At 34.7% G+C, this 72,089-nt stretch overlaps 5 protein-coding genes across 10 annotated transcripts; 1 reads left to right on the top strand and 4 right to left on the bottom strand.

The window, feature by feature from the left end:
- Positions 1-6,295: 6,295 nt before the first annotated feature.
- stxbp6l (syntaxin binding protein 6 (amisyn), like) lies at positions 6,296-16,291 on the bottom strand. Its single transcript, XM_051139541.1, has 7 exons — positions 16,126-16,291; positions 14,308-14,475; positions 14,086-14,216; positions 13,765-14,014; positions 13,545-13,643; positions 10,083-10,276; positions 6,296-7,599 (listed from the first exon to the last, which is right to left on the bottom strand). The coding sequence occupies exons 2-7, from the start codon at positions 14,462-14,464 to the stop codon at positions 7,579-7,581; spliced, it is 852 nt and encodes a 283-aa protein (XP_050995498.1). The 5' UTR covers positions 14,465-14,475; positions 16,126-16,291; the 3' UTR covers positions 6,296-7,578.
- Positions 16,292-21,469: 5,178 nt separating this feature from the next.
- On the bottom strand, positions 21,470-43,594 carry ddhd1b (DDHD domain containing 1b). 2 transcript variants are annotated; one of them, XM_051138533.1, is made up of 13 exons: positions 42,466-43,594; positions 38,671-38,871; positions 38,225-38,353; positions 35,258-35,405; positions 35,063-35,172; positions 34,854-34,960; positions 30,372-30,619; positions 28,121-28,196; positions 27,880-28,029; positions 27,088-27,152; positions 26,704-26,882; positions 25,988-26,236; positions 21,470-22,370 (listed from the first exon to the last, which is right to left on the bottom strand). In XM_051138533.1, exons 1-13 carry the CDS (start codon positions 43,223-43,225, stop codon positions 22,189-22,191), a joined length of 2,604 nt encoding a protein of 867 aa, XP_050994490.1. In that variant the 5' UTR covers positions 43,226-43,594; the 3' UTR covers positions 21,470-22,188. The 2 variants fall into 2 exon arrangements, with proteins under 2 accessions (XP_050994490.1, XP_050994491.1); XM_051138534.1 differs by having other exon boundaries at positions 38,695-38,871; positions 42,466-43,591.
- Positions 42,587-47,881, top strand: cgrrf1 (cell growth regulator with ring finger domain 1). Of its 2 annotated transcripts, none has more exons than XM_051138537.1 (6): positions 42,587-42,669; positions 45,009-45,145; positions 45,229-45,406; positions 46,751-46,898; positions 46,973-47,080; positions 47,275-47,881. In XM_051138537.1, exons 2-6 carry the CDS (start codon positions 45,085-45,087, stop codon positions 47,614-47,616), a joined length of 837 nt encoding a protein of 278 aa, XP_050994494.1. In that variant the 5' UTR covers positions 42,587-42,669; positions 45,009-45,084; the 3' UTR covers positions 47,617-47,881. The 2 variants fall into 2 exon arrangements, with proteins under 2 accessions (XP_050994494.1, XP_050994493.1); XM_051138536.1 differs by lacking the exon at positions 42,587-42,669 and adding an exon at positions 44,545-44,814.
- A 42-nt stretch (positions 47,882-47,923) lies between these two features.
- psmc6 (proteasome 26S subunit, ATPase 6) lies at positions 47,924-55,704 on the bottom strand. The gene is made up of 14 exons (XM_051138535.1): positions 55,553-55,704; positions 55,084-55,163; positions 54,951-54,990; positions 54,824-54,876; positions 54,669-54,736; positions 54,426-54,540; positions 51,551-51,638; positions 51,392-51,453; positions 51,139-51,262; positions 50,987-51,048; positions 50,727-50,847; positions 50,562-50,642; positions 50,410-50,481; positions 47,924-48,417 (listed from the first exon to the last, which is right to left on the bottom strand). Exons 1-14 carry the CDS (start codon positions 55,635-55,637, stop codon positions 48,299-48,301), a joined length of 1,170 nt encoding a protein of 389 aa, XP_050994492.1. The 5' UTR covers positions 55,638-55,704; the 3' UTR covers positions 47,924-48,298.
- Positions 55,705-57,821: 2,117 nt separating this feature from the next.
- Positions 57,822-61,903, bottom strand: LOC127182869 (uncharacterized). Of its 4 annotated transcripts, XM_051138538.1 has the most exons (9): positions 61,767-61,903; positions 61,603-61,650; positions 61,210-61,257; positions 60,850-60,897; positions 60,597-60,643; positions 60,219-60,270; positions 58,997-59,113; positions 58,758-58,886; positions 57,822-58,634 (listed from the first exon to the last, which is right to left on the bottom strand). In XM_051138538.1, the coding sequence occupies exons 1-9, from the start codon at positions 61,838-61,840 to the stop codon at positions 58,364-58,366; spliced, it is 834 nt and encodes a 277-aa protein (XP_050994495.1). In that variant the 5' UTR covers positions 61,841-61,903; the 3' UTR covers positions 57,822-58,363. The 4 variants fall into 4 exon arrangements, with proteins under 4 accessions (XP_050994495.1, XP_050994497.1, XP_050994496.1 ...); XM_051138540.1 differs by lacking the exon at positions 60,850-60,897; XM_051138539.1 differs by lacking the exon at positions 61,210-61,257.
- Between the last annotated feature and the right edge of the window lie 10,186 nt (positions 61,904-72,089).

The following is a 72,089-nucleotide window of genomic DNA, read 5'->3' as shown; positions in this document are numbered from 1 at the left end:
GTAACCCAGACGGCGTTTTCTCAGAGGATGAACGGGTTGGCAGCACTTGAATTGTGAAGGTTAGCAGAGGTTTGGCTGGGACGGAGGTGGAGGGAGCCATATGGCCCTACTGTGAGAGATATCGCAGAGTCACAGGCAAAAGGCCTGTGAGAAATCAACTGATAGTGCAGAACGCAACCTGCCCTGTCAGCTGTACCGCACCCTTTCTGTGAATTTATAGGGTCCTAAATGACACTTCTGGTCAATGACATTAGGGTAAATGACATGTTTTTTTTTTTCTTATCCCGATATAATAATATATTTAATAATAACAATAATAACAATAATAATAATAATAATAATAATAATAATGATGATGATGATGATGATGATGATAATAATTACATTCAAAACATTATTAAAACACTAAAGTCACAATAAAATTTTCCTTCCCATTGTGACATACATACCTACAGTTGAGGTCAAAAGTTTACATACACCTTGCAGAATCTCCAAATTGAGAGAGATCATACAAAATGCATGTTATTTTTTATTTAGTACTGACCTGAATAAGATATTTTACATAAAAGATGTTTACATATAATCCACAAGAGAAAATAATAGTTAAATTTATGAAAATGACCCTGTCAAAAGTTTACATACGCTTAATTCTTAATACTGTGTTGTTACCTGAATGATCCACAGCTGTGTTTTTGTTTGTTTGTTTGTTTTTTTGTTTAGTAATAGTTGTTAATGAGTCCCTTGTTTGCCCACTCACTGATGAAAAACTATGCATTAAGACCCAGGGGTGTAAACTTTTGAACAGAATGAAGATGTGTACATTTTTCTTATTTAGCCTTTTTTTTATATATATATTTATTATTTTTTTTATTTAGTACTGCCCTTTAGAAGCTACAGAAGATGGTTACATGTTAAATTTGGGCTGGTTTGGGGTCAGTTTGGTGGTTTTCAAACATCTAAATTGTATAGGCTACAAACAAACCCACATGTGCATACTGCATCCAATCAGTCGTCATGATGTTACTAAACACAAACGTACACTGTAGAGGTCGCTGATGCTGATGTTGACGTTGCTTATGTCAAAGTCCCTATATATACTTATAGCCAACAGGGATTAGCAGACAGATGTGATGATTCGTGAGTGACAGGGTTTTAGTGCTGATAATGGATCAGATTTTGAATGTATAACTGAATTGTGATATTTGAATGAATAACTGTATATTCAAGTGATCACAATACCTATAAGTTAGACAGCAAAGAGTAGGAGAGTGATGTAACTCTCAAAACATGAAATACACCTGTGGAGGGAGATGACACGAAGTCTCTAATATCACTGCCACTCCAAAATCAGATCACAGTTGAATAAATTAATCAGAATCTAAACTAAATATCTGGGTCTATACGATCCTGTCTTTTCTTTTAAACAGTCCAGATTGGTAGGCTATATCCTGGAAAGCTGCAGGACATTATTCATTTTGACTGCAAAGTTCTATGTCCTACAACATGTACTTTAAGAAAGACTCTAGCTGTGTCTGAAGTTAAAGTGCGACACAAAGATAGGCACATTACAGTTGTTGTTATTTTTTAACTGTTGGATTATGGAACAGTATGTATCAATGAATGACACAGTTTTGACTGTCATGGTGTGTGCATGAATGAGTGTAAAATACCTGCTAATTAATTTTTGTTTTGTTTTGTTTTGTTTTTTTCCGATCACTTACATTGGGAACTTTTGCATTTAAATTGGCTTATTCTGACTGTTGAAATTGAAATTGATGCATGTGTTGTTTTGAGGGTATCGGTTAATTTCTTGATTGCCATCTGCTTGCATATTTGAATCATATTTGGCAATTCTCTTTAATATGTTTGCCCTGATTTGATCCATTTACCTGGGAAAAGTATCATTATTTTATTTAGTTGTCATTATATTGTTTTAAGGAGTTAAAAACGGTCCTTATCAACCTTGATTAACATGGCAATATTCCATCACATTATTTTGACAGTTAAAATTTTGTGTTTTTTTCTGTTGGAGTGGGCAGGTTTTGGTGAACTTTTGGGCTGGAAATCGTCCATCCAGTCTGGCAACACTGGTCGTCGCTGAGTAAACTAACAACTCGTCACATATTGACGCTTGGTCAGGATCCCTTGGCATCACTTTTTGATGCACATAGTGTAATTTTTTTGACATGCAGTGTCCTCCATTGCTTTAGAAACCTTTGGTGTGCTGATGCAAAAGGCATTGGGAATTTTATCATTGTGATTAAATTGCATATTGGGTAATAATTTTGTCATTATTGCATGTATGTTGGGGGGTGATTTATTTATTTATTTATTGTTTCAGTGTAAACAGTTTGTGACCCGTGCTGTCAAAATGAGTCGGAATGTGCACAGGCTAATTTTGAGCTAAAGACCAAACATATCTTTCTTCTTGTTTGTCATCAGCTCTATCACCAACCAGATGACGGTTACATCATTTAACTCAACTGAATCAGCGGTCTAATGGCTGCTTTGTTGGCGCCATTAGTTCATTAGGACTTTAAATCACTGTAAATCAATTATAAAGCTTGAACAAGTACTTATTTGACACTAATATAATATTTCTTTACAACATATCCATTGCAGATTATGTGCACGCAAGTTCCAGCCTGTTAGATCTGTGAGGACCATTATGTAGGCACAAACTGGAGATTATTAAAGGAGAAGTCCACTTCCAAAACAAAGATGCACATATAATGTACTCACCCCCTTGTCATCCAAGTTTTTCAACATACACCTACTGTCACGAACCAGAACAAAAACAGTCCAGGCAGAGTAAGACAAGATGAGCGTTTGGCATTAAAAAGTAGATAAATTGTATTACTTTTATTAAAATAACCGATCGTTTCGCTAGATAAGACCCTTCTTTCTCGGCTGGGATCGTTTGAAGCCGCATTTAAACTGCATTTTGGAAGTTCAAAATTGAGGCACCAAAAATGTTGAAATGTTTTCCTCAAAGAGCATAATTTCTTTACGACTGAAAAAAAAAGACATGAACATCTTGGATTACAAGGGGGTGAGTACATTATATGTGAATCTTTATTTTGGAAGTGGACTTCTCCTTTAAGATAAAGACGCATATGTGCATGACCTGACTGCTGCACAAGTCCATTAAAGTCTCACCGCTACATCTGTCCTGAATGAGACTGTTGGTGGGTCGGACATCCCCTCAGAGAGGTTGAGAACTCATCCAATCCTTTGGGCTGGGACCTGATGGGCTTCTGACACAGATAAAGAGAGAGAGAGAAACAAACAAACACTCTCCTGTCCCACTTCTTCCGTTAACTAACATCTGGCCTAAATCTCTCTCAATATCTCTCTCTCCTGCTCTCCAACTCTCTGTTTTCTTATGAGCAACAAATTGAATTTTATCATTTCCCCCCTCCCTTACACAGCATTTGTCTGGAACAGAGAGAACTCTGGGTAAGAATGATGATGTTTGTGTGCCGGGTGTATGATCTCTCTGTTCGCTAATCGCTTTTTCTAGGTCTTCATTTTCACCAGTGATAAATACAGTTTTCATCAGGAGGTGGAATTATGGAAACATGGGTCGTTGAATGTGTTTAAAACATATTTAAATAATTGTTTTGAAGAGTAATCATGATGACAATGAAACAGTGCTGTTTTTTCTACATCTAAAACCCAGTGTAGTCCTCAGACCCTTCACTTTCATTCCTAATACTCAAATGCATTATTTAAATCCTCAATTTGCATTAAAATGTAAAATTCCTCGTTCTTGAAAACCAGTTAAAACTATACCCCTTTTCTGTCAATATTTAGTTTATATCTCACTATTTAGACTTTTGTTGTTACTATAAAATGATAATAATAATAATTATTATTATTATTATTGCAATTCTGAGTTTTATATCTCAAAATTTAGATTTCTGTTGGTATTATTATTATTATTATTATTATTATTGCAATTCTGAGTTTAGATCTCACAATTTAGATTTCTGTTGGTATTATTATTATTATTATTATTATTATTATTATTGCAATTCTGAGTTTAGATCTCACAATTTAGACTTCTGTTGGTATTATTATTATTATTATTATTATTATTATTATTATTACTATTATTATTATTATTATTATTATTGCAATTCTGAGTTTAGATCTCACAATTTAGATTTATGTTGGTATTATTATTACTATTATTATTATTATTATTATTATTATTATTACTATTATTACTATTATTATTATTATTATTATTATTATTATTATTATTATTGCAATTCTGAGTTTAGATCTCACAATTTAGACTTCTGTTGGTATTATTATTATTATTACTATTATTATTATTATTATTATTATTATTATTATTATTATTGCAATTCTGAGTTTAGATCTCACAATTTAGATTTCTGTTAGTATTATTATTATTATTATTATTATTATTATTACTATTACTATTACTATTACTATTACTAGTATTATTATTATTATTATTATTGCAATTCTGAGTTTAGATCTCACAATTTAGACTTCTGTTGGTATTATTATTATTATTGTTATTATTGTTGTTGTTGTTGTTATTATTATTATTATTGCAATTCTGAGTTTATATCTCACAATTCAGACTTTTTTCTGATTATTCTTAGTTAATATCTCACACTTTAGACTTTAATAATAATAATGATAATAACAACAGCAACAACAACAACGATAAGAAGAAGAATAAGAATAATTAGTAGTAGTAGTAGAAGTATTTTATATCTCACAATTCAGACTTTTTCGGGTAATTCTCAGTTTATATCTCACAGTTTAGGCTTTTTATTATTATTATTATTATTATTATTATTGAGTTTATTTCTCACAACTCTGACTTTTTCTGTTAATTCTGTTTATATCTCATTATTATTATTTATATATTATATATATATTTAGAATATATTTATATATTGTTTATATTATTATTATTATTAGTATTATTATTGCTATTCTGATTTTATATATACACATCCAGACCTTTTGTCTCTCAGTTTTACTTATGAACTTAAAATTGTAACGTCTTCTGAGAATGAATATAAACAAACAAAATAACCCAAAATAAAATAAGCCAGTCATACAGTTGAGGCAACTTGAGGCCAAGTAGATAATACATAATGTACACATTTTTACGCGTGAACTGTCCCTTTAAGGACAATCAGTGAACAGTCGGTTAAGAAGCTCATTAAACTACGAGCTCTCTGCTGTACAAAATTACCCAACGATATGCACCTTTCCAAGGTCTTTCTAAGGTCGGTAAGCATTCAAAATTCTTTAAAGGTCATTCAGCGGTCATTTGAAGATCCGGTACAACGTTAAAACTCAAGAGGGAAGATCCCGTGCGAGTCAATACGCGATTGATGTTCGATTCCCGTCTCATCGTCAGAAAGTCACGACCCGCACCTCTGGCTCTCACAGCTCTGCGCGCTTCTGGAAACAGAAGTCCCGGGTCAATATCTCACCCGCGGGGCACATCGAGAATGCTAAATCATATCGATTGATGACCATAATGCTTTTCTGAGGGGCAGATTATGACATAATCTATAGCACATCAGATTATAAAATTAGAGAGAATTAATCCGCGCAGTGTCACGCAGAGTCCTACAAGTCATCAATCCTGGAGTCAAGCGGTGAGTCTTGACCTTCAGTTGGTCTCAACACAAGCAAACAGACCTGCAGGAGGCTGTAGATGCTGATCCAGCAGTGCTGTACACTGTCAGCCTGAACACCATCACGTGTAAACGACAAATGCTACAGGGCAACTACATCAAATAACAAGCAATATGTGTATGTGCACGTCAGGTATTAACTAAAAATGTGGAAAAGTCCAAAACACTGAGACCACAAATCAAAATGCATCCGGTTTTCATTTTTCTGACTTGTAAATATATGCATTGCTCTACACTAAAATACATAACATATTGATAAAATAACAATTAATGCACTAAATATATAAAATAGTACACTGAAGCAAATTATTTTTGTCTTAAATTATGCTGATATTTTATGGTTCTAAAAAAAATATATATGTAATATCATTTTTATATATATATATATTTCATTGTATATATAAAAACAAATTTCAGATATTTATTATATCTATTATATCTCTTTAATGCACTTGACAGTTTTTACGGTTTTTTTTTGTTTTTTGTTTTTTTAGATGCAGGATGTTGAACTGTTTATATTTGAGCGTCCTCTAGTGGACAGATAGGGCACATACAACCACCCCAAAAATATGCAATAATACTCAATTCACTACAAGTGGGTCCCGTTTCATTTATTGCTCAAATGATGGGTGTTTACACATTTAACAAATTTTAAATGTGCACAAGAGCACAGACATAGACAAGAACATATAGAATTTGCTGTTACACATATATTATGACATACAAAGTGGATACAAAATGCAATACAACACATAGGAGACGACAAAATGACAGCATAGGGACAACAGCAGTAAACAGGATGCATCACACATGCCAACACCAAAACAGGGTGTCCGACTCTGTGCGGAAAACACCCTCTGGCCTCTTATGACATGCAGCTCCTGCTCCTGCTGATCACAATCACAACACAAACAAAGCTGACCGTTGTCACATTACACAGAATTTAGGAGACTAAGACAGCCGTGACAGAAGAACAAAAATCTATTATTTACACACAGATCACATTCAAATAGATAAACAATGCATTCGCAATGAAATGAAACACTTGTAGCATCTTTAAGGAACATCATCTAAAAAGCAGATAAAAGCAGCCTCCTCATGTGTTCAGAAATTAACATCAGAGGGACGTACAGCCATTCATGAGTATATCATTTCTGTTTATATAATATCAATTGAAGTAACTTACCACTGTTAAATTAACCATTATCATGTGGGCAATCAGAATCTGAACACCCATAAATATGTCAAATATTAAATAAGTAATGTCATTCAACTTTAAGTTATACTAAAATGTGTATATTTGAACGATATATAACTACATAATCATATTATTTTAAGAGTTAAAAAAATAATAATTACCACCTGAAGTTCTAAACCTGCATTAGATTTAATAAATATCAACCAAAAATAACCCTAACCCTAAAAATGCCATAATTAATAGTCAAAACAAATGCTGCTATGCTCCTTTCATTTCAGTGTGATGTATTACTTTAAAGGAGGCAATTTGTTGTAGTTTTGCAAGAAAAAAAATTAAGTTCTGCCACCGCAAAACAAACATAATTTCAGTCGTATTATGCATCTCAGCAGAAGAGGATCAGCCACCTGCTGACTACATTATCTTGTGCTTACTGTAGAAAAGGCAAATTCATGCCTGACAGAACAGCAGGAAACAACAAAACAGAACTGCTTGAAATGCAAAAACACATTAAGAAAAACAAAGTGCATAAATATGAGATGTGAAGGTGAAGAGAAAGCTGAACAAAATGCTTTGTGCTTAAAAACAGCATCTGAATTAGATGTGAAGTTACATTTCAAAATATCCAGCAAACATTAAAAGCTACTTTTTAAAATGTTTATTGGCAGGCCATCAGGAACACCTCTAAATCTGCTTCAGAGCCAGCTGTTGGAATAAGGAAGAATGTGATGTTTTATTTTATTTAAATATATTTCATTTAAATGGTTAGTAGTTATACACAATGCTGTTTTTTTTTTTTTTTTTCAAATGGTTCAACCCACTTATAACTGTTCCTGACTACATTTTTTAAAAAACAGTCTATTATTTATACTACCATCCAAAAGTCTGGCGTACTTTTATTCAGCAAGGATGTGTTAAATTGATTAAATGTGACAGAACTTTTTTGTCTAATAATATAAAAGTCATACTATTGCAAATAAATGCTGCTCTTTTAACCTTCTATTCAGGATTCTAAAGAACCGTGAAAAAAAAAAAAAAATATCAGGCTTTTCACAAAAATATAAAGCAGCACAATTGTTTTCGACATTGATAATAAGAATTAACAATTAGAATGATTATACTGGTGTAATGGTATTTGGAATTTCAGCTTTGCCATCATAGGAATTAATTACATTTTGAAATATATTCAAATGGAAATATATTACAATTTTATTTTTATAGTTCACAAATACGTTTTCAACATTTTTACTGCATTTCGGTCAAATAAATGCAGCCTTGGGAAGCATAAAACCTTTTTCCCCCAAAAAAAACAACAGTGTATATTATATTTTATAATTTACTGTTCTACAAATGTGTACCTTTAAATCTGTTTCACTGTCTGGTTGTTCATGATACTGTGCAGTTTCATGAACCTTAAAGGGATAGTTCTGTCATTAATTTCGAACACTTATGTCGTTCCAAACTAGGCTGGACAGTAGGGCTGGACAGTAATTCAGTATCAATATATCATGATAGATTTTTTTTTTTTTCAAAAAGGGTGATATGATTTTTAAACACATTTTCAATATTTCAATATACATTACCAGTATTTTCCATACATTGATTTATGACGGTTTGAATAAACCGTTTCAAAGTCAAAACGCGTCACAGGTGTTTTTATATGAATGTACAGGTGCATGTCAATAAATTAGTATGTCATGGAAAAGTTCGTTTATTTCAGTAATTTAAACTCAAATTGTGAAACTTGTGTATTAAATAAATCCAGTGCACACAGACTGAAGTAGTTTAAGTCTTTGGTTAATTGTGATGACTTTGGCTCACATTTAACAAAAACCCACCAATTCAATATCTCAACAAATTAGAATACTTCGTAAGAGCAATAAAAAAAAACATTTTCAGCCTCAGTCCATTCCTTGTGAAGTTCACCCAAATTCTTAAATCGATTTTGTTTGACAAGCTGGTTGTGCATTTTTTCCCTTCCACTCAACTTTCTGTTAACATGCTTGGATACAGCACTCTGTGAACAGCCATCTTCTTTGGCTATGAATGTTTGTGGCTTACCCTCCTTGTGAAGGGTGTCAGTGATTGTCTTCTGGACAACTGTCAGATCAGCAGTCTTCCCCATGATTGTGTAGCCTAGTGAACCAAACTGAGAGACCATTTTGAAGGCTCAGGAAACTTTCGCAGGTGTTTTGAGTTGATTATCTGATTGGCATGTCACCATATTCTAATTTGTTGAGATATTGAGGCCATGTCCACACTAATACGTTTTAGTTTGAAAACGCATATTTTTCTCTCCGTTTTGGCCTTCCGTCCACACTGAGATGGTGTTTATGGTCAAGGAAAACTGAGCTTTTTGAAAACGCTCTATTTCCGTAAATAAAATGATCCTGCCAAGAACTGTGTGAAAACGTATTATGTCTGTTCCGTCTGTATCATCTAAGTGAGTTTTTACACATGCGCAGTATGGCGAATTTAACATTTTCCTACATTTCAGTGTGGATGAAAAACTTTTGGAAAACGCTTCAAAACGCTAGTGTGGACGGAGAGCATTTTAAAAGGAAAACTCCGTTTTCAAATGTATCCGGATTAATGTAGACATAGCCTGAATTGGTGGGTTTTTGCTAAATGTGAGCCAAAATCATTAATTAAACTACTTCAGTCTGTGTGCACTGAATTTATTTAATACACGCGTTTCACAATTTAAGTTGAATTACTGAAATAAATTAACTTTTCCATGACATTCTAATGTACTGAGATGCACCTGTGTGCGACATATGCGTGTATATTCCTGTGCTTGTAAACAAAGCGCAGCGTATTCAGATTCTACATCAGAACGACAGCTCCTGCATCAGCAGCACCACACACGTGTTGTGATACTCTCGTGAACGTGTGTCTATTAACACAGAAGAGAAGTTGTTGAATGTCATTATTTTTGTTTTCTTTGCACAAAAAAAGTATTCTCGTAGGATTATGGTTGAACCACATTTTAACTATGTCCTCGGTCGCCTATCTGGCCCTTGAACGTAGTAGTTACATTCCTGTTTATGCAGGGTAAGAAAGCTCTTGGATCTTAATTTGTGTTCCTAAGATGAACAAAGGTCTTACGGGTTTGGAACGGGTTTGAGTAATTTATGGGTGAACTATCCCTTTAAGCAGTTAATTTCGAGTAAATCAGAGTGGCTTACCTTCTGAGCAGCCTCTGCAAACTGCTTGGCACCGTGCAGCAAGTGGCTGGTCTTGTCATCAGCCCTCATCAGACGCTCCCCGCGTTCACTCAGAACCTGACTGGCCCTCCGCATCATGTTCCCCATCTTCCTCACCGCTGGAGGAGACGGGCTGCTCCTGCTCCTACTCCTGGATGCTTTGACAGCTGCTGCTGCTGTGGAAATATTCAGAAAAACATATGACTATCATGTGAAGTTACTAAACAGACATATTGTTAAAGGGTCATGAAACCCCCCTGTTTCAGCACTGGTTAGTTCTCACCACAATTTTGAAAAATGCTGCAAAAGTGGTTGTGGTGCGCTGCGGAGCGGAGGGCAGAGAGTCAACTTCGGGTTCAGACGGTTCAGTTTGATTTCGCTCCCATTGATTTAACAACACAAATAAATGCACAGCCATTTGCACTCTGCATCGAAAACATATGTATGAACACGCTGTTGCACCTCTATTAACTTTTTAAGGCTTATTTGTGACATTTATAATCCTTTTGATGGGTTGCATCAAAGAGTTGTAAAAAACGCTATTCCACTCACTTTATGAATAAATCGCGTTTGTGCCAAACTCTTACAAAACAAACAAAAACAAACACTCTCTTTCGATCCATGAACGTCTCTCTCAGTTAATATACAGCAATCTCACAGTTTGAAGCATCTGTCACTGCAAATCAACACACGCTGTTGTGAATAATTAGGGAAATCGTCTTCTTATAGCATAAGAACACGCAGCCTCATGGATAATTATGAGACACCAATGCGTCATCGATGTACTATAGTCCGTTTCCATGTCACAAACTGTGACGTCAACACAATGTAGATGAAAATAGAGCAAAAAAGTTCAAAATTAACCAGTTTTCTCCAACATTTAAAATTAACAGATGCTAACACTGTCATCTGTGATGTGCAACACAAACACCTCTGCTAAAATCTCAGAAAAAGTAGTCCAGGGTTTCATAACCCCTTTAAATAGACTTATATAGACAAACAGACTATATACAAATATTTAAATGGATAGTTTACCTAAAAATTTAAATTCTGTCATTAATTACTCACCCTTTAAGATCTTTGTTCATCTTCAGAACACAAATTAAGATATTTTTGATGAAACACAAGAGCTTTCTGACCCTGCATAGACAGCAATGTAACTGAAATGTTCAAGGCCCATAAAGGCAGTAAGGACATCATTAAATAAAGTCTTTTTTGTTTGTTTGATTTTTGTTTTTGTTTTCTTTGCCTACAAAAAGTATTCTTGTAGTTTCATAAAATTACGGCTGAACCACTGAAGTCACATAGACTATTTTAACAAAGTCCTTACTACCTTTTTGGGTTATTTTCATCAAAAATATCTTAATTTGTGTTCTGATGAACAAAGGTCTTATGGGTTTGGAAAAACATGACGGTGAATAATTAATGACAATATTTTCATTTTTGGGTGAACTGTCCCTTTAATACAGAATAGTTTAGTATCAGTGGAAGTTTCTCTATCCACTCTCTGCTGCTTTGGAATATAGCTGCTGGTCTAGGATCAGTTTTTCAGTTTAATGCTTTGCTATTAATGTGACGGAAAAAGTGATTCCAGATCAGTGACTGAAAACATGGTTTTAAGATGCGTTTTTGTCGAACCAGTCACAAGTGGACAGCACTAGATACTGGTGTAAACAGGGTCGTGAAGGTTTTGAGCTTGTCTGCATTCAACCATTTCAGCCCTGTTTACACCTGCTAGTATTAAGATGGGTTTTGGTCAATCGTATCGCAAGTAGACGACTGATATTCCTTTCACACCTGATGTTGACCGCTTTCCTGATTCTGATCTTTAGATTCTCCTAATCTCATTAATTGCAAAAAACTACACATGGCAGTCTGTGTCTAGGGCTGAGGTGTGTGGACTGGTACACTGCATTTTGCGGCTCCAGGGCAGCTTGGCACCTCTCCCATTCATTACACACCATTCATCCATGATCCGCTGTGAAGGCTGGTGCCACTTCACTCATCTCCGCTCCTCTCCCCCCCTCCTCAACGCCTGTCTTTGTGTCCCTGTGCATGCCTTCATCAGAACAAAGTGGCCTCTGAACTAATCGGGCGCTCTTTGCAATGGAACCATTCTCTGCTGCTGCTGCAGAGAGATCTATCAGAGCGCTACAAACAACCACCCGCCGACGGGGCCGACAAAGCGCCCTCTCTTCCTGCCTGGACCCTGACTGATCTGACCCACACGAATACACAGACAGGACAGGATGGAAATGAAAGCAATTGCCTAAAAGATGCATTTGTAATGCACTGTCTAGGGGTCAATGATATGATGTTAATTTTTTTGGTAATAATTTGTTTAAAAATAAATTGAAATTGCAACTTATATATTTTTTCTAGGGGTCAATGATATGATGTTCATTTTTTTTTTTTTTTTGGTAATGACGTATTAAAAAAATAAATGGAAACGGCAATTTATATATTTTGAATACAGCTCCTCAATGAGGAGCATGTTGTTGTTGTTTTTTAAATAATATATATATATTTTTTACTTCTGAATTAATTCATTTTTTATATTTTTGAGTATACAAAGATTTAATTTAATTTAATTTTAATTATTATTCTTATTAGAAAAATTAACATTGCTGAAAAGAAATGTTAAAATGTTCAGTTTTTTGTAATTATTTATTAAGAAATAAATTAAAACTGCAATTCATATATTCTGAATACCCCTCTTTATTTAATTTAATTGTATTATTATTATTATTATTATTATTTCTGAATTAATTCATTGTTTATATTTGTTTTCTTTGGCGTATAAAATCAAAAATGTCATTTTAATTTAATTTAATTTGAATTGTATTATTATTATTATTATTATTATTGTTGTTGTTGTTGTTGTTTGTACAAATGCATTTTTAAAATTATTTTCGAAAAGAAACCATTAAATAATAATAATAATAATAATAATAATAATAATAAAATCATGAATGTTTGTCTACCAAGTAGATATAAAATTGTAAAATATGTGTAAAATATTGTACAGTTTATGTTAAAAATGTAAATAAATAAATAAAGAATAACAATAATAATAATATGTTATCAAATTAATTTAGAATTGTATTTATTTTTATAGTTTTATTTAAAAAAAAACAACAACAACAACAAAAAAACTAAAATGTTGAATACAATTTGTACACATTTTATACATGATTTGAAGATAGATAGATTTATTTTAATTTATTTTATTTTATTTTATTTTATTGTATTTTATTTTATTTTATTTTATTTTATTTTATTTTATTTTATTTTATTTTATTTTATTTTATTTTATTAATTTTTTACTTGATGTTTACACCATCAACCAAACTGAACTTTTGTTTAAAAATGGTACACATTTTTTTTAAACCACATGGCACCAATAAATCTGGAAAACACACACACACACAAAATCCTACTTACCTTCACGCTGAGGCCGACCCTGGTTTGGAGTCATACTGTTCTTCATTCTGTTCAAAAAAATCTTGCAGCGGTAGATGACCATGTTAACAGAGCAAGCATCTGAAAAAAAGAAGAAAAAAGTTTCTGTGTTTTGTTACAGATCTCAGATTCTCCTCAAAGAGAATCATACTCATTCAGCAAAGAGGTCAGTATAGCGATCTGTCTTTCTAAAGCCGCTCACCTCCCATTAGTTTTTGCTGACAGTTGACAAAATTAGTTTGGCTTGGAGCACCGGTGCTCTTCTTGTTCTCCGGAGCTCCTGGTACCTTCTGGTCTCCAGGGGACGCTGAGTTGGCTTGGGCAAGCTTGGCCTCCCAGTAGTTTTGACAAGCATGATAGAGAACCTGCACGAACATGCATTTCTCTGCAGCTGAGCTGGCCACCCATTGATCAGTGGTGCGTTCGAACACTAGGTCGAACTCAGGAGTGTCCTAAAAAATGCATTCAGTCAGAATAATGGAATATACTGCAAAATAAAAGCTGCATTTAAAAGGATGGTCACCTTATCGGGGTTGATGCCATTGACCTGGCGAAGCTGCTCCACAGACCACTGAGACCTTTTAGCAAGCTGTCTTGTGCCCCGATACCTCTTAACTTTAGTGATGAGGACTTGAGCTGGTTTGCTGTTAGTAACTACATGGAAACAATGACGTCTACATCAAACTTCAAGAACATCCGACTGCTAGTAACTAGTTCAGATACTTTGAGTTTATGAAGACATTACCGGACAAGCAGAGGTAAGTTAAGTAGTCCCTCTTGCGACTGGCATTGAGGAAGGACAGTCCTTTCCTTTTCGTCCTCCTTCTCACCTCAATGGCTACCAGTAACTTTTCATCTTTTGGGGCAAATATCTCACGGCTGATGGCTGACTGAATGTTCATCTTCAAAATGCCTTGTGTTTCCACAAAACAAGAAGAAAAAATCATTTCTGTGCCCAACATGTTGGAGCCAGTCAACATTATAAAGCATAATAAATTCACACAACTGAATATTTCTTGGTCAAATCAGTGGTTTGATGTTTACATGTTAATTTAATTTATTTAATTTAATTTAATTTAATTTAATTAATATTAATAGTTTAATGTTTAAATGTTAATTTACTTTAATTATTTTTTTTTTTTTATTTTAATGATTTGATGTTTTAATGTTAAATTATTTTAATTATTATTTCAGATTTTTTTTTTACTTTTTTTTTGAGTATACAATCAAAAATTTAATTAAATTACATTCATATAAATGTAATAATTGTATTATTGTTGTTGTTGTTGTTTCTGATTTTTTTTTTTTCATTTTTAAGAGTTTAATGTTTAATTGTTAATTTACTTTAAATTATTTTTTTTATTTTAATGATTTGATGTTTACATGTTAATTTAATTTAATTTAATTATTATTATTATTATTATTATTATTATTATTATTTCTGAATTCATTTATTTTTATATTTGTATTGGTTTGATGTTTACATGTTAATTTAATTATTAACTTTAATCTATTATTATTATTTCTGAATTAATTTTTTTGAGAATACAATCAATACGTAATGTAATTTAATTGTATTGTATTATTAACTTTATTATTTATTATTATTATTATTAGAAAAATAAGCATTGTTGAAAATAAATACTCATTTATATATTAATATTAATTCATTGACATAGAATATTAAATAATATTAGTACAATAAATAAATTTAAAAAAAATTAAACAAAAAAAACATTATTATTGTTATAAAAATATATACACAATAATTTTAATAAAAAAATATTAAAATTATTATGAAAATAAATCATTAGATAATAATAATAATAATAATAATAATAATAATAATAATAATAATAATAAAGTATGTTTGTAACAAATGTTTGTAACAAATTATTTATATGTGTGCGGTTTCATTTATTGTTTTGTGAAAGCTTACACCGATTAGTGTGATAACATCACATATATAACATTTATGTTTATACATTACTATTTTAATATTTAGCATTAAACTGAATACTTGTATAATGTTACAAAATATGTCTACTGCTGTAATTTTGGACTTTCTATTCATCCTAGAATCATGGGGAAAAAAAAAAAAAGTTTCACGGTTTCCACAAAAATATTAAGCAGCACAACCGTTTTCAACACTGATAATAATAAGAAATGCTTATTGAGCAGCAAATCAGCATACTAGAATGATTTCTGAAGGATCACGTGACACTGATGACTAATGAAAATTAATCTTTAACATCACAGGAATAAATAACACGTTCAAATAAAGTAAAACTTAATAGCGGCCAAATTTAAGTTCTGTATCGATACAGAAATAGAAAAACATTTACTCGAGTATTAACTGTGGCCAACAGAGTAAATATGTATGGTCAAAAAAAAAAGTTTTTAATTTCACATTTTTATCGGTATTTCTTAAAACAATTAACGTCTGAATGTTATTAAAAAGTTCACAGCTCACCTGTTGCTCTAAAAGGTTTCCAAATACAAAACAACTTTACGAATTCCTAAACCCACACAAATTTCTGAATAAACAGATAAATCAACACACCTTCTGCTTTATCTTCCTGTAGCTTTCTTCCTCCCTCGAGCCCTGAAGAGCGGTGCGAAGTTTCCAGCGGTCCGGTCTGTGTCTGCGCCTCAAGCCATCTTTATCCCGCATCAGATGAGAGACTGCTGGGCGTGTGGCACGTCCCGGGGAAAACCCGCAGGCTGTGTGCTGTATCCTAGGGAGCTGCCTACTGAGAGAGCACTATAGGGATCACAGACGCGCCTCTGAGTCAGCTGAGCTCAAACATGCTGTCTAGTTTAGCGGCTTGAACTTGAGACAGAGCCACACACACACACACTCACACACACACGAAACCTAGTACACTGATGATCACGTGCAGCCGGTTGTTTGGAATGGCTGATAGGAAGACGTGACACTGACCTTTTTTTTTATATGATATATTAAAATATGACATACAGTCAGTGTTGGGGGGTGACACATTACAAGTAACGCGAGTTATGTAATCAGATTACTTTTTTTAAGTAACTAATAAGGTAAGGCATTACTTTTAAAAGTAACACAAGTTACTTTTTTTTAAGAAATGTTGAGAGAAAATGGGAGTGAGGTGCAGAGGCACTTTCTAATTTCACTTTTAGTGCAAAAGGACCCTTACAGTTGCCAAATATAGCATAAATGTTACCCCGGACCACAAAACCAGTCATAAATTATGAGATTTATACATAATCTGAAAGCAGAATAAATACACTTTCTATTGATGTAGGACAGGACAATATTTGGCTGATATAGAACTCTGAGGGTGCAAAGATGTTGAGAAAAAATAAAAAAATTATATATATATATATATATATATATATATATATATATTTCACATATATATATACAGGTTCATCTCAATAAATTAGAATGTCGTCGAGAAGTTCATTTGTTTCAGTAATTCAACTCAAATTGTGAAACTCGTGTATTAAATAAATTCAGTGCACACAGACTGAAGTAGTTTAAGTCTTTGGTTCTTTTAATTGTGATGATTTTGGCTCACATTTAACAAAAACCCACCAATTCACTATCTCAACAAATTAGAATATGGTGACATGCCAATCAGCTAATCAACTCAAAACACCTGCAAAGGTTTCCTGAGCCTTCAAAATGGTCTCTCAGTTTGGTTCACTAGGCTACACAATCATGGGGAAGACTGCAGATCTGACAGTTGTCCAGAAGACAATCACTGACACCCTTCACAAGGAGGGTAAGACACAAACATTCATTGCCAAAGAAGCTGGCTGTTCACAGAGTGCTGCATCCAAGCATGTTAACAGAAAGTTGAGTGGAAGGGAAAAAATGCACAACCAGCTTGTCAAACAAAATCGATTTAAGAATTTGGGTGAACTTCACAAGGAATGGACTGAGACTGGGGTCAAGGCATCAAGAGCCACCACACACAGACGTGTCAAGGAATTTGACTACAGTTGTCGTATTCCTCTTGTTAAGCCACTCCTGAACCACAGACAACGTCAGAGGCGTCTTACCTGGGCTAAGGAGAAGAAGAAATGGACTGTTGCCCAGTGGTCCAAAGTCCTCTTTTCAGATGAGAGCAAGTTTTGTATTTCATTTGGAAACCAAGGTCCTAGAGTCTGGAGGAAGGGTGGAGAAGCTCATAGCTCAAGTTGCTTGAAGTCCAGTGTTAAGTTTCCACAGTCTGTGATGATTTGGGGTGCAATGTCATCTGCTGGTGTTGGTCCACTGTGTTTTTTGAAAACCAAAGTCACTGCACCCGTTTACCAAGAAATTTTAGAGCACTTCATGCTCCCTTCTGCTGACCAGCTTTTTAAAGATGCTGATTTCATTTTCCAGCAGGATTTGGCACCTGCCCACACTGCCAAAAGCACCAAAAGTTGGTTAAATAACCATAGTGTTGGTGTGCTTGACTGGCCAGCAAACTCACCAGACCTGAACCCCATAGAGAATCTATGGGGTATTGTCAAGAGGAAAATGAGAAACAAGAGAACAAAAAATTCAGATGAGCTGAAGGCCACTGTCAAAGAAACCTGGGCTTCCATACCACCTCAGCAGTGCCACAGACTGATCACCGCCATGCTACGCCGAATTGAGGCAGTAATTAAAGCAAAAGGAGCCTGTACCAAGTATTGAGTACATATACAGTAAATGAACATAGTTTCCAGAAGACCAACAGTTCACTAAAAATGTTTTTTTTATTGGTCTCATAAAGTATTCTAATTTGTTGAGAGAGTGAATTGGTGTGTTTTTGTTAAATGTGAAACAAAATCATCACAATTAAAAGAACCAAAGATTTAAACTACTTCAGTCTGTGTGCACTGAATTTATTTAATACACAAGTTTCACAATTTGAGTTGAATTACTGAAATAAATGAACTTTTCCATGACATTCTAATTTATTGAGATGCACCTGTATATATCTTATTCAGGTCAGTACTAAATAAAAAAATTACATGCATTTTGTATGATCCTTCTTATTTTGGTAAAATAACAATTTGCAGATTCTGTAAGGTGTATGTAAACTTTTGACCTCAACTGTATAACACAAACTGTCAAAAATATTGTATCAGTATTGGGCATATGATCAAAAGACAGGTGGTTTTATACCAAAATACTGTTTATTTTCATTGGATGCACAGCATTTGATATTAACGACAAACTTGTACCCTTCTGTTGTAAACTGTTACAGTATTGCTGACCTGTTTATTGGGTCACAACCCCCAGTTGAAAACAACAACTCTAGTGTCTCCACTTTTATATCTAAAACTAAATCACCCCTCAGGGATTTATAAAGTTGTATTCTACTGTTTTCCATTTATTCAGATCAAGGCCCACAGCAAACTGTGCTTATAGCTGATCCTTATATTACCTATAAAGTCAGGATTTAAAAGCAATTAACAGAATGAGACAGAGCAGGCGGTCAATATCAATTTTAATGAAAAACACGAGGTTCATAAAAGAGGAACAGCTCTGTGTTCACTGAAGCTAAACATGAACAGACACGCTGAAGTCCAGTTCTGATATATATGCACGTAATGCAGACGTTCCCCTCTGACCACACGCCTGATGAAGATCTCACTCTTCAGTTTATTGGCACATTCAAGGGTGAGGTAAGGAGAAATGTTAAGTGCTTTTCTCTTGTCATCGTAAAGGCATGGGGGTGTCATTTTTCAGGAGTACTGTAAACAAATCATACAAAATTAATACAGAAAACATGGACGTAACACAAAAACGATGGTTGTTTCAAAATGGCAATGTCTTCGTAACTACATGGTTCATTAGTGCTATAATACATTAGAAAACAACATGACAAGTAACATGTTGGAGAATGCCACATGTGTTTCAACTTGGACAGAACTAAGAGGAGATCCAGTTGTGAGTTTTTCTAACAGCCTCAGTGGAAAATATCCAAACTTTGTCTTTCATGCATGGCAAAGCATAAACTCTAAGTCTGTGGTGATCATAGCAAAGAGTGCATTCAAATATGCAGATTTCAGTGTCTATCATGCGAGTGCAGAGGAGAAACTAATGCCTCAAATGTATCAGAAAGAGAAGGAGGAACAGGACTGGAATTGTCTGGAATAGTTCACCTAAAAATGAAAATTCTGCATTTCTCCCCCACAGCGTTCCAAACCAGTATGACTTTCTTTCTTCCATGGAAGACAAAAGGAGAAATTCTTTAAAATGTTTTGGTTGATCTTTCCAGTTACAATAAATGGGAACTGAGGCTTTAAAGGTGCAAAAGCGATCCTGAAAGTGGTCCATACAACTATGTTCGAAGTCTTCTGAAGCTTGAAAATAAGAGTCTGTTCTTCACATTACATTCAGAGGACTTGGAATATTTTCACTTTTATAGTGTTTTGTATCAATTTAAGCTTAAAAGCTTTGGTTTCCATCAGGGTTATTATTATTAACCAAAAAAAGAAAAAAAATAATACAAGAAATAAAATATGAAAAATGTAAACAGCAGCTAGTTGTTAACATTTCTCATTTTCTTATAAAAATCTTTAGCCATATTAAAATATTAATAATAAATAAAAGTTTTAATTAAAAATTAAAAAAACTAAAATAAATTATATAAAAATTATATAAATATATAAATAAAACCTATAATAGTATATCAGTGACACTAAAATATCACTTGTCTCCATACAGTAGTGTAATTGCACAGAAAAAGGCAGCTAGTACAATTCTTCAAAATGTCTCCTTTTGTTCCACTTACAGTTGAGGTCAAAAGTTTGCATCCTCCTTCCAAAATCTGCTAAATGTTAGTAATTTTACCAAAATAAGAGGGATCATACAAAATTCATGTTATTTTTTATTTAGTACTGACCTGAATAAGATATTTTGCATAAAATATGTTTACATATAATCCACAAGAGAAAATAGTTGAGTTTATAAAAATGATCCCGGTCAAAAGTTCAAAATTGATTTTCAATACTCAGTTGTTATCTTAATGATCCACAGCTGTGTTTTTTTTGTTTAGTGATAGTTGTTCATGATTTCCTTGTTTGTCCTGGACAGTTAAACTGCCTGCAATTCTTCAGAAAAATCCTTCGGGTTCAACAAATTCTTTGTTTTTTCAGCATTTTTGCGTATTTGAACCCTTTCCAACAATGACTGTATGATTTTCAGATCCATCTTTTCATACTGAGGACAACTGAGGGACTCATATGCGACTTTTACAGAAGGTTCAAACACTCACTGATGCCTTAGAAGGAAAAACGATGCATTAAGAGCCGGGGGGTGAAAACTTTTGAACAGAATGGAGATGCATACATTTTTCTTATTTTGCCTAAACATCCTATTTTTTTTCATTTAGTACTGCCCTTTAGAAGCTACAGAAGATACTTCCACAGAAGACAAAATAAGTTAAAATTACCCTGATCTTCAAATTCAAAAGGTTTTCACCCCCTGGCTCTTAATGCGTCTTTTTTTTCTTCTTCTGGAGCATCAGTGAGCATTTGAACCTTCTGTAATAGTTGCATATGAGTCCCTCAGTTGTCCTCAGTGTGAAAAGATGGATCTCAAAATCATACAGTCATCATTGGAAAGAGTTCAAATACACAAAAATGCTGAAAAACCAAAGAATTTGTGGGACCTGGAGGATTTTTCTGAAGAACAGCAGGAAGTTTAACTGTTCAGGAAAAACAAGGGACTCATGAACAACTATCACAAAAACCAAAAAAAACACAGTTGTGGATCATTAAGGTAACAACAGTATTAAAAATCAAGCGTACATAAACTTTTGAACAGGATCATTTTTATAAATTCAATTATTTTCTCTTGTGGACTATATGTAAACAGCTTTTATGTGAAATATCTTATTCAGGTCAGTACTAAATAAACAATAACATGCATTTTGTATGATCCCTCATATTTTGTTAAAATAAGCATTTTGCAGATTCTTAAAGGGGGATGTAAACTTTTGACCTCAACTGTAAGTAAGAAAATCCAAATGAATTTGGAACATGAGGGTGAATAAATAATGATAGAATTGATATTTTTGGGTGAACCGTATGTTTAGTAACAATTAATCTCTTCAAATTAATCTATCAGGTCTATGTACACTGTTCCCGCCTACTATAAACTCAATATTTGGCCACTTTAGGAGTAATGGAGATTGTGTTTTATCATCTAAATAATGTAAACATATAATCTTTATGTTTAATTTATAAAACTTTTTCAAAACTATTATTTTTAGGCAAGAAAACACATCTTAAGTATTCTCAAAAACCCTTCTGATTGTGAACCTCCAGTTCAGCAGAATTTGTCATACTATACAACCACAACTTAAGTCAATACACATCAGTCAATATGAAGAGTCTGCTGCTTTGGGAATCAAGGTGTGACTGGTTAGAATTTCCAAGCTGCAACAAGTAGGATCATTACCACCATCTCATCGAGGTTAAGAACAATCCTAATTGGGGGGTGTAGTGGAAAGAGTAAGTCTCTTCCATGGGTGTGCTTCTAAATGTAGGGAAAACAAGGCAAGGACAGGATCTCTGATGCACAGTGAACAAGGTCTGCTAAACTATATTAAGGGAGTGATCAAGGGTGGTGCTGTGTGAGAGTTCGTATGTGTGTTTGTTATGATTCGGGGTTGTCCTCTGACATGTCATTCGCTTCATTTGGCCTGTACATGAACGTTAGCAGAAACAGAGCCACATCGTGGGAGCACCAATAGGCTGTGTGCGACGTCACCGCTGACCAGTAGCGGCTCTCCACAAGGCCCTCCCTCAGCTCAAAGTCGATGCGTTTCTCGAGCTCCACTGCAAAACAGTCAAAAGAAGAATGTTAATCTCACAGGTTTTGAGGTCTGGAGTTTTCTAAGCAAAAGCGAATTTGACAAATCATCAAAGCTCTTTATGGAAGCCGTTTCCACCTCAGGTTAGAAAAGAATCTCCAAACTGTGACTTTATTTCTCGCAATTGCGACTTTCTCATATAAGCAATGTTGTATACAATAATTTTAGGGCTGTCACTATTTCTCGATTCAGTTTGGTTACTCAATTTAAAAATCTTAATAAATCATAATGCTATTGTGAATTCACAAACACTACAATTAAATAAATATCTGCAATGCAGGTTTAATATGCGCTTTAATTATTTATATGCGTGTAGGTTACATACGTGCATCTCAGAGCAGCTCAGTTCGCAGTAAATGCTGCTCCACACAAACTGTTATCATTTACATGTGTGGAGCGTCTCAAACTCCATCTCTGCATTTTATAATTGCATTTCATAATATCCTAACTGTTCACCGTGATTTCGCAATTGGCTGTAGCATTTCTATCGTTAAAAATGGCCAAATATTACAGATTAAGTGGACATTTAAATAAAATGTTGTTTAGTCAATAATAAACAAGGATTAGACTGTGCAGTAATGTGTAAAAACAATCGTCAGACCGTTGGCGCCCTATGCAGACCTTTGATATATAGTACATTAATTCTATTGTTTATAATACATTATGTATTTTCACAGTTCAGTTCAATAAAACCATATAATTACTTTGTTTGAACTAATTATTATTGCCTAATTGCTATTATATATGTATTTTAAGTCATTGTAAAGGCTATTGTTTGCTTAGGTATATTTTTATTACCTCAAAGAAGAAAATATATATAATTATTCAATCACTCGATTAATCGCCAGGATAATTGACCGATGACTCAATTACTAAAATAATGGTTAGTGACAGCCCTAAAAAGTTTGACTTTATACCACACAATTACAAATTTATCTCTCCGAACTGTGAATATATTTTGCAACGTGATTTTATATCTCACAACATCTCTGTTTTTCTTAATTGCGACTTTATGTCCCATATCTGTGACTTTATTTCCTATAACTGGAATTGGGACTTTATATTTTCGAACTGTGAATTTTAAAATGTGACATACCTTTATATCTCGCAATTGCGATTTTGTTTCTGATAATTGTGACTTTTTTCATAACGCTTTTCATAACTGCAACTTTATATACAGTATATCTCACACTGTGACTTCACACTGTGTTCTTTCTTAAAATTGCAACTTAATTTCTTGTAATTTCTTGATTTTATATGTTCAAATAATACATTTACAGTCAAACCAAAAATTATTTAGATACCAGATATAATTTTGGATTTTTTTTTTTTTACTGGTGGGTGCAAGACACTGTAGTTCATGTAAGTAAGTAAACGGTGACATATTATACCCAATAATTCCTCATACGGTGGACTACCAGTAAAATTGCTAAAAATATGGGACCAAAAATTATGATGTTTTTGCTTAAGTGTTTTTTTTTTTCTTTAATTTCTTTAATGCAAACTTTTTACACCACAGACTGAACAAAATTAAGAATTGATTGGTAATTGGTTAACAAAGTATTGATATTGATTGATATTGAGTACTGAAAACAAAGTATTCATACTAATAGTTTGGTTGATTGTAATGCATTACATACCTTTCTATCAAAGTTATCTGACATTACCAAAATGAATATGTTCTGACACGGTTTAACTCCAAGTTCTTGTCATATTTTATTACCATTTTCTAAACTATAGCAAATAAACTGTGATAATGTGAGAAATGTTGAAGGTGTCTGAATACATTTTGGTTTGACTGTATGTCTTAAAATGTGACCGTACCTCCATATTGTGACTTTATATCTTATAATTGCGACTGTGTTTCTCATAATTATGATTTTATATCATACGGTGCAATTTTATATCCACAACATGATTTTATATCTCGCTATTGTGACTTTTTGCATAATTGCAATATTATATCTCACAGTATGAATTCATATCTAGCAATAGCCTCTTTCACACAGTAATACCAGTAATACTGGAAGGACTTTACGGTAAACACAAAAAGTCGCTGTTTATACAGGTGTACTGGTAAAGCACCATTCACACATCAGTTTTAAAATACCAGTAAATTTTGTGATATCATCTAAACGGCTGCCCCTAAATGCAACTTTATATCTCACAATGTGAATTTATTTCTTGCTTTAAACTTTATCTCACAATTACCTTTTTCATTTTTATGCAGATGTGGAAACAGGTTTCCATTATAATAAAGAATAAACTTATCAATAAAAACAATTGTTTTCAGAAAAGCTTTCAGAAGTTTACAAAAATATTAGGGGCAAACGAAACTGCAAAGAAAATAGGCCTTATTCATGAAACACAAACAAAACAAGTTTTTATGTAAATTGTTTGTAAAGCTGTTCTGATGAAAACATTTGAAATGTTTGTGTTTTCATGATGTTAGTTGGTACAAAAGAAATGTACGCCTGCTTCCCACATGTAAATGGTGCGTAAAACGTTCTGTGTTCTTTTTGGCAAATGATGACACTGAATTTTTCTTCTTTTTTTTTCGTAACTGTTCAACATTTGGTAAAACGCAGCGCTCGTCACTGTCACTTTTTTACCCAGTCGTCCAATCAGTGGAGGAGGACCGAACAACAATAAAGAAGTTAACATTGCTGGTTACTTAATTTTGATATTCAGTAATGTTCTTCAAAATGATATACTATGAATACGTTACTGCCATGGATCATAGCAATCAAAGCATCTCAACTGGAAAAACACTGTGCCACCAAAGTGTTCTCAAGCGCCACCAGCTGGCCATTTCTTAGAAGAGCGTCTGGCATTTTTTCAGCTGGCTAAAAACGCTTTGTTGGATACAAGTTAATTGAATATTTATTGTTAATCGTATGGCCTATTAGTATTTTTTGCATTCACGCAATATACTACAGTCAAACCTGGGAAGAGAGTCCAGAATATTCCACTGTGTTTCTGCACATGTAACTTACATAGCTGTACTTCATAGGCAGGGATTATGCTATTTGTGACTGAGTGTGCACTTACACCCTATTTACGCATGATTGGAATTCATTAACATACACGTTTCTATCAAATCTGATCTTCACAAACCTTTTCTGAATCCGCAGGAGAGTTTACAGGAAGGTGTGTTTTATGTGCAAATTACTTTGAATTTGCTCATATACTTACACAAGTTTCATGAATGAGGACCATTGTTTGTTTCCAAACAGGTTTCCTTAACCAAAACACTGAAATCATGACATTCTGAAAATAATCAGATAGCACATGTACGTCTGCAAGATGTCTGTTAAAGATCACTTGATCTGGAAAGCATCTGCTGTGTACAAACATCTGTAAGATGTCAGTTTTACATACATTTTAAATCATAAACATCTTAAAGACATCTAATAGACGTCTAAACGACCTATAGACATATTGCATATAAGCAAACACTCTAAAAAATACATCTTGCAGATGTAAAAGCAGTCAAATAGACGTCTCTGTGATGTATGTGTGCTATCAGGGAAGGAAAATTATCACTGTGTACAATGACTTCTTTGTGCAGATGGTGCTTACTGGATGAGTTATCCATTATGGCAGAGGCTGATTGTGACATGCTGGTGTCTCCTGTCTTCTCCTCAATTTTCTCCTCTGTCTTCTCGTCCACTTTATCATCTAACTCCACAGGCCGGCCTTCTTCCCCTTTCTCACAAGCCCCGCCTTCAGAGTCTGATGGCTCCTCCTCCACACCGCCCACCTGTCCACTAGAGCGGGAAAATCTGGAGAACAGGATACCGCCAATGCCTTTACCTATACTTGCCGCTCCTGTGGAAAAAAAAATGTATGTACAGTTAATGTTACTTTTTAAAAGTCATGAAACTGACTTATTTCAGATATCAGGATTGCTACAGCCACATGCCCCATTTTTTTTAAATGATACAAACATTTAAATCTAAGCAGTGATTTCGACAATCTGGTTTATTTCTGATATTTTTGTTTTGGTTAATATATATTATTGCTAAAGGCTTTTCCAAATCTCCAGTTGTTTCTTGTGACACTTTCTAATTGCTTTTTATTGATCCAATGCTTTGCTGAGCTGTTTCTATTTATCGCTTTCTGCACTAAAATCAAGAGCTATAAACTGCAGATACGCAGTAATTGAAGGCAGACTGCCATTATCTCAGTGTTTGGGAAGCGTAATCCTACTCCTACACTGCACACTATACATCCCGCTAGCCCTGCAAGTGTTTTACTCTTCCAGACGTCTTTAATGACCTCTCTCTCCATCTCACCCATGATGCTGGCCTTGCCCAGGCTCGTGATAGACTCGCCGTAGTGTCTGCGGGGCTGTGGAGGGGAGGTGCAGGGGCTCGGGAGACTCTCCGTATCGGACACAGAAGCAGTTTCCTTTGGCGGATTCAGGAGAGTGGGACGGATCTGATCATATGGAGTGGGGCTGGTGGTGTTGTACCTAAAAAAGAAATTATAATGATAAAAAAATGCATTGCATGTTATTGAAACAACTTTTCTTACAATATTTTTCTTTGCATGCAATATTTAAAAAAAAAAAAAAAAAAAAAAAAAAAAAAAATATATATATATATATATATATATAAAATATGTATATATATATATTTTTTTTTTTATGTATTTAGCGAAGACATTATTTTACTCACCAGTGAATCTGGACAGGTGCTATATTACTATAATGCTTCATGATGAGAGGCTCCAACCTATACGCCTACAATGAAACAATTTGTCTTTATTTAGATTGTTATTTATATTTTCTGACTGATATTCAGATATTGTATTTCTTTGATTACAATAATAGGAGCTATAGTGGAAAAAAAAAAATGTGTAGAAACAATATTCACTACTCATTACTAGCAAATTTCACAATTAATTACAAAGAAATGGCAAGTAACACATTAAATTAATGTGATTTTTTTAGTATTTCCTTGTAAAACACCTTTGTTTTATTATTATTTTTTTTTTTGTGTGTGTGTTTTTTTTTTGGTTTGTCATAATTTAAAAATAAAGAATTTAAAAAGGGTTTTTATAGACAATAGAAGAACCTTTTTTTGGGGGGTCCTTAAAGAAACTTTCAGTCAAAAGTTTTTAAAAGAACCATTTTTCTTAGTGTAAAGAAATTTTAATAATCTAAATAACTTTTTTCTCTATAAAGAAGCTTCTATGGAACCAAAAAGTTCCACTAAATGTTTACAGATGCCAGCAAAACAACTTTTTAAGAGTGTGTTTGAATTAATTAGAATTAAGGGATAATTTCAACAGAAAAGAGCTAATTATTAAATGATTACACGTATTTTAATGCTAGAATTAATTTAAAATACAATTATTTTATTGCCGGACTAGGTTTTGTTTCCCAGTTGGCTGATAATATGTATGGACCAGTAACAAGAGAAATCTGATCCTGAGCTATATTTATACTCCAATCTAATCATACTCACTACAGGATCCGTGGGATGGAAGATATTGAAAAGCCTCTGACAGATGGATTTGGGTAGGATGTGGTCCTGCGTTCCGTTGGTTCCAGGACGGACACCTCGCAAAGCCAAGAACACAGCCAGAGGAGATCCCATGCAGAAGAAGTTCTCCACCTACAACCCCAAATCACATGATTTACTGATTAAGACAAACACAAACAGGACGTGAGAAGGAGAAAGGAAGAGTATTGATATACTAACATACCTTGAATTTCAGGGCTGGAGAGGGTCTTGAGGATGAGGTTTGAAAATGCCGAAGCTTATCTTCTAAATCCCTCATTCTGCAAATGAAATATTAAATTACATTTTTGGAGAGGAACATCACACAAACCAGATTACCAGAAGGACTGTCATTGTGAGGTAAAGTGCAGATAAAACTAAAAACCTCTAAATAATACATGACCCTTTAAATGCATCGGAAACAATGGGAGAGCACGAAAATCAATGCAGCTGACAAACAAATGTATTATATATACTGAACTAATAAAACAGGGCTGAAAAAGTTGACGTTTCTAAATTTTAGTTTATCAGACAACAGAAATCAACTACATTTGTACATTTTCTTATGAAAACAAAAGTGGTGCTAGCCATTAGTGGTTAAGATGTTCTTCATGGTTATTAGCAAGTTTATGTTTGCTACAGTGCTCTGAGTGGATACTAGCATGTTGCTAGTGGTTGTTTATGTGCTACAGGAGTGATTTGGGTGGTTGTTACCATGATGCTACATGGGTTAAGGTGGTTAGCATCTTGTTATGCACTCTACAATGTTCTGAATGATAGTTAACATGTTGCTAGAGTGTTTTCTGTGGTTGTCAGCATGTTGCTACAGTGGTTAAGGTGGTTAGCATGTTGCTTTGCAGTTTCCCCTATTGAAAAAAAACATGGTTAGGTATGTTTTGAAGCATGGCAGCTGGTCCTGAGCTGGATATATATATATATATATATAGATAGATAGATAGATAGATAGATATGTATATATAAAAAAGTAACACTTTTGTTTTTGCCCCCATTTTAAGCTGAACTCAAAGATCTAAGACTTTTTCTATGTACACAAAAAAGGCGTATTTCTCTCAAATAGTGTTCACAAATCTGTCTAAATCTGTTAGTGAGCACTTGTCATTTGCCGAGATAATCCATTCACCTCACAGGTGTGGCATATCAAGATGTTGATTAGACAGCATGATTATTGCACAGGTGTGCCTTAGGCTGGCCACAATAAAAGGCCACTCTAAAATGTGCAGTTTTATCACACAGCACAATGCCACAGATGTCGCAAGTTTTGAGGGAGCGTGCAATTGCCATGCTGACTGCAGTTCGTTGTCGTAGCTGACTTGAGTGGGCAAATGCTCACATTCGATGGTGTCTGGCACTTTGGAGAGGTGTTCTCTTCACAGATGAATCCTGGTTTTCACTGTACAGGGCAGATGGGAGACAGCGTGTATGGCGTCGTGTGTGTGAGCGGTTTGCTGATGTCAAGTGACTGATCGAGTGGTCCATGGTGGCGGTGGGGTTATGGTATGGGCAGGCGTATGCTGTGGGCAGGCGTATGTTATGGACAACGAACACAGGTGCATTTTATTGATTGCATTTTGAATGCACAGAGATACCGTGACGAGATCCTGAGGCCCATTGTTGTGCCATTCATCCACGACCATCACCTTATGTTGCAGCATGATAATGCACGGCCCCATGTTGCAAGGATCAGTACACAATTCCTGGAAGCTGAAAACATCCCAGTTCTTGCATGGCCAGCATACTCACCGGACATGTCACCTATTGAGCATGTTTGAGATGCTCTGGATCGACGCATACGACAGCGTGTTCCAGTTCCTGCCAATATCCAGCAACTTTGCACAGCCATTGAAGAGGAGTGGACCAACATTCTACAGGCCACAATCAACAACCTGATCAACTCTATGCGAAGGAGATGTGTTGCACTGCGTGAGGCAAATGGTCAACTACATTTGTACATTTTTTTTTTTTTAAACAGTCCACGGAAATAAATCTAAATGCCACTTAAGATGCAGGTTTTAGTGATTTTGTTGATATTGATTTCATTTGATTCGTAATTGCATTTTTTGAATAAATACACAGATTTACATGAAATATGACATATATTTAATAAAGTGTGCCCTTTTGATCAGGTAAATCAATTACCTGAAAATTAATTTAAGGGAAAACTGTCCCTTAATTGAATTATTTATTTATTTGCATTGGTTTAGAAACATCTTAGGAATACATTTTATCCTTTTTTTATAGTTTTTTTTTTTTTTCAATATCAACAAATCATTCACAAATTGAATTTTTAACTTGAGTATATATTGAATCTTTGACAGTTTTAGTGTTGTTTTTGGTTAAAAAAAAAAAAAAAAACTGTACCCTCAGATTTTGCATCTGCTCTAGAGTGTTCAATGTAGCTGCTTATATCATTTACTTAATATAATGGGAGTGTAAACCTTAAGCACGTGTTACGAAGATCCTCCAGCAGCTGACGCTCTTGTCTGCTAACATCAGCCTCCATGGCATCTGGCACATCTTCATGAACAAAGCGCACAGGGTCCCAACCTGTCATGATGTCAAAAGTGATGACACAGCCGAGCGAGTGGGAGACGATGGACACCTTTCCTTTCTCTGCAAATTCTGGGTTGCGCTCGCAAAAGAGCGTGTAGAGTCGGTTCAACTCTTTGGTCAGACCCCGGGTGATCTGAGGATGCAAGTGCAGTGAGCATGAAACAAACAAGTGTGACACTTCATTTGTGCACTACAAAAGACTAGGACAGAGTGTTCTTTAGTGTATGAGCAGGACATTTAGTCAAATTTTACATTCTTTGAGAGACAGTGAAAGTAGCTCTGCACCAATATCTGCAATATACTACCTATATAAGCACCTGCCTTCTGAATTTGCATGCATCCTGAAATGGAACCTAAATAAGTGACAAATTTGTAATGCTTAAAATAAATAGTGAATAAAAAAACAAGTCAAGTGCATAGGAAATTCAGTAATTGATTTCAACTAAATATTGCTAATCTAAAAATATTCTAATAAGCTAAAATACATAGCACACACAAGTATCAGTTAAAATAATCTGAATAAGCCATTTTGAAGGAATCAGTTGAATAAATGAATCAATAACTTACTCATTAAAGAGACACTGACTTGATGGCATATATATATATATATATATATATATATATATATATATATATACATATATACATACACATATATATACACAGTCATGTGAAAAAGTTAGGACACCCTATTGAATTCCATGGTTTTTCGCGTCAGGACATCATTAAAAAAAAAAAAAAAAACGTGTCCTTGGCTGGTCTTAATATTTCGAAAATAAAACCTCAGATGAACAACAACACATGACAAATTGCACCGTATCATTATTTACTGAACAAAAATACAGCCAAAATGGAAAAGCCATGTGTGACAAAGTTAGGACACCCTTACTGTTAACATTGGAATTAAGAGGGTAAATAACAGTCAAGCACTGCTAATCAAACACCTTTGATTAACTGATCATCAGCAAGTCTGAGTGCCTCTATAAAAGCAGACGCTTTGGCAGTTTGCTGGTCTGGAGCCTTCAGGTGTGTGTTAACACAATGCCAAGGAGGTAAAACATCAGCAATCATTTTAGAGAAGCAATTGTTGCTGCCATCAATCTGAGAAGAGTAATACGGCCATTTCCAAACAATTTGAAGTTTATTCACAAGTGGAAAAACATTGCAGCACAGTTTAGGTCTGCAAAGTTGCATCTGAACAAAACACAAGTCTTCTAGAATAATGTCCTTTGAACAAACGAGACCAAAGAGGAGATGTTTGGCCATGATGCACAGCGCCAAGATTGGTGAAAACCTAAAGAGCATGTCAGCACAAACACCTCATACCAAAAGACAAGCATGCTGGAGGAGGGCTGATCATTTTTGGCTTGTTTTGTAGCCACAGGACCTGGGCACCTCACAGTCATTGAGTTGGCCATGAACTCTTCTGTATATCAAAGTATTCTAGAGTCAAATGCAAGGGGATCTATCCGACATCTAAAGTTGGGCCAAAACTGGGTCATACAACAGGACAATGATCCCAAGCACAGCAGCAAATCTACAACAGAATGGCTGAAAAGAAAAGAATCAAGGTGTTGCAATAGCCCAGTCAAAGTCCAGAGCTTATCCTGACTCAAATGCTGTGTTGAGAGCTGTGCATAAGCAAATGCCCACAAACCTCAATAAACTGGAGCAACGTTGAAAAGAAGAGTGGTCCAAATTCCTCCAGAACGATGTGAGAGACTGATAAAGTCACACAGAAAATGAATGATTCAAGCTATTGCTGCTAAAAGTGGATCTACAGGCAATTGACTCATAGCGTGTACTAACTTTGTCACACATGGCTTTTCCCTCTTGGCTGTATTTTTCCTAAATAAACAATGACACAGTGTGATATGTCATGTGATGATGTTTATCTGAGGATTTATTTTCCAAATTTTAAGACCTGTCAAGGACCAGATCATATATATATATATATATATATATGTGTGTGTGTGTTGTGTGTGTGTGTGTAATTATTAACAGAATTATTATTCTTTTCAAGACACAAATATGCACACGTGATTGGTAGGTGTGAAACTTAAGCTGGAGTCTGCCATTGGACCGGCAAAGCAATTTCCCTAAAACATTACACAGGGCAAATTGTTTTGTAGTCCTTATAATAAATAAAATGTGAATGACAACAGATGACAAAAGAAATTGTGCTGTTGCTATTTTAGCGGAAGCAATTTAAAATTTGTTTAAACATCCATGATCTGATAGGTTATGGACTTGTCTGTGGAATCAAATGCAAGCAGTTAACGACGTCTGAGACAGACGACGCTGGACCTGACTGAAATTAAGTAAGCAAAAGTGATTAGGCCCATTGTTTTATATGGCTCGGTGGTATGATAAGTGTCAAAACGAAAGAGATTTCATTTAGAGACCTGTGCGGGAGTAATCATTTATTTGTTTTTAAATATTTTATGCTTAGATACTTCTATTTTGCGGGACTGACTGAACTGAACTGGATTTGTGTTTTATTATTAAATTAATGTTTCAATTAATTTGCCCCGCAATCATTTTATAGCGCATCAATGCGTAACTGACGCACTGCGAGGATAACAAAGATCCTCATTGAAAATGTTTTTTAAAAGGTCTTTCAAAACAGGTTTATTATACAACAAATTATAGACCTATAATTAAAATTATTAACACTGCAATCATCAATTAGAAAACGTATTTCAAGCACCGACTTTTTTAAAAAGAAAAAAAACAACCTGTTTAACAAGAAATACGTTTCTTCTCTCTTTATTTATTTTATTTATTTATTTTTTCCATTTTGTTCGGGCCACAAGAGAAATATTAAGGAAGTAAATTAAAACATGTAGCTATCATTATCAAGTAGATTCGTCTCTCGTCGTGTTTGCTAGAATATGCACTGTTAATGCAGCGTCAGGTGCCGAAAGTGCCGTCAGTTTTTACTTCACTTTCTATTAAACTGACTGAGATTAGGAGTATTAGCATAACTCTTGCGCAAAGTTTGCACGTTGCTTGTGTGATATCCATTGGTGTGCATTCCTGATTTAAAACAAATATTTACAATATTGCGACGTAACCTTTATACCTTTATATTGTACTTAGCCAATTTGTCCTGTTGTCATTTGTTTTTTTAGCAAAATAAACAGACATTAATTTTGTTTGTTCTTTGGGTCGCGTAAGACTATTGTGAATCTAAAACAGGCTAATATAATCTGGTAAATGTGCTATCATAATTACTAAAAAAAACCCATCACAAATTTTGCACAAATTTTTGGAAATTACCACCACAAACTCAGACATTTGTATGCGAAATTCACGAAAAAAATCGCGAAATTCTGGAGGGAGTGATATATAATGCATGTTAAATATTACAAAGAAAATTAATAGATTTAACATACCAAATTGCAACGTGATCTTTAAAAATTAGGGCTGGCAAACAATTAATCGTGATTAATCGCATACAAAATAAAAATTTGAGTTTGCCTAATATATGTGTGTGTACTGTGTGTAATTATTATGTATATATAAATACAAGCACATTCATGTATATATTTAAGAAACATTTACAAGTATATTTACAAGTATTTATTATAATTTTTATAGAATTTATATTATATATAAATAAAAATATTTTGTACATAACATATTTCTCTCAAATATATACATTAATTTGTGTGTATTTATACATGCATAATAATTACACACAGTACACACATATATATTAGGCAAACTCAAACTTTTTTTTATTTTGTATGTGATTAATCGCGATTAATTGTTTGACAGCCCTACTGCAAATGTAATGCTACAAATATATTTAAATACATGACATACACTTTTTAACAGAAATTGCATTTTAGTACATTTGACTGTACTTATTAACTGTATTTAAAAGACAATAATTATAAAATTACATATTACTCATGGGTCAAAAAAAAAAATCAGCTAATTGCATTTAATATGAATTTAAACTTTGTTACTTTTTTCCAAATCAATTAACATGTAATTCAGACATTCAGTTCACATTTAAGTATATTAATTTACAGTATACTATTTTCGTAATATAGTTTTAAATTTTAACAGTATGCTATAGTGTAATTTTTTTTTGACATAGGAAAACCTTCTTTTAAAAAAACGTGATGCTGCCTTATATTTTGGGCAAAATGAGATATTTTAGAAGGTATCATAATTATGCATAATTTTTATTGTACGGCCTTTGCATAAGGAACATGAATATGATGCCTTAAAAATGTTATGTACTAGATTTTGTCTAGTTTATAGATTAGAACGTGTAGTTTATAGTGGATTGGACAGATAAAAAATTAAAAACAATGAGTAAATGAATACATAGAAATGAAAGAATACATCACCTCATCTCTGTACAAAGGGCTTGTGTAGTACATAATGTCCATTGCACTGCTGTTCAGCATGTCTCTCAGACCCCGCACTTTGTCTGGAGTAATGGAGTCCACTGTGTCTAAAAAAAGTACAAATGATCATACATAAACTGCATCTATCAAAGCTAATAGTTTTCAAACATAATGCACTTTGTTTTTTTATTATTGTCTATAGTCAATACCTCCATCAAGGGCGAGTTTAGATCGCCATTCCACAGGAAGGAACTCAACGTGTTCATTTGTTCGGTCTGAAAAGTGCTTCTCCTCCATCTTGCGGGCAGCATCACGCATCCTAACCATCAAAGAAATGCATCAGCTAGTTATAGATCTAGATGACCAGCTTTATGCCGAATCAGGCGTGTGATTGGTGGACTCACATGCTTGTATTTCTAATGATACGCCCCTGATCCATCTTCTGGCCAATCCCGTGTACCACAAAGACTATGTGTGTTGCTTCAGGGGGCGTGTCCTCTGGAGCCGCCTCCTCCACGTAACCTCGATGGAGACGGGTCCCGCTGCTGGACGCTAACCAGACATGAAGAAAGAAACTTTGCTATTTTGTAACACTGATAATCACATTGACAATAACAGTGACTTCACTTAAAAAACCTTAAAGGTACTGAATGTGTGCTTGTAATGTACTTTAAATCTTAAAAGAATTATGTAAAAAAACTGTACTTGCAGATAACATAATATGAAATAAAAAGCCATTGTTCATCTTAAAGGGATATTTCATTCTAAGACCTTCGTTCATCTTCGGGACACAAATTAATATATTTTTGATGAAATCCCAGAGCTCTTTGACCCTGCATAGACAGCAATGCAACACGTTCAAGGCCAAGAAAGGTAGTAAGAACATCATTAAAATAGTCCATGTGTCATCAGTGGTTCAACCTTAATGTTATGAAGCTACAAAAATATGTTTTGTGCACAAAGAAAACAAAAATAACGACTTTATTCAACAAATTCTTCTCTTCCGTGTCAGTCTTCGAGGGATTTTAACCTTTCTGGGCCTTGAACATGTCAGTTGTGTTACTGTCCATGCAGGTTGAGAAAACCCTTGTATTTCATTAAAAATATCTTAACTTGTGTTCTGAAGATGAACGAAGGTCTTACGGGTTAACCCTTTAAGTGTATTGTCAACATTTATTTACCCTCATTTTCCTGTATGAGTTTCTTACTTTTGTTGAACTTAAAATAAGATATTTAAAAAAATAAAAAAGTATGAGATTTTAAAAAGTGCACTTTGTAAATCACAGTTTTACTTTAAAGTGCATGAATTATATTTAAATTATATATATATATATATATATTTATATATATATTTTTTTTTTTAATGCTATGAAGTACAGTTCACAATTTAAATTGTAATGTTGCTCAATATTACATTGAAAAAGTATTTTAATACACTGTAAATGTACTAAATTGCAACTTAAACATTAGAGTAGTCAACAGAAAAGTCAAAGTTAACAGAAGTAATTAAGAAGTCACATATAAAGATATAAAATTGAAAGAATTATAAAAAAAAATAAGGATGAAAATTAGTTTTTGAGTCAAAAACGTTTTGAGCTATAATATTAAATTACATTTAATATAAATTTAAAATGTAATACGTTTTTACTTAATTGCAATTAACATGCGCTTAAAGGAGTAGTTCACTTCAAAAAATTTACAAATAATGTATTCACCCCGTTGTCATTGAAGATGTTCATGCCTTTCTTTCTTTAGTTGTAAAGAAATTATGTTTTTTTAGGAAAGCATTTCAAGAATTATCTCCATATAGTGGACTTCAATGGTGCCCATGGGTTTGAACATCCAAAACGCAGTTTAAATGCAGCTTCAAAGGGTTCTAAACAATCCCAGCCAATTGTCTAGCTAAACAATCATCATTTTCTAAAAAAAATCTATTTTTTTAATACTTTTAACCTAAAATGCTCGTTTTGTCTACCTCTGCCATGCGAATGCGTACTCTGTGTAATCTGGGTCAATACAGTTAGAGTATGTCGAAAAACTCCCATCTCATTTTCTCCTCCAATTTTAAAATCGTTCCAACATCACTGCAGAAGTACCAACCCAGTGTTTACAAAGTGAACATGCAAAGAAAAGGTACAATACAAAAAAAGGTAAAACAGCGATGTAGGACCAGACAAGATGTGCGGTTAAAAAGCATAGAAATTGTTATTTATTTTTTAGAAAATGACCGATTGTTTAGCTAGATAAGACCATTATTCCTTGGCTGGGATCGTTTAGAGCCCTTTGAAGCTGCATTAAAACGCATTTTGGACGTTCAAACTAGCGGGCACTACAGAAGTCCACTAAATGGAGAACATTCCTGAAATGTTTTCCTCAAAAAACATAATTTCTTTACGACTGAAGAAAGAAAGACATGAACTTGATGACAACAGGGTGAGTACATTATCTGTATAAAAAAAAAAATCTGGAAGTGAACTCTTTTAAGTGTCCGAAAACATTACATTTAATTGGCACTTAAGTACATTCTTTTAAAGTATATTATTTCAGTAATAATTACTCTTTTTCAAACTTTTTTTCACAAGGGTTATCTATTTTACATCACAGTCAATACATAACATACTCTCTTAATTCAATAGTACAAAAGCATTAAAGACCCTGTGAAACAGAAGTTTTTGTTTTTGTCTTTTAGTCCACATCTATTTCCTCTGAGATAATCTGTATGCTAGTGTATTCCAAAAATGTACATTAAGCAGATACATCATTTTAAAAAATTACTTCTCTTTCTCCTCTGGGAAACCAGACCTACAATATTAATGACTCACAGATTGGTGTCCCATTAAATGCACACAATGTAAAAATTCCTCCCACAGCATTTAACTAGCAAACCATGCACTGAAATTGCAATAACACACCAGTATACTACACTTTACATGGCAGAAATAGTAAGAGGTATGCCAGGGGTGTTCAGACTCAGTTCTGGAGGGCCAGTATCCTGCAGAGCTTAGCTCCAACTTGCCTTAACACACCTGCCGGGAAGTTTCTAGTATGCCTAGAGCTTGATTAGCTGGTTCAGGTGTGTCTAATTGTGGTTAAACCTAAACTCTGCAAGACACCAGCCATCCAGGACTGAGTTTGGGTACATGATATTAAATTGTATTCATTTATGTTATTTTGAGTTCAGCCATTGTGAATGGCTATTTACAAAAAAAAAAAAAAAAAACTGGGTGAACCCTTCTACATGTCCTGCCCAAACTTCCAGTTTCAACAGACAACACAAAACTTAAGGTAGAACACTGATCAAACCATTTCATGTGGTCTTTAAATGAACAACACCACTGAGAATGTACTTACTAATCAAGGTTGTTACAAACCTTTGGAGAATCCCAGTTTCTGAGTAACAGTCCTTGCGATCTTTGAAGTGGTAGCATCGCTGTAGAGGTACACTTCATCCACGCTGTGCCAGTCCACGTGGCTCCGGCTCAGTTTCAGACTGTGAATGGCTGAATGAATTAAGGGGCAGAAGTCAAACAGGCCTGTTTCAAATTACCCGACTGTTAAGTAATGTCTAACCAGCTCAGATCGTTTCCGTTAAGGGTCTTTGGACTATTTGCAAACACAAGTGACAATCAATAGCCCTTCTGTAGTATACATGTCTCCAGTATTTGTCTTAGATTAAACGTGTGTCATATGAGACAAAACAGGATGTCTGGGTTGGGTTGTGGTTCATTCATGACCATGCCTCTGCGTCAGCTGAATTAAGCGTCAATGTTAAGTCGGCTTTTTTGTGTGCTTGACCCCTATAACAAAGCTTCCTAACCTTGAGTCCTACATGGTTTATTACCATCTTTGCTGTCCACGGTGGTGGTCACCGCTTCCGTGTCAAAGGTGTCTTTCATCTGCTGGCCTCGGAAACGAGCCAGATGCTCCAGTTCAATGAGGTCACTGTCCTCTTCCTCCAATGGCAACCAGGTCCCGTCCGTGAACCACTGGCCTCTCATGACCGGGATGTGGTCCTGTTCTGTAAAAGCGAGCAGTATGAGTCGTTATCTGTTCCTAAAGCAACATTTCATGACTTAAAGGAGACATCGAATGCAAAATCCAATTTTACATAGTGTTTGCATATGAATGTGTCTTAGCAGTGTGAACACTCTTAATTATCAAGCCGTTTTTGATTTTCTGAGCATTATGATGACATTTTGCTCAAGCCCCGCCCACAACCGCTGACAGACTGTCCCATACTAGCATATGTCCACCATTTTCTCCACTCGAGCAGCTGTAGCGACAATCATGTCTCATAAGCAAAGCATGTATTTTGTAGTTGGATCGGAAAGTGAACATAAGAGCACCGAATACACAAAAAATGCAAGAGAGGGGTAGAGTGAGCAGCAGCTCATTAACATTTAAAGAGACATGCATCTAAATGGGTTGCTGTGAACAGAGCTGTTTTTTACAAGGTGGTGTTGTTGTTACATGACCATTAAGGAATTTTAACCAAAGTCCCTAAAAAATCAGACCAACTTGTGGAAAATGGGCATCCGATGTCCCATTTAAGATTTTTGCAAAGATTTCTGTTGTCGTAGTGTCTTATTTTACGGTTTATGTTTTTTTGCGATTAATTAAATTACATTATACTTGTTTTTAAGGTGCATAATGACATCACTTTTTGTGGCATGCATAAAGTCTATGCTTCATATAGAGAAAAGCAATATTTTACTTTTTTCTTTCAGTTTGCGTGCTTTATAAATGCACATTCAGCGATGCCACTTTGTTTATTCCTGAAGTGAACTTTTAGCTGTATGGTAGTTTGATTCACTGTTTTGGACTGTGAACACAGTTTAAACTTGGGAACGTGAATGAAACGAATGGCATGGCTTTTATGCAACCAATTTCAATGCTAAATCATGTCTAGACGTCTGGCTACAATTTATTGTACAAATGAAAGACTGTAAATTGTAGTGCTTAGTGGTTTTAAAGGGATTGTTTATCCAGAAATGAAAATATTGTCATCATTTACTCACCCTCATGTTGTTCCAAACCTATGAATTACTTTCTTCAGCTGAACACAAAATATTTAGAAAAATGTTGGTAACCAACAGTTGGTGATATCGCATATTGTTTTCCATACTATAGAAATTAATGTCTACCAGCAACTGTTACTGTTTCGGTTGCCAACAATCTTCTTTTGTGTTCAACAGAACAAAGGAACCTCACAGGTTTGGAACTAATTGAGAGTGAGTAAATGATGAATTGTCATTTTTGGGTGAACTATTCCTTTAACGTCCGGTCACATCTGTGTGTAATCTCAGTGAACTTTTTACAGCCAAAAAATAGTTTGTTGTCTATAGTCAATCGCTTACAATTGTACACCTCACACAGAAATCAATTAAAATCCAGCAGCTCCAATTTCAAAGATCTATGGGATTTCTGTTGTCGTAGCATCTTTGATCACCTAGTGTGATGAATTTATGGTCTTTGCGATTAATTAAATTACATTATATTTGTTTTAAGGTGCATAAATAACATATATGCTTTATATTTAGAAAATTAATATATAGATTTCACTTTTTCTTTCAGTTTTCATGTTTTTTTTTTTTCTTCAAACACCTAAATTCACATGCAGCAATGCCACTTTGTTCATTCTTGAAGTGAACTTTTGCCTGTATTGTAATTAGATTCACTGTTTTGGACTGTGAACACAACATGAGTACAGAATGACAACTGATACGCAACCAATTTCAGCGCTGTATAAACATGTCTGGATGTCTTGGCAATTTATCATACAAATGCAAGATGTAAATGTAAATGAAAATATTGTTATCATTTACTCACCATCATGTTTTTCCAATTCTGTATGATTTTTTTTTCCTGCTGAACACAACATATTTGGAAAAACGTTAGTAATCAAATACTTGCTGATAGCCATTTTTTTCCACAAGTCAATGTCTGCCAGCAACTTTTTGGTTAGTATTTTCTTTTGTGTTCAACAGAACAAAGAAACCTCACAGGTTTGAGAGTGAGTAAAACTTGAGAGTGAGTAAATGATGACTGAATTGTCATTTTTGGGTGAACTATTTCTTTAATGTCCGGTCACATCTGTGCGAAATCTCAGCAAACTTTTGTGGGCAAAAACTAGTCCATTGTCTATTGTCAATCGCTTACAATTGTACACCTCACACAGTAATCAATTAAAATCCAGCAGCTCCGATTTCAGAGATCTAAAGGATTTCGGCTGTTCTAGGGTCTTTAATCACCTAGTGTGACAAATTTATGGTCTTTGCGATTAATTAAGTTACATTATATTTGTTTTTAAGGTGCATAATGACGTCACTTCCATGTGATGAATATAAAGTCTATGTATCATATAGAGATAGATCTCACTTTTTCTTTCAGTTTACGTGTTTTTTTTCTTCAGACACCTAAATTCACATTCAGCGATGCCACTTTGTACATTCTTGAAGTGAACATTTGCCTGTATCATAATTACATTCACGGTTTTGGACTGTGAACACTAAGGATGAACTTGAGAATGCGAGTACAGAATGATGTGACTGATATGCAACCAATTTCAGTGCTGTATAATCATGTCTAGATGTTTTGGCTACAATTTATCGTACAAATGAAAGACTGTAAATTGTAGTGTATAGCAGTCTTAAAGGGATAGTTTACAGAAATGAAAACTCACCCACATGTTGTTCCGGTATGAATTTCTTTCTTCTGTTGAACAGAATTTTTTTTTTTTTTAAATGTTGGTAACCAAACAGTCGCTGATATCCATTTTTCCATGCTACTGAAGTCAATGACTAACAGCAACTGTTTGGTTACCAACATTTTTCAATCTTCTTTGATGTTTTAAAAAGAACAAAGAAACCCACAGGTTCGGAACAACTCGAGGGTGAGTAATATAATGACAAAATTTTCCTTTTTGGGTGAACTATATTACTCTCTAACCTATTAGAGAGTAATATACTACTATTACTAATATCTACTTAATATCTATGTAATATCTATTACTAATAGTAGCCTCAGCACACTTTTGCGGGCAATAAATGGTCTATTATCTATTGTCAATATCTCACAATTGTACAACTCACACAGAAGTCATTTAAAATTCAGCAGCTCCAATTTGAGCGAAGTGTGACCAACCTTTCAATAACAAAATAAGATTCTGTCAGAAATTATGAATTATAATTTACTTACATTATTACAAATACAATAAGAGAAGTTACACTATGGTGCTCCATTAGTAAAGTAGCTAAAAAGACTATTGCAATCCATTTGAGGAACAAAAAGCCACATTCAAACCAAGGAGACTGACATCAGTTCTAAAGCAATGACTTTCAGATCAAGTTTGAAATGGGGCTCATTAAGATTTGAAAGCTGGCAGTGATTTTTTTGGCAAATAATGACTTACATTTCAGTTTTTTTAGAATGAGATTTGACATACAGCACATGAACTGTATACTACTTTTAGGATAGCCTACCTTTTATGATGCTTTTGCAGCTTGACACCATGTAATTCGTTGCATGTGTAAGAACTGTATGAACATTTTGCAAAACAAAACATAACATTTTTTTTTTTTTTTTTTAATGCAAGCTTGTTAAATATACTCACGGTTCCAGTATACAGGATAACAGTCTTTCTTTTTGATATCCACCTCGTAGAGTCCTCCACGCACGCATACTGCGTCCACGTTGATGCTTTCTGAATCCAGCTCCGTCTCGTCTGAGCATCCAGCAGCATCCGCGCTCTCGGGTACCGGTTGCGCTGCCAGCGCCGCCGATTGTCTCCGGACCGTCGGTGCTTCGGATCCTGACGGTGACTCGAATAAATCCTCAGCTTCTTCCGCCGCATCCCTCCGTTTGACCTCGTTCGGATTAAGTTCGCAGTATTTGCGATACGCCAACTCGATTTTCAAAGAATCGTGTCCAACAAACGGTTTCCAGGTCCTCTTGTCCTCTTTGTAGAACCAGCGCACCTCTTCGGGTCCGAGCTCCGTGACAACTTCCCCGCGGTGCCGCGAGCTGTTGGAGCGGTTGCGCTTTTTCGTGGTGACGTTGCCGTCACTTTCGCTGTAGTTCGGGTCGCCGGTGATGTCGAGATAATCTGAGTCGGGATCGGAACCGAGACGGCCATGATAGCCGGCGAAACCCTCTTCCACCAGGCCTAGCATCAGTTCGCGTTGGCCTCGGGGCAGCGGCAGATGTCCGTCCATGCCCGACTGAACCGCATCCATCCCGGCGCGTATCACATCGCCCGTGGGCTCGTCAAAGCAGGACGTACACGCATCATCCATCCTTCCCCATTCACTGCCGATGACATTTTCCCTGCTTTGCGAACAACTCAAAGACGTTTTGTCCTGACAAGCGCTCATCACTGTCACCGCTTTCTAGAAAACAGCAAACGGAGCGATTTCAGCCCGGTCAGCTGATTATAATCACAACAAATCTAACGATGTCAAAACCTCTCCTTCCCTCGGCGCGACCAGAGCGGCCAGCATCTGTACGGACGCGTCAATCACACACGCTGGACTTGAAACTCCATTCAATAAAGTCGAAATCACTCGCACAGTCCTCAACTTACAGGGCGGACACGCCAACCTGTTCACTTTCCATTAATACGCCGACTGTATTTCTCCCTGTGGAGCCCCTCTTGCTCTTTAGCGGCGTCCGACTCGTGAATGAATCTTTCTGTTGAGTCGGATCTTTTCAGTGAATTAGTTCGACCGGTTCGCAAAATCAGTCCGAACGAGTCGCCCACGACTGAATCTATCCGAGCGGTCATCGAGTCCATACACCAACTTCGACATATCACATATTATTTCTAACGTATAGCCGACTAGAGTATGCTTTATAGCCTATTTATATCTTTATGTGGCTGTGACAGTAAACGTACTGCGTCGTGTACGTCATATAAAACAAAATATGCTTTTAAGCATAGTGTACTCTCTGTTACAATATGATGCCACTTTGCATTTATTTTGGCATTGTACTCATTCAGAGATGCAAAAACAGAGAAATTTATCAATTAAAATATTCAGTGAAAATTTTCTTTTTGGCCTCACGGATGAAAAGTGCCTTTATTTAATTGATTTACTTACATTTGTGACCAAATTTCACATTCGTAAATGCAAGTTTGCTAATTGAAAACTAAAATCTAAACACTAGAACTAAAAATGATAAAATATTTGTTTTTAAAAGTATTTATTTAGTATTTATTTATTTACAAAGTAATGAATAAATGTATTTATTTATTTTAGTATTTAATATATATCATAAACTATTACTCTGCTTTATTTTGCATAGATAATAATATAGTGTTCAGTATCTGCATTTGAACGAAGGTGCATTTTTACATTTTATTTTATTATTTAATTTAATGAAATGTGATTTTATTTTATTTTATTTTATTTTAACAACAAGAAACAGAACTGCATTGAAATACCATAACATAAAGGAAAGGAAACACAAACATGCGTTTTTTAATTGAAAAAAAATGACGCTACATTACGTGATGACGTAAAAAAAACTGATAATTTTTGAACCGGTTCAGTGAAGCGATTTGTTTGAAAGAGCCGATTCGCGAAATGAATCGAACTTCCTTCCACTATCTTGCTGTAACGCTCCTCCCTATGCGTGACGGTATTGGAGTCATGTGCGGATTTGTTCCTCTGGGCTACCGTAGCTGTCACAACCGGAAGTTTACGTTAGTGAGTCTTGTAGGGTGACAGCCCAAAGCTAGACTGCATAGAATACAAGATTACCGCACTTAAAAAAAACAAACAAACAAAAAAACAAAGTATTTATTTTATCAGACGTACCGGCATTTATGCGCACTGCATTAATGTAACATTTTAAGCATGGCTGCGGAGTTTTTAGTAATGTTGTATGAGTATTCTCCTGTCTTTTACATTACTGTCATATCAGTATGTTTCATTATCACTGTGGCTGTTGTGTTGGGCTGGTAAGTTCATATTTAGACGGATAAACTAGCATTTTAAAGAAGTGTTAGATGGTTTGTGTTTGGTTTGGACTTTTTATGATGTCAGGTTGATGGTTTTTGTTTTTAATGTGGCATCTTCAGTTCCCTCCTAAAAGCAGAAGTTGATGGTAACATCCTTAATCTGTGTCTAAATATCTTTGGTTTTATCTGTCAAGGTTTGGATTTGATGTCCCGGTCATTTTACGCAGTTCAGATGAGGCTGAGTCTTTAACACCCGTCCCTGAGAGGAAGATGGTGCAGGTGACCAATCCCTTCGCTTTAGAGATGGACTCTACGGTTGGGACAGTAACTGGTGAGAAATATATAATAACAATGTTGAATCTATCAAAGAGTCGAACGTAGTCAATAAGTGTATGTGTTTTCTCACTATGCCAGAGGGTGTGAATTTGCAGCCGTATTGTCTTGAAGACTGTGTCCTGAGCTGTTTTTGGGGTTGTGGGGTCCAGGCTCTCCAGGCGGCCCTTCAGAGTCACCAGCGTGAGGTCCCGCTCAGCACACCAGAGCTGTTTCAAGAGGCTCTGGAGTTCAGCTACCATCACCACCAAAGCTTCAAGTATCCTTTTCATTTCTCTTAGAAATAGCCTCATCGTAATTTAAACAGATCCACAGGGAGAGTGAGGTATGCTGTGCCACTTTTTACTTAGGGTTTCCTCTAGGTAAAAGAAGGTAAAAACTGTATATCTAAATTAATATATTTCAGGATGCATGCAGGCAAATGAAATGAGAAAACTGAAATGACTATGAAAATGTGATTCAGAGACAACTTCCTACATTAGAGGTAAACTATATCATGTCATAATGATGACTGTACATAAATTTATAAAACATACATAAATCAGTAAAAAAAAAAATTGTATACAATATACATAAACTAGTTAAAATATGATGTATATTTCAAATAAAACAAATAAAAACCATTCATAAATCAAAAACACAACAAAAACAGTAATATTGTGCAATATTATTACAAATAAAGATTAGTTAATAAAATATGAATAAAATATTTATGTAATTTATTCTTGCAATTTGAATAAATATAAAAGTATATTGCTATTCTATTTGATATATTGATTTTTATTTGAATATATTTCAAAATGTAATTTATTCCTGTGATCAAAGGTGAATTTTCAGCATCATTTCTCCAGTCTTCCATGTCACATGATCCTTCAGAAATCATTATAATATGCTGATTTGTTGTTCAAGAAACATGTATTATTATTATTATTATTATTTAAAACAGCTGAGTAGATTTTTTCAGGATTCTACGATGAATAGAAAGATCCATAGATCAGTATTTATCTGAAATAAAAAGCTTTTGCAACATTTTACACTATATTGCTCAAAAGCTTGAGTCAGTATATTTTATTTATTTACTTTTATTTATGCTGTAAATTGATCAAAAGTGATGATAGACATTTGTAATGTTTAAAAAACTATTTCATATAAATGCTGTTCTGAACATTCTATTAATCAAAGAAATTCTACTCACCTGTTTTCAACATAATAATTTTACTGATTTTTTTTTTTTTTTTTTTTTTTGAACTTTTTTTGAGCATCAAATCAGAATACTAGAATAATTTCTAAAGGATCAAGTGACTGGAGTAATGATGATAAAAATTCAGCTTTGAAATCACAGGAATAAATTACATTTTAAAATATATTAAGATAGAAAAGAGTTAAATAGATACAAATATAATATTTTATAATTGTACTTTTTTGCTGTACTTTGGATTAAATAAGTGCAGATAAATATTTGTATTAGAATTTTAGTATTACATCTGTATATGATTTCCTAAATATATGGTGAGAAAACCATCTTTGTTTTCACTGTGACAAACCATTTTTAAATGAATATGATGGAACACAATTTCATGCTTTGCCCTTAACATAGCGTTAGCATACAGAAAGAAGAAAAAGAAGAATACCTCACCCAGATGCCTCCAGATCTCGGAGTAACCGATTTTGGGTCGCTCCCGCGGGATCGATACCCCTTGGTGGCTGTGTTGACCCTAGCCAATACGGAAACCAGGGACAACTACAATATTGTAAGCAGCAGTCTTTCTTTATCAGATTTGCTTGATGGGAATAGATGAAGTCTGTTATTCTGTTGTTTTTCTAGGTGGCCAGTGTGACAGTGCTCCACATTCCTGATGACAAATACAGGCTCTCTGCGAGGATCTTGTTTCAGTATCTTCTCACTGCACAAGGGAATTTATACGATCTGAAGGTATGAAAACGGTTTGCAACATTGTAATTGTCTTCTGTTTATGGATCAGTTCTTGTATGCTCATTTTGATCACACTTAACCTTCATCACCTAGTGTCCCTAAAGCAAAATGGGACAGTGTATAATTATACACCATTAATTAAGTTCCTTGTCTAGAGCGGGGATTGTGTGCTTAAAACTGTTCTTTCTCCACAGCCTCTCTTCATGTCAGCAGACAACAGCAACTTGTCTGGAACCACAGAGCCTTCGACTAGTACTCAAGGGGTGGAGCCACAGCCCGAAAGTCCAGGTGAGAAAGGGGAGGAGTCTGATTCGGAAGGGGAGTGGCCTGATGCCCAAGGCAGAGACTGTGTGGTGTGTCAGAACGCACCGATCAACAGAGTGCTGCTGCCATGCAGACACGCATGCGTATGCGACGGCTGCGTGTGCCACTTCCAGCACTGTCCTATCTGCCGAGCGTTTGTCCTTGAATCTTTTGCTCTGGCTAACCAACCTTGTGATGATGAAGAAGAGGAGGAAGACTTAATAGAAGACTAAAACTGTGTAAACTCAGTATTAAAAGCAAGCCTTTGCTGGAAAAGCTAAACTCGAAAAGGAAAAGTAGCATCTTTAAAGGTAAAGAGATGCAGGCAGCTGACCTTTAACCCCAAGTATGGACGCTATTAGAATAATTTCAGTTTTAGACTTTTGAAGTTGAGCGTGCTTGTAAAATGTGTTTAATATAGAGATTTTAAGTTGAATAGAATATTTATTTTTTTCTCATAATATTGGTTGAACTAACAAATACATATTTCAGAATGAATCGTTGTGGAAGTTTTGTGGATTTTGAGAGATACAGCGATACTGTGAAAACAACATGGGAGTTTATTTTATTTCTTTAATCATTGACTTTAATGATGTGGAAAAGCAGGCCAGGCACACGCAGTTGATATAACTGACCACACAGATTTCTAAAGAGCCTCATCATCTTACAACTCTACATACTTTGCCAACAGGTAAATATTTTATCAAATTGGGGCTAAACAATGCATTAACTGAACAGCTGAAGTCACTTGATGGTAGTAATGGAAATGGAACATCAGAATGATTTCAAAAGTTGACAAAAGAAACTCACTGTAACTTAAAAACAAAACAAAAAAAGTGTTGTGTCCATGGACAGTATATTGGTTACTGACCGAAAAACCCCTCGCATTTATACTTTGCACAAAAAAATGTGGTTTTATACAGGTTTGTAGTCCAGTTTGGACTCCAGCTTCTTGGAGTCCGCCACCTTCCTCACAGCTTTCATGAAATCCTCCTGGGTCACGTACTCGTGGTCGGCACGAATGGCAAACATACCTGTTGGTTTAAAAAGGAGGAGAGGTCATTCAGTGGAAATTGTAGAGGCTCAAAGGTTAGCATCATGCTATTAGACCCAAAAGTACAATTTCACTAACAGACAAGTTGTTAAATACTGACAAAATATGTTTTAAAAAATGTTTTTTTATACAGTTGAAGTCAAAAGTTTTCATACACTTGATTCTTAATACTGTGTTGATCCTGAATGATGCATGTTCATTCTTTGTTTTTTTTGTTTGTTTGTTTTTTTTTAGTGAAAGTTGTTCATGAGTCCCTTTTGTGTATTTGAACCCTTTCCAACAATGACTGTATGATTTTGAAATCCATATTTTCACACTGAGGACAACTGAGGGACTCATATGCAGCTATTACAGAAGGTTCAAACACTCACTGATGCTTCAGAAGGAAAAACAGAGCTTTTGAACAGAATGAAGATGTGTGCATTTTTCTTATTTTGCCTAAATATCATATTTTTTCATTTAGCCTTTAGAAACTACAGAAAATCCTTACATGTTTCCCAGAAGACAAAATAAATTCAATTTACCCTGATCTTCAAATTAAAACAAATAAAAAAAAAAAAAAAATCTTTGTTTTTCCTTCTGAAGCATCACTGAGCATTTGAACCATCTGTAATAGTTGCATATGAATGCAAGTTGTCCTCATTGTGAGAAGATGGATCTCAAAACCATACAGTCATTGTTGGAAAGGGTTCAAATGCACAAAAGTGCTGAAAAAACAAAGAAGTTCAAGGATTTTTCTGAAGAACAGCAGGCAGTTTAACTGTTCAGGACAAACAAGGGACTCATGAACAACCATTACTAAACAAAAACACAGCTGTGAATCATTCAGGTCACAACACAGAATTAAGAATCAAGCATATATAAACTTTTGAACGGGGTCATTTTTATAAATTCAACTATTAATTTCTCTTGTGGACTATATGTGAAATATCTTATTTAGGTCAGTACTAAAAAAAATAACATACATTTTGTATGATCCCTCCTATTTCGTTAAAATAAGAGTTTGCAGATTCTGCAGGGTGTATGTAAACTTTTGACTTCAACTGCTTTTAGGGCAACTGTATATGCAGACTTGAATGGCTTAATATAATGTAAATGATGTCTCTTACTGAAATATGTAGTAGAAAACCTATAAAAGATGTACGTTATTTTTAAAAAATCCACATCATTTCATACATCTTTTAGACTATGGGTGGTGTCATTATTTCAATGGCTACTGGCTACCTGTTGCTATTTTTATGTAACTTGGAAAATAAAATACTGATACAATGCCACATTGTGCAGCTTTTGGTTGTAATTTTCAGTCAAAGGGCAACAAGAGATGCAATGTAAGTCTTCACTGCTTTCCTAATAAGAAAAGGAAAAAAGAATGGGAAGATGCCTGTGGAATAAAATTTCCTAAAGTTGCATCTTTGTTCTCTCCACTTTAGCCCTGATGACTTTGAGGCTTTTAGTAGACCACAGCTACTGAAAGAGCTTACAAACGGCAGAGACAAGAAATGCTAGATGCCATCCTGACAGGATGTGAACATGGCAATGCTTCTTGTAACGCCCGCAGCCACTGTTTCTCAGTGCGGATTTCATTTGATATCTGTGGGCGTTTAGACTCCTTGTGGGGAAAATGGATGGTATGGCATTTGGTTTAAGCCCTTAAAACCTGTAAGCTCCTTTAGTAGCTGTGGTCATTGTATTTTATTTTCTGAGTTGTGTTGCGGTAAAAACAACAACAGGTAGCGCCAGTAGCTCACCGAGTGCAACCATTTCATGTCATCGAAATAATGGCGCCCCTATAGTCCAAAAGATGTATAAAATGATGTGGATTTTTTAAATAATGTAAACTTTCATGGGTTTTCTACTACATATTTCAGTAAGAGACATCATTTAAGTTATATTGTGCCATACAAGTCTTAATATCTGGGGTTCCTTTTAATGCTTCTTTAGGACTCTTTGCAACACATTTGACATTTCTTACCAGCTTCAGTGCACACATTCCTCAAATCAGCTCCATTGAAACCGTCTGAAAGCTTGACGATGGCTTCATAGTCTGGAGATAAAAGGAAATGTGATGAGAGAAGAAAAAGGAAGCACTCCAAAAATAATGATAAAAAAAGCCAGAAATCGCACCAATATCTCCATGCTTGGTGATGGGACCAGAGTGGATCTTCAGGATGTCCAGTCGAGCCTGTTCATTGGGCAACTCAATGTCTGTACAGTGGGAAAAAGAAAAATTAATCCATGTTTTCTTACCAAAGTCACTGCATGTGTAAGGATAGAGGATCACAAACTTACGGATCTTTCTGTCCAGACGGCCAGGACGTAGCAGGGCAGGGTCTAAAGTGTCCGGCCGGTTGGTGGCCATGATCATCTTGACTCTATGCAGGGTGTCAAACCCATCCATCTGATTCAACAGCTGACAGAGAGACAGAAATATGTGCTCCAATTAGCCTTTTCTTTATTGTACACTGACGTATAGGAAGAATTAAAATTAAGCATTAAGAAAAAGATTTTCAAGTTTCCTTCACAAGGTTAGTTACAAACCAGCTCCATACCTCCATCAGTGTCCTCTGGATTTCTCTGTCTGCAGAGGTTCCCTCAGAAAATCGACGTCCACCTTCAAAGACGAAGTATGCGTTAAATCAATTAAGAACAAGTGAATTTCCATTACGCCTTATAAGAATGGCTTGGACTGGAAGAGCATTACCAATAGCATCGATTTCATCCATGAAGATAATGCAAGGCTGATGGTCTCTGGCGTAGTTGAACATCTCTCTGATGAGTCTGGCACTCTCACCAATGTACTTGTCAACAATGGAGCTGGACACCACCTGATAAACAACATGTTTTATTCAACACTATGACCCTACAGCATAACAACTGTCTTGTGTCAAATGGATCTACGTTAAACAGTACAACCCAAGCTAAACTGTTTATTTATAGCAACTAAATCAACATACCTTCAGGAAATTGCAGTCAAGCTGACTGGCCACAGCTCTGGCAAGAAGAGTCTTCCCAGTGCCTTTAAATATAAAACACTTTGTGTGAAAACAATTTCATGTACATCTCGGCAAATTAACTGAAGTAATTTTCCAACAAAGCGTAATAGGGTGACTGACCTGGTGGTCCATACAGCAGGCAGCCCTTGGGGGGAATAATGCCCACCCTCTGGAAAAGCTCAGGATTGGTCAGAGGCAGCTCAATTACCTACAAAAGACAATCAATCATTTATTATTCATTTGTAATCATCAAAACAGTTCAATGAGTTCAGTAAAGTTCAAGCAGCATTTACACTGCAAAGGTCTTTAAAACACACTCTGTCTGTTTATTTTTTTTAAAAATGCATGACTGTTTAAAATATTGACACGATCTGCTCTATCAAGCCTAGCAAAGTTTAGTTGTAATCTGCATGAACGCCACCAAACATGACATTTGTACATGCTTTACAGTATTTACATGCAAATATATAAACCTACGTAATATAGAAACAATAATAATAAGTGATTTGACGTGTTCTTCCTATTTAAACATGTAATACATTTGCACACAATATCAAAAAAAAAAAAAAAAAAAAAAAAAAAAAACTTTTTTCTTTGAGAAATAAAAATGTTTATTCTGCAAAGACATACACTACCAGTCATAAGTTTTTGAACAGTAACATTTCAAGAAGTCTCTTCTGCTCATCAATCCTGCATTTATTTGATCCAAAGTCAAGTTTTAAATATTGATTATTAATAATAATTATTTTTACAATTTAAAATAACTATTTACTATTTGAATATATTTTAAAATGTAATTTATTCCTGTGATCAAAGCTAAATTTTCAGCATCATTACTCCGGTCTTTAGTGTCACATGATGCTTCAGAAATCCTTCTAATATGCCGATTTGCTGTTCAAGAAACATTTCTAAGTATTATTATAAATACTTAAAACAGAGTACATTTTTTTCAGGATTCTTTGATGAGATGAAAGATCCAAAGATCAGCTTTTATGTGAAATAAAAAGCTTTTGTAACTCTATACAATATACCATTCAAAAGCTTGGAAAGCTTGGCTTTTTTGTGAAAGAAATTAATACTTTTATTTAGCTGTGATGCTTTAAATTGATCAAAAGTGATGATAAAGACATTTATAATGTTACAAAAGATTTCTATTTCAGATAAATGCTGTTCTCCTGAACTTTCTATTAATCGAAGAAACAAATAATCATACTCAGATGTTTTCAACATAATAATAAGTGTTTTTTAAGCAGCAAATCAGAATATTAGAATGATTTCTGAAGGATCGTGTGACTGGAGTAATTATGCTAAAAATTCAGCTTTGAAATCACAGGAATAAATTACATTATAAAATATATATTCAATTAGAAAACAGTTCATTAAATAGTAAAAACATTTCAAAACTGCACTGTTTTTGCTGTACTTTGGATCAAATAAATGCAGGCTTGGTGAGCAGAAAGGACTTTTTAAAGCAAAACATTAACAATCTTACTGTTCAAAAACTTTTGACTGGTAGCGTATATGTAATATGGTATAATATTAAAATATCATGTATCACAATGTTATTAAAAACAGACACACCAACATATTCAACGTTAATAATAAATGTTTCTTAAGCACCGAAACAGCATGTTATAATGATCTCCGAAGAATAATGTGACACTAAAAACTGAAGTAATGATGCTGAAAATTCAGCTTTGGATTACAGAAATTAATGACATTTTACAATGTATTAAAAGAGAAAACAATTATTTTAAATTCTAATAATATGTAACAATATTACAGTTTTTACTGTATTTTAACCAAATAAATGCATCCATGGTGAGCATAAAAATCTTCTTCCAACATTTGAAAAACTCTTAATTAGGGCTGGGTGATATGAGCAAAAAAATTATCATGATAATTATCAGTCGATATCAATAATTATCACAATAAATGTAAAATCTTTTTTTTCTTTCAAGTTTAAAGTCAGATTTTTGCTCCAAAGTGAAAGTTGTAGAAACCAGACCATTAATTTTCTTTAACAAAATACATTTTTAAATAGAAAAATTAATTTCTTCATGTTCTAATGAGTTATATTGTTTCAAATCAAGAAACAGGTTGGGGTTGTCTGATAATGATAATGATAATGATAATAATAATAATAATAATAATAACACTTTTTTGTCTCTTAGAAATGCACATTTGATAGTAGCTTGAGGATACAGAGGTACATTTTTGTTCATTATCAATCAGTAACATCTGTAAAAATGGTAGCAACCTCAGTTTTATATGATTACATTTATTCTTTTTTAAATTAAGCATTGGTCTCCCATAGTAGCAAGCATACATTTTAAATCATGATAAACACAGTTAAAACCACATATAATAGAACCTCAATACCATGGTAAAAATACAACTATTTGTATGAAAAACGGTAGTCTAAAAACATTCAGTATAAATGCACACATGCTATAGCTTAATCACAAATACATACATACTATAATTATATACCATTACTCCTGTAATAAAATTAAATGTGAATGTCCCACATTGCTGCCAAAATACCATGGTACAGTGGGTGTTACTACAGTAAATCCATGGTAAATGATGGTGATGTGTAGATTGAAAAGATTGACTGTCTCGTTGCACACAGCTTTAAACTAGATTGAATCACAGAGTCATTTGTGTTTATCGCTGAATTCAAGTGTTTCACACTGAATCTCACAGCACTGTTTAGTGCTCGTGTGTCGGAGTCGTTCACATATAGCGTCTTTTGCGCCAGTTTAAACTTTGTTCCGAGCGGAAAAACGGTCCGTTTCGTTCATTTCGTTTAACTTTTGGCGCGTAAAAATGACATTGAACATTTATTGAACTCTTCATATTGTTTTATCAAGGAAAATTATATCGTGATAATTATCGTTATCGAATTATCGCCCAGCCCTAATCTTAATCATTCCAAACTTTTGAATGTGTATTTTATCAGCTGATAATGATATGTAAGTGTCTTTCTAACCTCTCTCAGCTCACGGATCTGCTCAGACAATCCACCGATCTCTGAGTAAGAAACGCTGCCAGGATCTTCATGGGACATGTTGTACACTAGAGGATCCACTTCACGAGGCAAATACCTTAAAAAGCATTCCAAAAGGGTAAAATGTTAAATGCACCAGCTTAATATTAAACATACCTAGACTGTCAGCCAAGAGCACAATCAGAGCTACGCATACTTGATTCGACTGAACTTCTTAGTTTTTACCTCATGATAGTAAGAGTCGTCATATCCAGAGCCACTCTAGTGCCTGGTTTAAGCTTGGTTTTATCCAGCTGAAACAATAATATATGTCCAGGTGAGACAAAGGACTTGGCAATCACACAAAAATATTAATTATAAAACACAACCAACATGCTTACCTGTCTGCGACATCCAACCACATATCGTGGGCCATTAGTTGCTTTGACAATAACTACAAAAGAAGAACAACTTTAGGAACGAACAACTTTAGAGTACATTATCAAATTAAAGGTGATCTGGACTTACATTTCTCCTCTGTCAGTTGTTTCAGCACCTCACCAACAATCTAACAAGACAAAGAAACGATCAGAGCATAAGAAATGCAGATGTCTGGCTCATTTATGATAAAACAATGAAGCAGATTTAGCTTTGATCTTACCTGTCCTACACTCTGTAAAGCTTTCAGATCATTCTCAGACTTCTCGTACTGTTTGGTGAGCTCCTTCAACTGCTCTCTCACTGCAATAGAGATTTCATATCAAAATTAATCGATGGAAAGTGTTTATTTACATGTACAAACATGTGACAAAGTTTCATGACTCAGAGATGCTAAAGGTTCATTGTAAGTGTTTCCTCATGGAGAATAACCGAGAAATTACCGTTTTGTATTGTACATGTTATTAAATATAGCTAAAACACTTAACAGCATGCTGTGTGTAGCTTTACTCAGCAATTTAATTCGTATCTGCTTGTAATCTTTGCTGTTACCATTAGCGGCTAATTGACTTCAGCACTGCATGACAAAGCGACTTACAGCACAGACAGCCGATGTAAAGCAAACAACAGCCGGAGAAGCTGTCAAACTGATCAATAACAGCCTGACGTGCGTACAAATTCATCACACTTACATTCTTTAAGGCGTCCGTCAATCTCTTTATGCTCCAGTAATTTTTTTCTGTAATCTTGTAAACCTTTCTCCCTGTTGTCCGCCATGTTCACGGCCGCTTCACACTCTCTCTTCTTCGTGCTGTTTAATGATAGAGGTTGGCAAAACCATCTGACAGCGCATTACCGCCATCTACGGACGATCAGCGCGCTCGAGGGCTCAGAGTTTGGCTGGTTAGCATTAGCAATGAGGCAGTTAAAGGGATAGTTCACCCAAAAATGAAACTTCTGTCACTGGTTGCTCACCATCATGTCGTTCCAAAACTGTAAGATCTTTGTTCATCTTCAGAACACAAATGAAGATATTTTTGATGAAATCTGAGAGCTTTCTGACTCTGCATAGACAGCAATGAAACGTTCCCAGGCCCAGAAACATATAAGGACACAGATAAAATAGTCCATGTGACATCAGTGGTTCAACCGTAACTTTATAAATCTTCGAGAATACTTTTTGTGCACGAAGAAAACAAAAATAACAACTTTATTCAACAAGTCTTTTCCTCTAAATCACTTTTTCCACTCGTGTTCTGGGACAATATCAACATCGAGTCTCTAAAACCTCGCGATACTTTGGTTTACATTTTGGTCTTCATTTCCCATTCGTTTTATGTCATGTCATAAATACTTAGTTACTGTACTTAAGTACTATAGAAATCTATTAGCTGAGCTCCCACACATTTTTTAGATAATTATGGGCCATTATTCAAACCATAAACCATAAGATATCTCTGCTAAAAAAAAAAAAAAACAGCTAAAACCAGTAGTTGTCTGGTGGTCTGGATGATGATGATAATTTGGTGGATATTTAAGTAAAATTTATGTAAAAAAAAAAAAAAAAAGTATTTATGTAAAATTAACGGTCGCCTGAGGGCGCTCTACGACCTTTTTTTTTAACAAGTTTGGGAGCTCAGCTACTCAGCTAATATATTTCTATAGTACTTAAGTACTATATATATATATATATATATTGTTTTGTTTAATGTTTTTATTTAGTAATAACAATAAACAGAATTAGTCATATTGATAAAAACAACTTTTTGGCCAAATTGTGCAGCCCTACAAACGGGCACAACAAACTCAGTGTTCCTTTCGTTTTTGGTCATTTTTGAAAACCTTTCTAGTTACAGTTTAGATTTTGTTGTTACAGTTTAGATTTTGGAATTCACTTAATATTCCCTCTCAGAATAGTCTCTCGAAATGAAGTCTTGTTACACATTAATGCTATTTTTAAATTATTTGAAATGAAAGAATGATAGAGAGATTAAAATGAAGTTGTGGTAGAAATGGAAAAAGATGTTTTGACTGCTATATACATAATATATTGTTGTAGTACTTGTTTTATACATGCAGTGATGCCCATGATCAGACCCGGATCCAATGTCTAATGCGATAAAGTTTTCTTTTTCATCAATCAATCCTTAAAAACAAGCAAAATAGCCAGCACTTATCATTTATGAATATTAGTAGGCCTATGTTTATTTTGTTTATGCTCTGTTTATTTTATTTAGTTTTTCTGTATACTTCCTTTGTTTTTTATTTATGTTTTATTTTGTTTACTCGAGCTCACTTGCACGACTATTTTTTATTTGTTTAAATATTTTTACATATGTTTTTTGAATGTGTTACAATTAATACGCATTCACACTTAAATATTGAAATAGTCATGTTATGTGCTTTCTCTTTACTCGTCAAATTTCTATAACAGTTTTTTTACACTAGTGGGGCCCATTTTCATTTTCTTGCCTAGGGCCCCTCAAACCTACAGGCCGGCACTGCGATCGGCAACAACAAATCTGAATGGTTAATAATATACATTTTGATTTGACATCTTGCTCACAGAAAAAACAGGGGGTGCTGCAGTATCCTCAGCACCCCCACTTTCCGTGCCTATGGCTGGTTTAATCTGCAGATTAATTTATCCATGGAAGTAGCTGGTTTTAGCTGGTTGTTCCAGCTGGTCTCTGAGCCTGACCAGCTTAGGAAGTGGCGAAAACTCCTCTAAAACCAGCCTGGATGACCAGCCAACCAGCTTAGGTTGGTTTTAACTGTTTTTTTTTTTTTTTTTTTTTTTTCGTAAGTATATTGCATTAGACTAAGGTGGCCAGATTTCTGAAATGAAAACCACAGACATTTCCTCATCCAGTGGTTAAAATGTCATTGAATCTCACTTGTGATTATTATCTACCAAAAAAAAGAGGACATTGTGTTTTTGTATGTTTATTTTTCTTTTCTTTTTTTTTATTGTTGTGCTTTCTATATATTAATAGCCTATCATAATTCGTAATTCAAACTTACCTTAGTTTATTAAAAAGCCGACAGTTCATTAAACTCACAAAAGTAAATAGTAACAATTGCAAATAGAAAACAGCTCAAAATAGGATAACAAAATTATGACTTTTACAAAAACACATTAAAAATAAAATAAACATGAGAGCATATGGTAAATAGAACTATTTAACAAATATTTGTAACATTATCTGACTATTTTCTGAATATTTGGATAGACACAAATGATACAAAACCGAGAACAAGGAAGCAAAAATCAAAGCACTTATCAAGACAAAACATTTTACAAAATAAAGTGAACACTGCTGTACTATCTAATAAATGCACTATTTTTCTTTCACACAGTTTACATGCATTGTAGTTATAGCCAAAGATGATTATATGATGATTATATTATGCTTACATATGCCTTCCAGATTCAGTGGGATGGAGTCAGTTAGAAAACAGTATTGATTCACATTTACTTTTATATACATTCTGTGTTCCTTTCATTTCAGTAACTGATCTGTACAAATGCAAATACTTAACAATATGAGCAAAGAAAGAAAGAAGAAACCGAAAGAACTTGAACAAAACCAAAGTACAAAAATGACTACTGCCATGACAGTCACAATGATAATCTCACAGTTGTTCCAGAGGTCTACTACACAGAGTCCCGGGAAACGCACGCGAAGCACCATACCATATGCAATTCTATGCAGTAAATAAACAAAAAGCATTGCAAATGCCAACAGGAATGGCTTTGTTGTTCTTTTTTCCCTAGAACAGGGCATGAAAACAGCTTTAGTCAACAGCACCACTTGAACAGCTACAGTATGTCTGGTCACAATGCTTGTTCTCTACTTCTTAGACTTCATCGTATTATAGGTGTAGGTGTATTACCATGCAAGGATACATCTGCTGAGTATCTGTCTTTTTCCTGGAGCGTATTGATGTACGATTGGTATGCATTCTTTATCATCATTGGTATCATCACCATCTTTACCATCACCACCATGGAAAAATGAGGAACTTGGAAAAAATAAACAAAAATATAGCTCTCATACATGATGGGTTAATTTTCAGTTAATAAAATACTTTCACGGTTTCTTTAGACGTACAAGACACATCCAATAATTTACCTGTAATTAAATTCACTGTTTTGTTTATCATTATCACCATTATGACCATCGTCTCCAGGACCATCATCATGATCACCACCATCACCTCCTCCATAATAATCGTCCGATTCTGGGTTTCTTGGGGGGCGGGAGGTGCAAAATAATAAAAAAAGTTCTCATAGAAGACTGTTCATTTTTAGTTAAAACTCTTTCACCATTTCTGTAAATTTGTTAGGCTACTACTAATTTCAAAGAAGTACATTTTAGTTAAAGGGTTACTCCACCCCAAAATAAAAATTTTGTCATTAATTACTTAGCCCCAAGTCGTTCCAAGCCAGTAAAAGCTTTGTTTGTCTGCTGAACACATTTTTGATGCATTCTGAGAGCTCTCTGACCCTCCCATAGACAGTAATGTGATTAACACGATTAACGTCCAGAAACTAGAGATCGGTAAAATAATCCATGTATCATCAGGGGTTCAACCATAATTTTACGAAGCTACAAGAATACTTTTTGTACGCAAACGGCTTTATTCAGCGCTGTTTTCATTCTAATCAAAGCGTAAACAGCGTAACCGCATGACACAGCTGCGTTCGATGGATACGCTCCAAAATGGCTCTAGTGTGACGCGGAGGAGACAAACTGTTGAATAAAGTTGTTATTTTTTCTTTGCGTACAAAAATATTCTCGTAGCTTCGTAAAATTACGACTTAACCCCTGATGACACTTGTGTGTGTGTGTGTGTACTTGTTTTTGCTACATAGTGGGGACCAAATGTCCCCACAATGATAGTAAAACCTGAAATTTTTGACATTGTGGGGACCGGCCTGCGGTCCCCACAATGTTAAAAAATGATTAAAAATAGTAAATGATGTTTATCTGAAAGTGTAACGATGCAAACATGTTTTCTGTGAGGGCTAGGTTTAGGGTTAGGGTTGGGTTAGGGGATAGACAATATCGTTTGGTCAGTACAAAATCTATAGAAGTCTATGGAAAGTCCCCACAATTCACAAAAACAAACATGTGTGTGTGTGTGTGTGTGTGTGTGTTAAATACATTGCTGTCTGTGGGAGGGTCAGAGAGCTCTCAGAATGCATCAAAAAATTTGTGTTCTGAAGACGAACAAAGCTTTTACGGGTTTGGAACAACATAGGGGTGAGTGATTAATGGCAACATTTTCATTTTGGGGTGGAGTAACCCTTTAAAATCAGACAGTCAGTAGTGTAAAATTGCACAATTATACCTGTATTCCTTTCTACCTCTCCTTCTGAAACGAGGCACCACATTTATTGCTTCTGAAAACAGAAAGTAGTAAATGATTTCGGTTGTTGAATTATAATTAATATGAAAATGTGTACTGCCTCTAGTATTAGTGATGGATTCCCACCCCACATTTGAGCCCCTGTCCCTGAGAAACTCTGCACCTCTCTGCATTTTACTTTTTTTTTTTTTTGAAACAGGGTATTCAACAATGGCACATGATTGTTGTTGTTTTTCTTCTTCTTTTTTATTTTTAGAATTAAGTGCACATTGCACAGAATATTCATGCTCTGTAAAACCATGAAATTGCAATAGTAAAGTATAATTCATTTTAGTAGTCAAAACACAGACAATAAATTACCTGCATTACTGCAGCCCAACCTTGCCAATGTGTTATTTGAGGGAACGCTAACAAAAAATAACATGAGTCAGTCAAATTAAATAGATTAAATAGTCTATTATTAATTTGTAATTTAAATCTGAATTTAAAATGACAAAATGACAAAACGTGATTATTATTCCAAAGAGATAGATAACAGACAGGCAAAAAGGAAATTTATTTCATATTCATTAACTTTTTTCTTTCTCTTTCTTTCTTTCTTTCTTTCTTTTACCTGTTTTCAAACAGTAGTGGTGGAGAGTTGATTGTACTTGGAAACATGCTGAAAAAAGTCAAACAAACAGTGCCTTGTTTTTTAAGTCAACAATCAATAGTGTTTGAAAAATAAATACTAACAAAAAATAAAATGAGTCAGTCAAACAGTGCATCTAGATGAGATTGTGACTACAGATTAAATAGTCTATTATTAATTTGTAATTTAAATCTGAATTTAAAATGACAAAATGTGATTATTATTCCAAAGAGATAGATAACAGACAGGCAAAAAGGAAATTTATTTCATATTCATTAACTTTTTTCTTTCTCTTTCTTTCTTTCTTTCTTTCTTTCTTTCTTTCTTTCTTTCTTTCTTTACCTGTTTTCAAACAGTAGTGGTGGAGAGTTGATTGTACTTGGAAACATGCTGAAAAAAGTAAAAAAAAACAGTGCCTTGTTTTTTTAAGTCAACAATCAATAGTGTTTGAAAAAAAAAATACTAACGAAAAATAAAATGAGTCAAACAGTGCATCTAGATGAGATTGTGACTACAGATTAAAAAGTCTATTATTAATTTGTAATTTAAATCTAAATTTAAAATGACACGTGAGAAATTCATGGTTAAATGTTGTTGATAACTCAGTTTTCCTAAAAATAAAGATATAAAATAAAAAAGTAATTATTATTTCAAAGAGACAGATAATAGACAGGCAAAAAGAAAAGTAATTTCATATTCATGAACTTTTTTCTTTCCTTTTTTTTTTTTTTTTACCTTTTTTCAAGCAGTGGTGGTGGAGAGTTGATTGTACTCGGAAACATGCTGAAAAAAGTAAATCAAACGGTGCCTTGTTTTTAATTTTTTTTTTTTGTAATTCTCATTTCTCACTGATTCTCAAATCCGTGAATGAAACCAAATCAAAGAAATGTTAAACTTACCTTGTGTAGTTGTAACTTAGATCCCATGTCTGTGATGAACACTCCATAGCTTTTGGAAAAGGGGTAAGAGACATAATGGCTTGAATGGCAGGATGGCAAATGTCTTGTATTGGGAAATAATTTGCGTCTTGTGTCTGAAGTGCTCTCAACAGCGCACTAAAGATCACCAGAGCATAAGACTGGGTGTGGTGAAGTATGCTGTTTTTTTCCCCTCCTTTCCTTGTAGCAGACCAAAAAGTTTCAGGTATGATGTCAGATGCAAGGAACATAATTCATAACATAACAAATCTTCAGGAAAATTCCTAAAATAGACATATATTATCATACTTTTTGGTCCAAGAGGACTGATATCAAACACCAAGCATGTCAATAAACAAACCTGCATGGTTTAAACCCTCATTGTGAACATTACTCAAAACACGTAATTTTCTTTTATTTCAGTTTTCAGTTTCCCTGTTCAGTTTTCATGTTTCCCTGCCAGAAATTTCAGTTAATTTATTCTTCTTTAAATCTCACAAATTTGGGAATCTCTATTCACAAAAGCATGGTTTCTAGATTTTAATATTATTTATATGACGTTTTTGACCTAAACAAAACCCAGGTGAATATTTGACTTTCTGTTTGTCACAAAGTAGGTGTGTATTTGACTGTAATTGTTTTGAGTTTATGCTTTCAACAAAAACCCAATGTAGAAAATAAAACAAAACAAAACTGCTACAGCAAAACATTTTTTTTTTATTTTTTAATATAGCTTTTTTTTTTTTTTTTTAAGTGACCTGTTTTAATGACATCACATATAAAACATGTGACTGAACAGGTTTGACCATGGAACGTGAACTTGTTTCTCAGAAGTGTCTTGTTTACCACATAACTTTCATTTGCATTTGTAGGTTAAGCATTACAATTATGAATGCAATTGTAAACATATTTCTTCTTCTGCCATTATTTTTGTAATAATCTCCTGACAAATCTGTCACAAAATATAGTATGGCTCCAAAAATGTAGAACCCAAAATTGAGAATCTGCTGAAAATTTTTTCACCCTCAGGTCATCCTAAATGTGGCTTTTATTGGAACCAGTTTAGAGAAATTCAGCATTACATGTCTTGTTCATCATGATCCTCTGGATTCTCTGCAGTGAATGGGTGCCATTGACTCCAAAATCTGCCAACATAGTTATTTAAAATTGTTTTGGACTATTTTTTTTATTTGCATATTTATCTCCTAATTCAGACAAGATGACTTTCTGTTCTGATGAAGAAACCAAATCATCTATGCTTTGAATGGCCTGAGGGTGAGTAAAATTTCAGCAAATTTTCACATTCGGTTGAAATCTTCCTGTAAGGGATCTGGCATAATACAAAAAAATAAATAAATAAATAAAAATCAATCAGTCAGGCCTTGGGGAAAAAATGCCACAGTGAAACAAAAAAAAGAAGAAGAAACTAGCAATCTGAACTGCAGGTTGACACCGGTAACCTTGTGGGCAGTGTGCCAGCACATGGCGTAGGTGCCCTTTGGGTGTCCTGAGGTCAAATCCTGGCTTGTGGACCTTTCCTGATCCCATATCCATCTCTCTTTCCCACTTATATCCTATCATATCTCAACTGTCCTATCATGAAAAAAAAAAAATCTGAACTGTGAGGTTCAAGGGCAAAAGTTAAACTGTCCAGTAATTGTAATAAAGAAAGTAGTATCATTATTTTTTTTTTCTTGTGTGCAATTACTGAGGAAAAAAAGCAGTTGTTAGGGCTGTTACTGTTGTTAGCTGCTCTGACTATTAACAACTTAAAAACTACATGACATTTCTCAAAAGCCAGTTGACAGCGCCTCATCGAGATAAAAATATATCAACTTTACAGAATGCCGCAAGCACTTTGTGGATCATGTGACAGGAACCAACCAATTATCTTCATCCTTTTCCTTAACAACATTGAAAGGTGGAGAAACAGGTGATCATAGCTGTACATGGATAGACATTTTGGTAGATGAAGTAGATGAAACGCAAACAGGGTGTAAACATTGTTTTCAGAGGTGTGCTCTGCCCTAAATTTCACATGCCCCAAAGCAGTGGCGTGGTAGCATTGCCAGTGGCACTGAGCGGAAAAGCACTGTTACGGTTGTGTTTCATCTTCTTTTAACGGCGGTTCACAAACTAAACACTTTATTGGTGCCTTCTAGGGCACCATAGCATAATGTAAGCATGCAGAGTGCATTTACTTTTGCATGACTTGTTCAATGTTATGTGATTTCAACTCAGTAATCCACCAGTTCCGCAGACACTCGGAAACAAACGTCAAAACCTACTTTTCACAGTGATTGGTTGTCCCTGGCATTTTGCGCTCGAGATTTGCATAAAATTGAGGAATGACCTCTTTTTGACACTCTCAGCTGCTCTCAACGCCTTCTCCGGGCCGCTTTCAATCCCATAATGCACCCTGTGAGTGTTTACGCTCAACTTCCATAGGAATGAATGAAAAACACTCACTTCAACCTGCTCGCTACGCTGTAGTGGAAACGCACCATTACGGTGAGTTTCCACTACAGCGTCAAATCTGCGCTCAATGCTACAATGCCACTGCTTTGGGGTGTGTGACATTTAGGGCAGAGCACGCCTCTGTTTACACCCTGTTTGCGTTTCATCTTCTTATTTTAACGGTGGTTCACAAACTAAACACTAGCATATAATGAAAGCATGCAAAGTGCATTTACTTTTGCATGACTTTTTCAATTACCTGTGATTTTAGCTTAGTAATCCACCAGCTCTGCAAACACTTGGAAGCATACGTCAAAATCTACTTTTCACAGCAAATGGTTGACGCCTGGCGTTTATCGCTCGTTATTTGCATAAAGTTAAGGAATGCCCAACCTTTCTGACCCACTCTCAACGCTTTCTCTGCGCCGCTTTCAATCCCATAACACACCGCGAGAGCTTTTAAGCTCAACCTCCATAGGAATTAATTGAAAACGCACTTGCTACGTGCCAGTGGAAACACACCGTAACTGCTTTGGGGCATGTGAAATTTAGTGCAGAGCACGCCTCCGAAACATACATCAAAACCTTGCCGTGCCTACTTTTCACAGCGATTCGTTGTCGCCCAGCATTTTTCGCTCATGATTTGCATAAGGTTGAGGAACGCCCAACCTTTTTGATGCTCTCAACGCTTTTTCTGCACCGCTTTCAATCCCATAATGCACCACGCGAGCGTTTAAGCTCAACTTCCAAAGGAATGCATTGAAAACGCTCGCTATGTGCCAGAGGAAACGCACCGCGAGTCTGCTATCAACGGCTCAAGCGTCATTACTAGGTCTAAAATGACGTTTTGGAATTAGCAACAGAGGGGTTGGATTAGCTGCGTAGGAAATTCATTCATTCATTCATTCATTCATTCATTTTAAGGACAAAAAACGGATGAAAGCCTAGAAATATATCATCTGATGATGTCTTGAGGTGTGGTAATTGTAGTATAAATGGAATAACTGAAACAAGAACAATTGACACAAGACCAAATGCTGTGTGTGTGTGTGTGTGTGTATATATATATATATATATATATATATATATAAGACTTTCACAATTTTTCTCAGTCGCTTTGGTACATTTCTCAGATCAGAATTGAAATTCTCAAAACTACCTGTTCAATCTTCACAACACTGTGTCATTTGTGCACATCAAAAAAGCAGTTTCTCATTTCTTTGAACAAGTTGCAAATGCTTTGGTACATCCATGCAAATGATTATGTACAATTCTCTGCTGTTTCCTACGTTATCAATTGCTTATGTCATGTTGATCAAAATATATTATAATGGGTTTCTGTTGAATAGTCTCACCCTCCACAACATTTAGGCATTAGTTCATAGCAGTCTTTACATGCAAAATGGTTGAACAAGTTGTCATAATATGTCAAGCATATTTCTATACATTTATATACTGACTTTTTTTTATAAATCTGTCCTGAATTGGTAAATTACTCCCAGGTGAATCTTGACTTTCTCTAACAAAGGTGCATCTCATGAACCACCAACTGGCAAGTATATATATAGCCGGAGCACAACACAATGTTACAATGTCTGACAATGGAAGGACAAGGAACTGGACAGGGTCAACAGCCAGAGAGAAGAAGAAGAGGAAGAGGAGTGTAGCTGCGTGGCGGAGGAGTTGGGAGGCAAAACAGAGGAAGAGGCGGAGGCCAAGGACATATGCGCGTTCCTGATGAGATAAGAGCCACACTTGTAGACCACGTTCTCAATCATGGGCTTACAATGGCCGAGGCTGGTCAAAGGGTGAAGCCAAATGTTGGGAGAACAACTGTGTCCTCAATCATTCAGACTTTTCTTCAACAGAACAGGTATGTAATCTAACAATAGGCACCGTATTGTAATACTGTATACTTTCTGTAATGCTTCATACAATATTACAGTATTCCACTTGCATTTTACAATATACAGTAAGTATACTTTAAACAGTGACATTTTATTTTAGGAGGCTATTTGCACCATGGTTGTAGAAAACAATGCCATAAGACTAAGGGAGATAAAGAGTGAATTATAGAGGACAACAACATATTTGAAAACATCCAAACAGTCAGCATCTCAACCATTGACAGGGTGCTGAAAAGACACCAAATGAACATGAAGCAGCATTTGAAAGAAATGGTGAAAGAGTGAAGGAGCTGCGCTACCAGTATGTACAGGTAAACAATGTATGAGCATGCAGCAACTGTACGTCACAGTAAATAGTACAACATCGTATAGTGATATACAGTACAGTAAGTGTGACCTTTATATATTCGCTATGGCTGTAGAAAAAAAAAAGATGCAATTTGTGCTGTATACATTTGATGTAACTATATCTTGGCCAAAATGAAAAAGCATGTAATTCATAAAACTCATTTTGTGTCTTCTGGATATAGCGTATAATGGAACTGGAAGCAAGGGAACCACCGCACAGCTTCATCTACATTGACGAGGCTGGTTTCAACCTAACAAAACGTAGAAGGCTTGGTCGAAATATCATTGGCCACAGAGATACAGTTGATGTGCCAGGCCAACAGGGCGGGAACATAACTATGGGTGCTGCGAGAATGAGAATGGTGTGCTATATCAGTTTCTATCACTCCAACATCGTCAGGCAATGGTTTGCAGCCCACAACAGGATGCTGATGGAGTTCCTTTAACCCTACTCTCCATTCCTTAACCCCCATTGAGGAATTTTTCTCAGCATGGAGATGGAAAAGTATACGATCGCCAGCCACATACACAGATGACTCTTCTGGCTCCCATGGATGCAGCGTGCAATGACATCACAGCAGATGTCTGCAGAGACTGGATAAGATACTCTAAAAAATTCTTTCCATGCTGAATTGCAAGAGAAGATATTCATTGTGATGTGGATGAGAATTTGTGGCCCAACAGACAGGAACGTCAGGAGGTGTGGGAAGACTGCATTGTAATTCCTACAGCACTGCATGTACAGTTTTCCCTAACGAGATTGTCCTATGTTCACATGTCTACTTTTGTTTTTTCTTTGTGCTACGCAGTGCTGTCTTTTCCTTTCTGTATCGCAATGACATGGCCCGTCAACAAATTACAGTACAAACAGTAAAAGCGTAAATGTGAGTCTTGTCCAGTGTCTTGCAATCAAACTCCCACATACACTAAGGTGTAATCTACAATTTACAATAATTGTCATCAAAACTGTAGCCATAGTTTACTCTCCATGACTAAGCAATTTGACTGTCTTATCCGTACACAATGACACAAGGACTTGTCATTCTGATGGCACTGACATGTTGTCACGTTGTTCCAAGGATGAGACCAAAGACAGATATTAGGTGTAAAACAATATGGAGTTTTATTGACAGTAGTGAAATATTAGAGTGCAGATATAGACTGAGCAGAGAGATGCTTATCTGAAAGTACTTGTATGGTTTTGAGTGAAGTCCAGAGTTCATGGGGTAAACACAGCGATGAATCCAACGTGTAGCAAGGGAGAGTCCAGGGAGGAGGGAAAAAAAACCAGAGCGGTCTAGAGCAAACATTCAGATGTGAACAGTAGACCAGACAATGAGGTACTGATTGCCAGGGGTTTATATAGGGTGGTGCTAAGTGGGAACAGGTGATGGCTATTAGTACTCAAGTGACTGGGAACGGGTGTGCTGTGACGTAGATGGTGGGGGTGGCTGTGGTGAATGCCTGACACATGTTCGTTGACAGATATTTATCTTTGAGAGATGAACTAAGGATTTTGAGCAAGAGACTGGCTTTTGCAGGTAATCCATGGTGTTTTGCTATTTGTACGAATTGTTCTGAGAAATGCACTGTTTTGCAAATGTCAAGGATGATTCGAGAAATGTAAGCGACTGAGAAAAACTGTACATTTATTTTTTTATAAATATTCTTTTGTGTGGTAACAAATTGCTGAAATAATTTTTTCACAATGCACACTGATGCAAAGCAGCTTCACAGAAATGTATACTTTCAATGTTTAGAAAAATATGCTCCACATTTAACAGTTAACAGCTTTACATTTGGTGACACTAAATAAATCAACCATATTGCTATCAAATGTCCTACCATATTACCTTTTTTGTGAGAATATATATACAGGGAGATGGATATAGAACAGTACACATAATAGTTGGCAAGGTGAAACTGAAACCGAGTGCAGATGTTTTATTAAGGAACTAAAATAATCATTAAAAAAAAGGTTTAAATATGAAGAACAGGCATCAGAACAACATTTTACACAATTACCACCAAACAATGATATTGAGGAATCAACTGGAGCATATACATAAAATGAATAATGGGCAAAAAAGAGACAGTTCTTTGCGTGATTCATGTCTCTATACCTCAGAAGAGACGTATGTCCTTTGCAGGGCAGACATGCATTTGGCGCAACCAAATACATACAGTAAATAACCAAACAGCAGTGCAAAGCCTATCACCAATATCTTATTGTTCCTGTTAACAACAAAACAAAAGAACAGTTTTACTTAATAGCACTTTCATTGTTATACTGTTCTTTGACTTTTATTGTTCTAGGGTAACATTTTATGCTTTATTATACATTTTAAAAACGAGCATTTGTGCAGTAATATTATGTAAAGTTTCATTTCTCTTTCTATGTCAGATGTATTACTATTCTTCGTCCATAGATCTGGTGATCTGTGGTTTGGGTTCATCATCACCATCCTCCTCATCATAATCAGTATTATTACCATCACCACAATCACCATCATCATCATTATTGTCATCCAGTTTTGGACTACTTATAGATGTAAAGGAATTGAAAACAAACATTAAATAAAATTACATTACAATTTATTTACTCTGTTTTATTTAGTGAAACCTTATGGAATAACCACTTTATAAAAGCAATAAGCCTTGTGAAGCCGTGGTTTACAGTGAATTTATAACAGCTAAGGGGGTTTTAGGCACTTTGCTTTGTGTCGCTTCTAGTGCCCCTTAGCTGTTATAAATTCACTGTAAACCACAGCTTCATGGGGCTTATTGCTTTAATAAAACATTTGCAATAAACACTGTACTATTCCATAAAAATAATAGTTGTTAATTTTGATAAAATGAATTCATAAAAAGAACAAAGCAATATTGCAGACTTATAAAATGATACCTCTTTCTTGACACTAGTGATTGACTACTGGCTAACCGGGGTGACATAAGGCCAGTTATCATCGGTTCCCTTCGGCTGAGTGCTGTGTTGGCGTATGATAACTCCACTTCTCTGAAAACATAAACACCCCGGTAATTCAATGTTTGAACCTGTTTTTAACAAATGCACTTCTTTCCCTTTAAACCTTGATGTATGAAACTAAACAGGATATTCATCAAGGAAAATTTTGGAGTGGGATTTGATTTTATGCATTGAGACCAACAGTATTATGAATATCATATATCAAATAGATAGATAGATAGATACATAGATACATAGATAGATAGATCATTTACAAATAAAAACAAGAGAATTAAAATGAACAGTTGTACCTGGGTCTCCATGCTGCTTGTACATTACTGGCAAAGCTTGGTGATAAACTTAAAATAAAAACAAACAAACAAATAAATAAAAATAAGAACACAGTTTAATCAGATTGTGACCATAAATGAAAATACCAAAAATAAATAAATAAATAAATAAAAGGGCAATCAAACAGTGCCCACAGAAGAAAACTTAAAATGTCAGTTATTGACAGTCAATAGTATTTTAAAAATGTAATATTACAGGTGAAAACAGCATCTTAGAAAAATACTGAAATATGAAACCAAAACGAATACAGGTTAAACTACCTTGTGTAGTTGTAACTTGGAGTCCGTGTCTGTGATGAGCACTGTGCAGCACCTGAAAAACAGGCAATTTCTTTTCCAGACATAATTTCTCAAATATCTGTGGCAGAAAATGATTTGTATGTTGTGTCTGATGTGCTCTCAGCACTTATGTAGCTTATTAAACAATGGCAGAAAGAAAGACTAGTGAATGCAATTCTGGATCCTCTTTTTTTTTTCCTTGTAGCAGAAAGTCCCAAGTATGATGTCACGTGCAGATGACTAAACAACAAATTTAATTAAGTTAACAAGAACAAATATTTATACAGGGCTGAGTTTGGTTACACTGTATTTTACAGTGTCCTTGTAACAGTGTAATTGCATAATTACGGAAGTACATAATATTAATTAGCAGCATGTAAGGTTACAAGACTTCTCAGTAAATGCTGACTAACATACAAATAAATAAACATTTTTAACATTGACTACAGTATCTGGTATTGAGAAAGTAATACTTCAGATATTTTATTCTCTTCTCTATGAGCTATGATTTTTTTTTAATTGGTCAAAAAAAAACTACACATATTTGTAAATAATGTTATCAAGATTTGATCAGAATTTATTTATTTATTTAAATTAATCACATCAAAGATGAAACATTAATGAACACCAGCAGATGCAGACTTTTGATTACTGAATGCAAACTTGAGCATGTTTTTTTATTTTTATTTATTTATTTTTTGGAATAAGTCATTACTTTCAGTTCTCTTGTTTACCACATTGCTTTCTTTTGTTCAGGAGGAACATAGTCAAGAATGGAAATTCATGCATCATATACACATTAACACCAGGCAAACAAGTTATGTAATACATTTCCATAAACAGTGGCTGTCAGCAGATGTGTTTTTTTTTTTATTTTTTTATATATATATATATATATATAAAATGAAAGTAAAAGAAAAGTTTAAAAGTTAAAAAAAAATCTATATATTTTTTATAAAAATATTATGTATTAAAAATATGCAGTGATTTCAGGTTAAAGAATTAATTTATTTGTAGAATTAGACATTTGCAGAAAAAAAATGTTTAAATTAAAACGTTTAATCTATTAAAGATATGTGCACAAGTGTATTCAAGTTATAATGAAAATATGATTTTTTTTTTTTTTTTTTTTTTTTTTTTGATGGTTAGCATTTTTAGAGTTACTGATTTATTTATTTATTTATTTATTTATTTATTATCAACATCAGAATGGTTTCATTTCTAAAAATGGTTGTAATAAGTTAGATTTTAAGATAGGTGTATGGTTTATTATTGCAGATGTGTGATGATGTATGTCAAACTAAAACCAAAATAATATGAAGTTGGTTCCATATTTGCTCAAAGGCACCAGGCTATGCATATTTACACATCTCTCAGCAAGCCTAACAAACCTCCTCCCTTCAGAACTGACTCTATTATCCCTGTAAAACAATTGCCTGGTGCAACCGAGGCAGTTCAACCACATAGTGGCAGTACAACCATTCATTTCATAAGAAATGAAAGCTAAAAATAAAGAGAGAGAAATCTGAGTGCTAATGTAAATAAGAATTAAATGCACTTCAGTTACTTTGAAAAAGCACATAATCTGTGTATATTAAACTATTTATTAAAGGGAATTAAACTAAAGACAAAACCTTTCAACATGCACATCCTCCCATCACAACAAAACATGAGGGCACATAAACAGTTTATGGATACAGTTCCCCAAATACGTAAGATTTACTGAAAAAAAAAAATAATGTAGTAAAAAGTGCTGAAAATTAGTGTCAAAGACAGATGTTCACAATGTGGGCTTAAAACTCAGATTCTGCATTTTTATCACTTCCTCTTGGTGAACATTTGACCAGACATCTTTCCCACAGAGGACAGACTGTTTACAGTAAGCCATCATCTCATTTCCTCATGTCATTTAAATTTTTTGTGTTTTTATCTTCTATTGAAGGCTATTTTTAAATCTTCACAACAGTGAAGGCCGATCATGATGATTTAGAAACATACA

Source organism: Labeo rohita, chromosome 20, assembly GCF_022985175.1.
Source record: "Labeo rohita strain BAU-BD-2019 chromosome 20, IGBB_LRoh.1.0, whole genome shotgun sequence".
Lineage (NCBI taxonomy): Eukaryota > Metazoa > Chordata > Actinopteri > Cypriniformes > Cyprinidae > Labeo > Labeo rohita.
The sequence above is the reverse complement of the archived record's forward strand: the minus strand, read 5'-3'. Positions and strand labels throughout refer to the sequence as shown.

Excerpts from the sequence above, each read along its gene's own strand:
- stxbp6l (XM_051139541.1), bottom strand. The coding sequence starts at position 14,464 with ATGAACATTCAGTCAGCCATCAGCCGTGAGATATTTGCCCCAAAAGAT. Across the intron at positions 14,217-14,307 it reads AACTTACCTCTGCTTGTCCG|TTACTAACAGCAAACCAGCT; the intron begins GTAATGTCTTCA and ends GTTTCCATGTAG. Across the intron at positions 7,600-10,082 it reads TTGCAGAGGCTGCTCAGAAG|CTGGCTCTGAAGCAGATTTA; the intron begins GTAAGCCACTCT and ends TTATTCCAACAG.
- LOC127182869 (XM_051138538.1), bottom strand. The coding sequence starts at position 61,840 with ATGTCTCTTACCCCTTTTCCAAAAGCTATGGAGTGTTCATCACAGACA. Across the intron at positions 61,258-61,602 it reads CCACCACTGCTTGAAAAAAG|CATGTTTCCAAGTACAATCA; the intron begins GTAAAAAAAAAA and ends TACTTTTTTCAG. Across the intron at positions 58,887-58,996 it reads AACAGTGAATTTAATTACAG|TTCCTCATTTTTCCATGGTG; the intron begins GTAAATTATTGG and ends ATTTTTTCCAAG.
- cgrrf1 (XM_051138536.1), top strand. The coding sequence starts at position 44,711 with ATGGCTGCGGAGTTTTTAGTAATGTTGTATGAGTATTCTCCTGTCTTT. Across the intron at positions 45,407-46,750 it reads CATCACCACCAAAGCTTCAA|CATACAGAAAGAAGAAAAAG; the intron begins GTATCCTTTTCA and ends ACATAGCGTTAG. Across the intron at positions 46,899-46,972 it reads CCAGGGACAACTACAATATT|GTGGCCAGTGTGACAGTGCT; the intron begins GTAAGCAGCAGT and ends TTGTTTTTCTAG.
- psmc6 (XM_051138535.1), bottom strand. The coding sequence starts at position 55,637 with ATGGCGGACAACAGGGAGAAAGGTTTACAAGATTACAGAAAAAAATTA. Across the intron at positions 50,848-50,986 it reads TCCAGAGGACACTGATGGAG|CTGTTGAATCAGATGGATGG; the intron begins GTATGGAGCTGG and ends TCTCTCTGTCAG. Across the intron at positions 50,643-50,726 it reads CCGTCTGGACAGAAAGATCC|ACATTGAGTTGCCCAATGAA; the intron begins GTAAGTTTGTGA and ends CCCACTGTACAG.
- ddhd1b (XM_051138533.1), bottom strand. The coding sequence starts at position 43,225 with ATGAGCGCTTGTCAGGACAAAACGTCTTTGAGTTGTTCGCAAAGCAGG. Across the intron at positions 35,173-35,257 it reads ATCATTAGAAATACAAGCAT|GATGCGTGATGCTGCCCGCA; the intron begins GTGAGTCCACCA and ends TTTGATGGTTAG. Across the intron at positions 30,620-34,853 it reads GCCCTTTGTACAGAGATGAG|ATCACCCGGGGTCTGACCAA; the intron begins GTGATGTATTCT and ends TTGCATCCTCAG.